General features: G+C 37.9%; 2 protein-coding genes across 2 annotated transcripts; one reads left to right on the top strand and one right to left on the bottom strand.

Annotated features, from left to right (window-relative positions):
* Positions 1–40,987: 40,987 nt before the first annotated feature.
* On the top strand, positions 40,988–42,178 carry LOC114318863 (AT-hook motif nuclear-localized protein 27). Its single transcript, XM_028265834.2, is given in 3 exon segments — positions 40,988–41,960; positions 41,962–42,003; positions 42,005–42,178. Coding segments are annotated over 3 exon segments (846 nt in total). The 5' UTR covers positions 40,988–41,274; the 3' UTR covers positions 42,123–42,178.
* Positions 42,179–46,666: 4,488 nt separating this feature from the next.
* LOC114318899 (ARID/BRIGHT DNA-binding domain-containing protein) lies at positions 46,667–67,866 on the bottom strand. The gene is made up of 14 exons (XM_028265877.2): positions 67,782–67,866; positions 66,580–67,058; positions 66,293–66,426; positions 66,160–66,199; positions 62,698–62,750; positions 62,331–62,376; positions 59,874–59,966; positions 53,238–53,360; positions 53,048–53,099; positions 52,655–52,727; positions 51,767–51,833; positions 51,620–51,670; positions 51,010–51,102; positions 46,667–47,110 (listed from the first exon to the last, which is right to left on the bottom strand). Exons 2-14 carry the CDS (start codon positions 67,021–67,023, stop codon positions 47,006–47,008), a joined length of 1,374 nt encoding a protein of 457 aa, XP_028121678.2. The 5' UTR covers positions 67,024–67,058; positions 67,782–67,866; the 3' UTR covers positions 46,667–47,005.
* Between the last annotated feature and the right edge of the window lie 4,223 nt (positions 67,867–72,089).

Genomic DNA, 72,089 nt, shown 5'->3' with positions numbered 1-72,089 from the left:
GTCATGTGGGCATCTTAAAATCACTATCAAAATAGTATTAATAATCTACCGATATATAGTTCAAGCGATGAGTTTAATCACAATGTCAGTTCACAGAAATTAGAGTTTTTTTAGCAAAAAGTTCTTTAAGAGAGGTTTTGTCTTTTTGATTTTCTCCAATGAATCTCACCAATACAAAACTTTTCCCTCTCTAAAAGCAAAGGTTAATTGACCAAACTAAGGTGAAGAGTACATATACCTTGCTCTAAAATGTAAAATTTGAATCTTTTAGCGCTTATTCCTCTGCCATATTATTTAGGTATTTTTAAAATTTCAGTTAACTGCAGTCCTATCTATCTTGTAATATTGTTTTATTTGTGACACGGGCAAACCCATAAAGGATATAATTCACCGTTTAGGCCCCAATACATAACTTAAATATTAAGGCCCAACGTTGTTGGAGCTCAACATGGCAATAAGAACCAATAACACCTACACACGTGGTAAGAGAAGGACAAGCCACATAAGCAGACAAAGATCCTGTAAAGTCATTGTACTGCACATCAGCCATTAATGAAGGCCCTTACAGCATTTATTGCGATAAGCCCTCCCCGTCGAGACAGAACGACCTCACCATGAACAAGGCAAGCTAGAGCATAGGCTTTCGGCCATGGCGACACGTTGGAAGGGACAACGAAATGATTACCAGAGGATATAAGCAGACATCAAAGACAAGAAGAAGGTTAAGCTTTCTATCTCTAATCTATCTCTACATTTCACCTCTCTTTCTAACTTACTCGTCGGAGGGTTCGCTGGGGACTCCCCGTTCCCCGTTGAACTCTTATGCAGGTCTTCTGGTAGGCTTGGTACCTCGGGCATTGGTTAGAGAAGTGTGGATCAGTCCGACCCGTTCCATCTAGAACACGTTGTATCATCAGTTGGCGCCGTCTGTGGGAATCATTTTTTGCTCCGCGCCCCAGTTGTGCTCATTGTCGCCGGAGACCCTTTCTTGATAATCCCTTCCGGCCACCCACCAAGGTGGATGGTCACAATTAGATCCATGGCTTCTCACCACAATGTTGCCAACCACCAAGCCGACCCTCCCAACCCAAACAACCCACCACAGTACTTCACCGAGCTCACCAACAGCATTAACTGCCTCGTCGAGCAAAACCAAGTCCTGATTAATGCTCTACTCCAAAGAAATCTTCCTATGCCTCCTCCACCACCTCCAGATATACCACCCAACCAAGAACGAGCCCCGAGTCATCCCATCCAACAGCCCTACAAGCCCAACTTGGAGGGTTTGCAACCCTCTCCCCGAGCCCGTCGGTCCAGGCACCCACCCCCGAGGGGGAGGCCAGTAGTGTCCAGCCTCCGTTGCATTCCGGTGATGACAACGTTCCTCTCTGGAATGCAGAACTCCGAGCCATGAAGCTCTAGCTCCAAGGAGTCATGCAGAACATGCAGAATAAACCATCCACCACAGCCAACTTATCGTTCATTGCCTCAATTAGGGACAAACCCTTACCTCCTAAATTCAAAATGCCCTCGCTTGACTCTTTCGACGGCACAACAGACCCGGTGGACCATTTGGAAACTTACATGACCCTCATGATCCTCCATGCATTCCCTGACGAGATAATGTGTCGCGCCTTCCCTGTAACTCTTAAGGGGTCGGCGCGACTCTAGTTTAGTCAACTGCCAGCAGACTTTGTCTCCACTTTCCAGCACCTAAGTGACTCTTTTCTCAACCATTTCATTGGTGCCCAGCACCAGCGGCGTCTGGCAACCCAACTCCTCAATATCCGTCAGACCGAGGGGGAGTCGCTGCGCAGCTTCGTCACCCGCTTCAACACTGAAGCCCTGCAGGTAGCGGAAAACGACGACAAGGTCATCCTCACAGCTTTCATGGCAGGTCTATGATCATCTGACTTTCTCTTCTCCCTCTCTAAAAACCCCCCGACCTCCATGGCAACCTTACTTTCCAAAGCCCAAAAATACATGAACGTAGAAGATTCCCTAACCGTCCGACAAGATCCTACAGCCAAAAACTCGACCCCCAGAGAGAAAAGAAAGGACTCCGAAACCAGAAATACCCAGTACACTCAACCAACACCTCAGTATCTCGACCGACCACCCCGAGCCGACCTGTCGAGGCCAGCCGAATCGCCCGACCGATTCGAGCGATACACCCCCCCATGGAACGAGTCCTCAATCAGATCCAACGAGACTATCCCCTAAAATGGCCTCAACCGTCGCGGTCTCCTTCCAATCGGCGAGACCAGTCTAAATATTGCCGCTTTTATCAGGACCACGGCCATAATACCGAGGAGTGTGTTAACCTCAAAGACCAGGTCGAGGGTTTGATACGTCAGGGACGTCTCAGTCGGTTCACAGCAGCCCGCCCTCAGCAAAGGCAAAGAACTGAACCTATCAGAAACAACCGCTGGTGCACCCCTCCTCGACAACCTGCCCAACCTAACCAAGGTCATGATAGACCTCTGCAGCAACCCCGGGCACAAAACAATCCTGTCTCCCCTGTCGGAGAGATTAGAGTTATCGCTGGCGGGCTCGCTTGTGGAGGACCATCCCGCTCAGCCCAGCGGACAGAACTCAGAAAAATAAGGCAAGGATCAGATAAAGAAGTTGCCACACTGGACCGCTCTTCTAAACAGCCCAAGTAGTGGATGGAACCCATCACCTTTACGGAAGCCGACTGCACAGGCATCCGTTACCCTCATGACAACCCCCTCGTCATCTCTGCTCTCCTCTCCAATTACAAAGCCAGACGGGTTCTCGTCGACAACGGCAGTTTTTCAGACATTATCTTCCTCAATGCCTTTCGCTAGGTCAAGGTTGGGGAAGAAAGTTTCACTACAACAAATAGCAGAATTGGCGACTAAAGTTTCTTTTTTCGTCGCTGAAAGTAGTAGAATTGGCGACTAAAATGGAATTAGTCGCCAAAATTGGTCACTTTTGCCGACTAAAACAGTTTAGTCGCCGAATACAAGGTTTTTAGCGACTAAAAGGCAGTTTAGTCGCCGAATCTGGGGGTTTTAGCGACTAAAGGTAGTTTAGTCGCCGAATGTGACAGTTTTTGGCTACTAAAATAATTTAGTCGCCAAAAGTGATGGTTTTGGCGACTAAAAAACAAATTGGTCGCCGATTGTAGGTGTTTTGCCGACTAAAAACATATTGGTCGCTGAAAGTGAAGCTTTTTGGCTACCAAAAAAAAATTAGTAGCTAAAAACTGAGTATTGGCGACTAAAATTCAGTTTAGTAGCCAAAAGGTGACGTTTTTGGCGACTAAAAACAGGTTTGGTCGCCAAAACTGCATATTTTTAATTGGAACTAATTTTTTAGCGACAAAAAAATCATTAGTAGCCCAAAATAATAGAATTGGCGACTAAATAATGGTTTTAGTCGCCAAAAGTGGCCTAAATTTTTTTTAATAAAAAATTTATTTTTTACATAATTTATATTGAATAAAAATAATTATATTTATATAATTAGTTTTGTATTAATACCGATTAATATACTATATAAATAATAAATATTGCATATACATTCATGTGATGTTATAGTGGCATAATGGAGGGAGTGTTTGGTTAAAGGTTTAGAATGTGAAAGGGTTAGTGGTTCGAAACTCAGAAAATGCAAAGAAATAAGGTTTTTTTTTTTTCACGGAATACCTTTGGCGACTAAAATTAGTCGTCGCCAAAAGTGTTGCTTTGGGCGACTAATCACTTTGGTCGGCGATTCATGGCTATCGGCGACTAAAATATCAGTCGCTGAATGTATAATTTCCAAAAGTGTAATTCACTATTGGCGACCATCACTTTCGTCGCTGAAACACCTGTTTTTGCCGACTAAAATTTGTTTAGTCGCCAATACCTCTGCCGACTAAGTACTGGCGACAAAATGGGCGACTAAAAAATTTAGTCGCTGAATCTAAAAAATCCACTTTTGGCGACTAAAGAGGGACTTTTGGCGACTAAAAATTTAGTCGCCAAAGGTGATTTTTGTTGTAGTGTTTGTCCCCTCTCCAAACCCCACTGGTAGGCTTTACTGGAGATCGGGTGACCTCCATCGGCTCCATCGATCTTCCCATCACAATCGGAGAATACCCGCAGCAGACCACAAATTGCTCACCTTCCTCGTCGTCGACTGTCCTTCTGCTTACAACATTATCCTCAGTCGCACCGCCCTGAATGCCTTCCAAGCTGTGACTTTCACTTTCCATCTTGCCGTCAAATTCCCCACAGACCTTGGGGTCGACACGGTGAGGGGAGAGCAGACCGTGGCCAAAGAGTGTTATGTGGCTTCACTTAAAGAGGTCAAGCTAAAGGAGGCTATGACCATTGAAGGACTCGACGTCAAAGACGAAGACGAGCTGGTCAGAGGGGAACCAGTGGAAGACCTTGTCCCATCGACCCCACCAACCCGACAAAAATGGCCAAGATCGGCAGCCAACTATCCCCACAAGCCAAGGCCGACCTTACGACCCTCCTAACTGAACACAAAGATGTGTTTGCCTAGACCCACTCCGACATGTCGGGCATTGATCCCTCCTTCATCACTCATCGTCTCAGCATTGAGCCCCATTTCCGACCCTTTCGCCAAAAGCAGCGCATCTTTCACCCGGAACGCAATACCCTAATTGCTTTTGAAGTAGATAAGCTCCTTGAGGCACAGTTCATCAAAAACGTGGACTACCCCAGGTGGCTATCGAATGTGGTCCTAGTCCGTAAAAACAATGGTAAGTGGCGACTCTGTATCGACTACTCCGATCTCAACCGAGCTTACCCCAAACATAGCTATCCCATTCCTCGCATAGATCTACTTGTCGATGCCACGGCTGGACATTAAATGCTCAGCTTCATGAATGCTTTCTCTGGGTACAACCAAATTCTGATGCACCCGTCTGACCAGGAACACATGTAACAACCCTCAGCACTGTTTACTGATAACACTACTGATTAGTGCTAATCTATGATTAAGCATGTTAATTGACTGACTGGCTGAATTACTAAACTGATTGATTGATTGTGCTAGTTTGAATACAATTCTATCTGTTGACTGTTAAATTATCTGTTCATGTTTTATGCTTTAAACTGCAAATTGAAGGCCTTATCGGCGGCCAAATCTAAAATAGATTAATGTTTTACGCTAATTGGGATTTATGTGATTTTATGGCATATTTAATTGAAATGTGATTTGGTATGATTAAATTAGATTTAATAAAGCTAAATTACAAGAGTTAGACTTAATTGCCATTTTGCCATTAGTGGGCTTTGCTAGACAATTGTTTAGTCTTGACTTATCTATGCTATACATCATCATTGTTCATTTGTGAGAGACCAAAACCGACTTGAGTGAGAGAGTGAGAGAAATTGGGTTCAACTTGAAGGTTTTGCTTGGAAATTATAGGAATTGAAGAGTAATTTGCTTAATTGAGCTCCCTTATCTTGCATTCAAGACATAAGGTAGGAGATTCATCCTCTCATTTGTGTATTTGAGTTGTTCTAGCATGGTTCATGGTGACATTAGTGATTCAAAGTCTAGAATTGGTTAAGATTGTTGAATTAAGTTGTAATTCATGCATGCATGTACATATTGTGAGGTTTTGAGGTTGTAGTTCATAAATTCTTCACATGCATGTCCATATCTTAAGTATAGTTCATGAATTCATCTTATTTTTGAGGTAATGAGCTCATTTGAGCATGTATTTGAAGCCTTGAATTTATTGAACACATGCATGTAAAGTTCTTATTTCGTTCATAAAGTTTTGTTTGAAATTGGGTTTAATTGACTCACCTTTGGGCCTTGATTTTACAAATTGAGCTTTGAATCATGTTATATTATGAGTTTTAACGTGTTTTCCAGAAAATTAGCCCAAAAGGATTAAATTTGGTGTATTGAAACTTGATTTCGAGCTTGAGGTTCAAACTTGGAAATTCCAGATTTTAGACTCTCGCTCGAGCGGGGTAAGTGGCGCTCGAGCGGAAAATTCGTGTATCCAGCACTTTTGTTGTGTTTACAGTCCGCTCGAGCGGGGTTTTGCACGCTCGAGCGAGGACTTGTGTCACACGCTCGAGCGGGTGTCGAGCGCCCATCGAGCGTGATTTTCGCACATCCAGTACTTTTGCAGTCCGCTCGAGCGGGAAAGTTTAAGCTCGAGCGGATCCTTTTGTTTGCATGTCCGCTCAAGCGGGGAAACCCACGCTCGAGCGGGACCTCTCTTTTCTGAAAATTCTGAAAATGTTTTTAAAGTGCATCTTTACATCCTCATTCCATTTTAGGCATTCTTAGGCCTAGTTTAAGGCATCTTAATGAGGATATTGATGTAGAACCACACCGAGGCAAATTAGGGATTAAGTTATTATTTTCCCAACTGTGTAGCTTAGTGTGTGTTCACTCTGTAACTGTGTAGGGTTGGCATCTGAGGACGCGTACTAGCTTATCTGTAGCCTAGAACCCTATGAGTAACAATGTTGTAAAGATATGTTCAATTGAGATTATTTTCTGAATAATGACTGTACTGCTTTATGAAATGACACTGTTTACTAAATGAATGTTTGTCCTATTTGTGAACTGTATTCGTGGCATCCATAGCAATTTACTGTTACTGCTACTGTTACAGAGATCTCTGTCGGTTCCCATGTTTGGAACCATCACTGATGGCCATCATTGACTACTCGATCTGTTAAGACCTACTGTACTGCTTTGCTATCGGATGTACCACATATGACTATTATAGTTTCTGAATTACTGTATGGCATGAATTATGAGCCACAAACTGAATGACTGATATACTGTTTAAATGAATATTTTCAATACTGAAAGGACATTTATTCTTACCCTCTTTACGCATATGTTATTCACTGGGCTTTAGCTCACTGCTCATATATATATATGTAGGTGTTCAGGCACCGGACCGTTGCTAGGGGCGTCAAGCTTAACTCCTGTTTTGTCAAGCCAACCTTTGTGCCTCACTTTGAGGTTCCAGAACTATTCAAGCTGAGGCTGCTTGGGGTGTTTTAGTTTTTCCCCTCTTTGTTTATGTTCTGTATAGACTGAATGATGTTGTACTGTACTATTCTAATAGGGATTAAGTCCCTGTCCTGAATGATTGTATATATTGTACATACTGTTTTGGTACTGATTGTACATGTGTATTGGAAAAGTCTTTTTGCATACAGACTGTCACAACTCATTGGACATCATTTAGTGGCTGTTTTGGCTTCCGCTAGCCCCTGTACTCTACATTACTGTATTACTGTTAAGTAGGCCTTTGGTAATCTCGGATTATTGGCCGATTACGGTACTAAACCCATAGGGGCGGGTTTGGGTCATGGCAGAGTGGTATCAGAGCGATATTAAACCACGAGTTATACCGCACACACGTGTCCAAATGAGCTATAGGATATCCTAGAAAAATAAATAGGGCATTGCATGAGCATGAAAAGTGTGTGTTGCCATGACATGAATATACGTGTTAATGTGTTAATATGTTAAGTATGCAACTTTCTATGTTTATAACTGCCATAATTGTCTATAGTGAAATGGATAGCGCAAGAACTACTGATGAATTTGAATCATCTAAGGCCAGAATGACAAGGCTAGAGAGAACAGTGAAAATGTTGACTGAGGCCTTAAGGCTGCAACAACAGAACCAACAGCCCCCACCTCCTCCAGTACAACCAAAGCCACCTGTTAATGATGATATAATAGCTCTGACACCGAAGTTTAGTAAGATGAAACTGCCATCCTTTCAGGGAGGCCTTGAACCCTTAAAGGCCGAAGCGTGGGTGCTTGAAACAGAAAAGTTATTTGAAGTCTTTCCGTGTTCTGAAGCACACAAAGTGCTACTGGCTACCTTCACCTTACAAGAAGAGGCCAGAAGGTGGTGAATGCTAGTCCATGACACCGACACCGTTATGACTTGGGCTTAGTTTAAGGGAGCCTTCTTTGAGAAATACTTCCCACAGTGTGTCAGGGACAGAAAGGTGACTGAATTTGAACAACTGAAACAAGGTACCATGTCTGTGGCTGAGTATGAGACAAAGTTTACTGAACTTGCCCGATATGCACCACACATGGTGGACACTGACTACAAGAAGGCCAGGAAGTTTGAAGGCGGCCTTAATGTAGAAATTCTTGACAGAATTAATGTTTTGAAACTGTTGAAGTATGTGGATGTTCTTGACCGAGTAATCATGGCTGAGTCGAACATCGAGGCACTGAAACAGACTGAAACACCAGCGTCTGAATGGGTGGTAAGAGGCGAGGTTTTAAATTCAAGAAAGGCAGAAACATTTCATCGAATAAGAAGCAGAATACAGGGTCAACAACCAGTTCCAGTCAGGGAAGTGGTTCCATACCGCCCTGTTCTGAATATGGTAAGAAACACAAAGGGGTTTGTTATAAACTTTCAAGTGCTTGTTATAGGTATGGCAAGGTGGCCCACATGGTCAAAGATTTCCCTTCCACTCCTCAAGGCAATAGTAAAGCTGCATCAAGCGCCGCAGCATCAACTGCTCCACCGAAACCCAATCCCAAAGCTACTGGAAAAGAGCCTATGAGGCAATACCAAGTGTTTGAACTCGTACCGGGAGACGTACAAAATACCGAGACCATCATGTCAGGTATACTCTTAATTTGTGCTCAAAATGCATATGTTTTGATTGATTCGGGGTCTACACATTCATATGTATCGCATACTTTTTCACAAAAATTGAATAGACCATTGGAATCTATGAACTATCTGTTAGCTGTATCTTCACCTGTTGGGGGATCCATGACTTGTGCTTATATGTATCCTGCATGTGAGATTATTTTTGAAGATGCGCATCTGTATATTGATTTACTGCCATTGAATATAGATCATTTTGATGTGATATTGGGAATGGATTGGTTAACAAAATACCATGCTATCATAGATTGTGTAACAAAACAAATTGTTTTCTGTCCACCCGGACTGCCTGAATTTGTGTTTAACGGAGTTGGAGTAGTACCTCCCCCATACCTGATTTCTTCCATGAAAGCTTTTAAATTGATTAGAAAAGGATGTAAAGGGTATCTGTGTTCTGTATTGATTGTACCTACTGATGATAAAACTGATGTGAACAGTATTCCTATAGTTAGAGAATTCTCAGATGTTTTTCCATATGATCTGCCAGGGGATTTGATTGATAGGGAGATTGAGTTCACCATTGATGTGATTCCGGGTACACAGCTTGTATCTAAAGCTCCATACTGAATGGCACCTACCGAATTGAAAGAGTTGGAAGTTCAACTGCAGGAACTGTTAGATAAGAAGTTCATCAGGCCTAGTACTTCACCGTGGGGGGCGCCAGTCTTATTTGTGAAAAAGAAAGACGACTCACTGAGACTCTGCATTGACTACCGTGAACTGAACAAGGTAACAGTGAAAAATAAATATCCATTACCTCGCATTGATGATTTATTTGACCAGTTATAGGGTGCCCAAGTGTTCTCCAAAATTGACCTTAGATCTGGATACCACCAGTTGAAAGTCAAGACAAGGGACATTGAAAAGACTGCATTTCGAACGAGGTATGGACATTATGAATTCTTAGTTATGTCTTTTGGAGTTACCAATGCACCTGCTGCATTTATGGACCTTATGAACAGAATTTTCAAACCATAACTTGATGACTTTATTGTTGTATTCATAGATGACATATTGATTTATTCCAAAAGCACGGAGGAACATGAATATCATTTGAGAATTGCCCTACAGACCCTAAAAGAACAGAAACCTTATGCAAAACTAACTAAATGTGAATTTTGGTTAGACAATGTTATGTTTTTGGGGCATGTAATCAGTAAAGATGGAATTTCAGTTGATTCACAGAAAATTGAAGCAGTAGTGAACTGGCCTAGATCGACAAATGTCACCGAAGTCCGGAGTTTTCTAGGCTTAACTGGGTATTACAGAAGGTTTGTCAAAGACTTCTCCAAAATTGCCCTACCACTGACACAGTTGACTTAGAAGGGGATATCATTTAATTGGACCGATCAGAGGGAATCAGCTTTTCAAGAGTTGAAAACTCAACTAGTGACCGCACTGATTCTCACCTTACCCTCAAGTACGGATGGTTATACTGTATTTAGTGATGCTTCTCACAAGGGTTTGGGGTGTGTTTTAATGCAGAATGGGAAAGTGATTGCGTATGCTTCCCGACAACTGAGACCACATGAGAAGAACTACCCGACCCATGACTTAGAACTTGCCGCAGTGGTGTTTGCATTGAAAATCTGGCGTCACTATCTTTATGGGGTGACATGTGAAGTGTATACCAATCACAAGAGTTTAAAGTACTTCTCCACACAGAAAGAACTGAACATGAGGCAGTGGAGATGGTTAGAACTAATAAAAGACTATGACCTGCAGATTTTGTACCACCCAGGGAAAGCTAACACCGTTGCCGATGCATTGAGTCGAAAATCGATTAGAAATTTATCCTGTTTACTCACCGGGCCGAAAGAATTGCTATGTGACCTTGAGAGACTTGAAATTGAGATTGTTTTGCGTGAACAAGGTGGAACCTTAGCTGCTATTTCTGCTCAACCGGCACTGATTGAAGAGATTAAAGAGAAACAGCAACAGGATGACTTCTTGAAGAAGATCATCGAAGAACGGGAATCTAAACCGAGGCCAGATTTCAAATTTGAGAATAATGTGTTAAAATTTCAGGAAAGATGGTGTGTACCAAGTAATTCTGAACTGAAAAGAAGAATTCTGCAAGAAGGCCACAATTCAATATTGTTTATCCATCCAGGAAATACGAAAATGTATCAAGACTTGAAATTGAATTTCTGGTGGCCGGGAATAAAGAAAGAAATTGCTGATTTTGTGTCAAAATGTCTTCATTGCCAACAAGTTAAAGCCGAACATCAACGACCCGCAGGCTTACTGTAACCCTTACCGATACCGGAGTGGAAAGGAGAACATACCACTATGGATTTTATTGTTGGGTTACCTCGCTCCAGTAAAGGTATGGATTCAATTTGGGTTATTGTTGATAGATTAACTAAATCTGCTCATTTCTTACCTGTCAAACCAATTTATAATACGGACAAATTGGTTGTAATCTATATTGATGAGATTGTTAGATTGCATGGAGTGCTTGTGTCCATTGTTTCTGATAGGGACTTGAAATTTACATCGAGATTTTGGCAAAGTCTGCAAATTGCATTGGGTACTGAACTAAGACTAAGCAATGCCTACCATCCTCAGACAGATGGCCAGTCAGAAAGAACCATCCAGACTCTAGAGGATTTACTGCGGATGTGTGTTCTTGATTTCCAGGGAAATTGGAAAAGTCATCTACCTTTAGTTGAATTCGCTTACAACAACAGCTTCCATTCGAGTATTGGTATGGCGCCTTTCGAGGCTTTATATGGTAGGAAATGTCGATCTCCTATCTGCTGGGCAGAAGTTGGAGATGGGCCTTTGCTTGGACCCGAGATTGTACAAGAAACTACCGAAAAAGTGAAACTGATTCAACAGAGATTGAAAACCGCACAGAGCCGACAGAAAAGTTATGCAGATGTTCGAAGGCGAGACAGAGAGTACGAAGTAGGTGATCATGTCTTTGTTAAAGTGACACCGATGAAGGGCCAGACTCGTTTTGGAGTTAAAGGCAAGTTAGCGCCGAGATATGTCGGACCGTATGAGATCATTGCGAAAATCAATCCGGTAGCGTATCAAGTAGCGCTTCCTCCTGAAATGGAGCATATGCATAACGTGTTCCATATTTCAATGTTGAGGGATTACCTTCGGGATCCCTTCCATGTGATTGAGCCTACCCGTGTAGTGCTAAGTGATGACTACACCTATGAAGAACGGCATATTCAGATCGTAAACAGACGGATCAAAAAGTTGAGGAATAAAGAGATTCCGCTGGTGAAAGTTGACTGGCAAAACCATGGTGGCGTGTATGCCACTTGGGAAAGGAAAGATGATATGGTCAAGAGATATCCTGAACTGTTCCCACTGAACCCTGTTTTCTTTCAAAATGAAGGTAATTCGAGTTTGGAGGACCAAACTCTTTATAAGGAGGGAAGACTGTAACAACCCTCAGCACTGTTTGCTAATAACACTACTAATTAGTGCTAATCTATGATTAAGCATGTTAATTGACTGACTGACTGAATTACTAAACTGATTGATTGATTGTGCTAGTTTGAATGCAATTCTATCTGTTGACTGTTAAATTATCTGTTCATATTTTATGCTTTAAACTGCAAATTGAAGGCCTTATCGGCGGCCAAATCTGAAATTGATTAATGTTTTACGCTAATTGGTATTTATGTGATTTTATGGCATATTTAATTGAAATGTGATTTGGTATGATTAAATTAGATTTAATAAAGCTAAATTACAAGAGTTGGACTTAATTGCCATTTTGCCATTAGTGGGCTTTGCTAGACAATTGTTTAGTCTTGACTTATCTATGCTATACATCATCCTCATTCATTTGTGAGAGACCAAAACCGACTTGAGTGAGAGAGTGAGAGAAATTGGATTCAACTTGAAGGTTTTACTTGGAAATTATAGGAATTGAAGAGTAATTTGCTTAATTGAGTTCCCTTATCTTGCATTCAAGACTTAAGGTAGGTGATTCATCCTCTCATTTGTGTATTTGAGTTGTTCTAGTATGGTCCATGGTGAAATTAGTGATTCAAAGTCTAGAATTGGTTAAGATTGTTGAATTAAGTTGTAATTCATGCATGCATGCATGTACATATTGTGAGGTTTTGAGGTTGTAGTTCATAAATTCTTCACATGCATGTCCATATCTTAAGTATAGTTCATGAATTCATCTTATTTTTGAGGTAACGAGCTCATTTGAGCATGTATTTGAAGCCTTGAATTTATTGAACACATGCATGTAAAGTTCTTCTTTCGTTCAAAAAGTTTTGTTTGAAATTGGGTTTAATTGACTCACCTTTGGGCCTTGATTTTACAAATTGAGCTTTGAATCATGTTATATTATGAGTTTTAAAGTGTTTTCCAGAAAATTAGCCCAAAAGGATTGAATTTGGTGTATTGAAACTTGATTTCGAGCTTGAGGTTCAAATTTGGAAATTCCAGATTTTAGACTCCCGCTCGAGCGGGGTAAGTGGCGCTCGAGCGGAAAATTCGTGTATCCAGCACTTTTGTTGTGTTTACAGTCCGCTCGAGCGAGGTTTTGCACGCTCGAGCGAGGACTTGTGTCACACGCTCGAGTGGGTGTCGAGCGCCTATTGAGCGTGATTTTCACACAGCCAGTACTTTTGCAATCCGCTCGAGCGGGAAAATTTAAGCTCGAGCGGATCCTTTTGTTTGCATGTCCGCTCGAGCAAGGAAACCCACGCTCGAGCGGGACCTCTGTTTTCTGAAAATTCTAAAAATTCTAAAAATGTTTTTAAAATGCATCTTTATATCCTCATTCCATTCTAGGCATTCTTAGGCCTAGTTTAAGGCATCTTAATGAGGATATTGATGTAGAACCACACCGAGACAAATTAGGGATTAAGTTATTATTTTTCCAACTGTGTAGCTTAGTGTGTGTTCACTCTGTAACTGTGTAGGGTTGGCATCCGAGAACGCGTACTAGCTTATCTGTAACCCAGAACCCTGTGAGTAACAATGCTGTAAAGATATGTTCAATTGAGATTATTTTCTAAACAACGACTGTACTGCTTTATGAAATGAAACTGTTTACTGAATGAATGTTTGTCCTATTTGTGAACTGTATTCATGGCATCCATAGCAATTTATTGTTACTGAACTGTTACTGCTACTGTTACGGAGATCCTGTCAGTTCCCATGTTTGGAACCATTACTGATGGCCATCATTGACTACTCGGTCTGTTAAGACCTATTGTACTGCTTTGCTATCAGATGTACCACATATGACTATTATAGTTTCTGAATTACTGTATGGCATGAATTATGAGCCACAAACTGAATGACTGATATACTGTTTAAATGACTGTTTTCAATACTGAAAGGACATTCATTCTTAACCTCTTTACGCATATGTTATTCACTGGACTTTAGCTCACTGCTCATATACATATGTAGGTGTTCAGGTACCGGACCGTTGCTAGGGGAGCCAAGCTTAACTCCTGTTTTGTCAAGCCAACCTTTGTGCCTCACTTTGAGGTTCCAAAACTGTTCAAGCTGAGGCTGCTTGGGGTGTTTTAGCTTTCCCCCTCTTTGTTTATGTTCTGTATAGACTGAATGATGTTGTACTGTATTGTTCTAATAGGGATTAAGTCCCTGTCATGAATGATTGTATATATTGTACATACTGTTTTCGTACTGATTGTACATGTGTATTGGAAAAGTCTTTTTGCATACAAACTGTCACAGCTCATTGGACATCTTTTAGTTACTGTTTTGGCTTCCGCCAGCCCCTGTACTCTGCATTACTGTATTACTATTATGCAGGCCTTTAGTAATCTCGGATTACTGGCCGGTTACGGTACTAAACTCATAGGGGCAGGTTTGGGTCATGACAACACACCTCCTTCATCACCGATCGAGGAACCTACAATTATCGTGCCATGCCATTTGGGTTGAAAAATGTCGGAGCCACTTACCAACGGTTGGTCAACGCCGTCTTTCATCATCAGGTAGGTAGGAACATGGAAGTATATGTCGATGACATGTTAGTCAAGAGCAAACTCTCCACTGACCATCTGGCCGACCTGCGAGAGACCTTCGGCATCCTACGAAAGTATCAAATGAAGCTTAATCCGGAGAAATGCGCATTCGGCGTAGGATCTGGGAAGTTCTTGGGTTTCATGGTCAATCAGCGAGGCATCAAAGCTAACCCCGAAAAGATCAAGGCCTTGATAGAAATGCAGTCACCCAGAACGGTTAAGGAAGTTCAGAGGCTTACTGGCAGAGTCACCGCCCTCAACCGCTTCATTTCCCGTGCAACGGACAAGTGCCTCCTTTTCTTCAAAGTTCTTTGGCAGAGTTTTGAGTGGACGACCGAATTCGAAGAGGCTTTCCAACAGCTGAAGCGGTGCATGGCCAACCCCTCCTTACTCTCCCAAGCACTCACGGGCGAGCCTCTTTTTCTCTATCTAGCCGTCTCGAGCACCGCAGTCAGTGCAGCCCTCAACAAGGAGGACGGTTCAGTACAGTGCCCGGTTTATTACATTAGCCAGGCTCTTAGAGGCGCCGAACAGAACTACCCATTGCTAGAAAAAATGTCCTTGGCCTTGGTCACCGCCTCAAGACGACTCTGTCCTTACTTCCAAGCCCACTCTATAGTGGTCCTCACTGATCAACCTTTGAAGAAAATAATACAACAGCCCGAGCTGTCTGGCAGACTCATGCAATGGTCAATCCAGCTCAGCCAATTTGATATCTCATATCGACCTCGAACGACGATCAAAGGTCAGGTTGTTGCCCATTTCATCCTGGAATTCGCCAATCCCACTCCAACCACAGCCCCGCCGCCCTCGCAACCCCACACTGAAGCAGAAGACCCCCATTCTTGGACCCTCAACGTCGAAGAATCCTCCCGCAAATAAGGCAATGGGGCTGGTCTCATCCTCACCGCCCCCGAGGGTGGTTATTTCAAGTGTGCTCTCTGCTTTTTGTTCGACGCAAGCAATAATGAGGCCGAATATGAGGCATTGATAGCAGGTCTCCGCCTAGCCAGAGACATTAGTGTAAGCCATATCCGAGTGTTCAGCGATTCCCAGCTTATTGTCGGACAAATTACGGGGGAGTTCGATGCCAAGGAAGACACAATGCGGGCTTACAGGGATATTGCACTCCTCATTGCCCGTCTCTTTAATACTTTTCACATCAAGCACATCCCTCGGGCGGAAAACTCCAAGGCAGATGAGATGGCTCAATTAGCCTCCATAGACCAGTCTGACCTTAGCCATGACGTCCGCCTCGAATACCTGGCGCACCCTGCCATTTCCCCAAACTAGCAGCAAGTCCACTTCCTCCAAAACGAACCTATTCCATGGGCGGCCGACATCTTTCTATTTTTGACAAAGGGGGAACTGCCATCCGACAAACAGCAGGCCGCCAAAGTCAGGGCCCGGTCATCCAACTACATCTTCATCAGCAGTCTCTTGTACAAGCGTGGCTTTTCACGTCCATACCTGCGATGCCTCAATTCTGCTCAAGCGACCTATGTGATGAGGGAGGTCCATGAGGGTATATGTGGTAATCATTCGGGGGCCAGGTCACTAGCTCACAAAATACTTCGCACCGGTTACTTCTGGCCTACTCTCAATCAAGATGCCACTGAATTCGTACTTAAATGTGATAAGTGCCAACGCTTTGCCAACATCCTTCATGCTCCTCCTACCGAGCTGATTACACTCTGCAGTCCTTACCCGTTCGCCAAATGGGGGATCGACTTAGTTGGCCCATTTCCAATCGGCCGAGGCCAAACCAAATTCGCAATCTTCGCCATTGATTACTTCACTAAATGGGTGGCGGCAGAACCCCTCGCCACCATCACCGAGCGGAACACAACCAGATTCATCTGGCAGTCGATCGTGTGCCGATTTGGCATCCCTCAAGCCATCGTCTCCGACAATGGAAAATAATTCGACAATGCCAAGTTCAGAAAATTCTGTGCAGAGCTTCAAATCCAGCCATGCTTCTCCTCCCCAGGTCATCCCCAAGCCAATGGCCAAGTTAAGGTTACCAACCGTTCTCTTCTGAAGATCATCAAAACCAAGTTGGAAGCTGCTAAGGGACTCTGGGCTGAGGAATTACCAAACATACTCTGGGCCTACCGCACTACTTCCCGAACCCCCACTAGGGAGACCCCCTTCCGCTTAACATACAGCGCCGAGGCGGTCATCCCAGTGGAAATCGGTCTGCCCACCCCAAGGGTTCTGCACCCGAATCCGGAACTAACTGAAGAGCTGCGTCGGGCGGACCTGTACCTGATCGAAGAGCTCCGAGAGACCACTGCTATCAGGCGGGCCTTATATCAATAGAAAATGAGAACACACTACAACCGCAAAGTTCGACTGAGGGGGTTCTCCGTTGGGGACCTTGTTTTGTGGGAAGCAACTCTTGCCACCAAAAATCCGGCTAAGGGCAAACTGGTAGCCAAGTGGGAGGGACCTTACGTTGTTAAGGCCAGACCTCGTCTGGGTACTTACCGACTTCAGGACATAGAAGGCCGAGACCTCCTCCATCCATGGAACGTCGAGCACTTGAAGCGTTATTTTCAATAAAAGCTGTATTTTTTGTATTGATCAATTGCTATATGTTCTTTTTGACAATCTACGCACTTGGATGTTTTTTTCTTTTTCTCGCATGGTGTAAATTTGTGATCAATGGGCTACGCTTTAAATGACAACACTCTTATATCTCAGTTATCTGTATGGTACTTCAATAACACCCTGTTTGCAGCCTCAGCCAGACTGATTTACTTAAAGCCTCAGCCCGACTGAGCAACTTAAAGCCTCAGCCCTACTGATCACGAAGAGCTCAGCCAGACTGAGTTACTTAAAGCCTCAGCCCAACTGAGCACCAAAGGCTCAGCCAGACTGAGTTACTTAAAAGCCTCAGCCAGACGGAGCACGAAGGGCTCAACCAGACTGAGTTACTTAAAGCCTCAGCCCAACTGAGCACAAAGGGCTCAGCCAGACTGAGTAACTTAAAGCCTCAGCCCGACTGAGCACGAGGGGCTCAGCCAGACTGAGTTACTTAAAGCCTCAGCTTGACTGAGCACGAAGGGCTTAGTCAGACTGAGTTACTTAAAACCTCAGCCAGCTTGAGCACAAAGGGCTCACCCACACTGAGTTAATTATGGCTCAAGCATTCTCACAACTTCATGTTTGTAGCATAATTGACATACTTGGTCAAACTACAGGTCCATGTTTTTACGCCTCTTAACATTCTTTACATTTTTTCACTTTCATTTCCCAACCATTTAACATTTCAAGACTGTCACATTTTGAGACCTTTTCACTCTCACATTTTCTCAACACTCTAACCACATGATTTAACACTTCAAGACTCTCACATTTTAAGACCTTCACATTTCAACGTTTTTATTGATTAACATTCTTTGCGTCATAGTTTTCTCACAAGTTAGATTGGCTCCCCACTTCTCAACTCTCACTACAATTTATACACACGCCTTATTTGAAATAACCATTCTCATTCCTTTCAGATTTACAAGAAATAAAGGAAACAGTATGAAAAACATAACTCGTCATTTTATTTATTCAACACATAAATTCGTTACAAGCATTACATGACCAACACAAAAAAAAAAAAAAAAAACAAACAAACAAACAAACAAAACAACACAAATTTTCACACATTTTATTTGCACCCATCACTCATCCTCGCTTGACGCAAGGTCTTCGTCATCAACACCTTCGTCTAGGAAGGTCTGAGCCACGTCGTCCTCGTCTATACCCACATTGTTGAAGTCCAAGTCTGGGAACAGCTCTTCTGCTTTACGCTTGAAGGTCTTTCAGCCGCTGTCCCATAACTCAGCCATCTCATGCTTGTAGAAGTCCTACCGCTGGAAGCTCTAGATCACTTCCTCTTCGCTCTTGCTTCCAACGGTCGCTCCCGACGGGCCAGCCCCCCTATCTCTCTCTCTCGTCAAGTTGCTAGCAATCGCGGCATCGATAGCCATCTGGAAGTCAGCGGACCCCTTGAACTGCTCTACTACTGCGACACATAAGTCAGGGTACGCTGCCCTCTCAGAGGCTAATTTGGTCTTCTCCTCTTCCAAGGCTTTCATCAACCCTACCTTCTCCGCCTGCTCGTCTGCCAACGCCCTCTCCAACTCAGCGATCTTCACATCTGCTTCTTCTTTTTCTTTGATTGACTGAGCACACAGATCTTCGTTACAGGTCATGGCCTCATCCCACCATTCGTTGGCTACAGTGCAGGATTTCTGGGCCTCTTCTAGCTTCTTCTGCTCGCCAACCAGCTGGAACTTGAGCGACACCACCTTGCGACGTTCCATTTCCAACTCCAACTTGGTCGCGAACAGCTCAGCATGGGCACGGTCGGCTGAATTGCCCTACACCACTGCCAACACCTCCATCTTCTAGGCCTTCTGGGCCTCTTCCAGCCCCCAGACACACGCACTCCACGCGGTCCTCCTCCAGCCTGCGCTCTCCCTCCTCAAACTTTCAAGTTGGGCCTCCACCCCCTCCAACTTTGCCTTCAGTGGCCTCACTTCGCCCTTTGCAGCCGCCGCCTTGTTCAGACAGTCGCCTCCATTTGGGCAGAGCACAACCCCCTTAATAGCTCAGCCTCAGTAAAACTGGCCATCGAGCGCACGGCTGCATCTTCCACTACTCCCAAGAGGCGATCTGCAGCAATCCTGGTTTCTCATCCTCCTCCTTCCAGTCGCTCAGACACTGCTGGGGTGTGGTAAAAGGCGGTCTTCAACCTGGCCCTCTCTTCTTCTTCTTGGGGCGCAGGACCCCCCTTGGGCTGCTTTGCCCCCTCCAAAGGGCCAGTTGCCCCAGCCTCCACTCGCTTTTCAGGGGCAGTCGCCCCACTCTCCACCTCCTTCGCCGCCTCCTCCAGTCCCACTTCAGGGGTCTCCACTGCCATCACCGCCTTCATTCTCTTCAGGGATGGCCCCTCCTCCTTCTCCCTTACTCTTTTCTTCTTCTTCACTATGGCCTCCACCTCCTTTTTGCTCATCTCCTTCAGAGGATCGACTGGAGGTGGTCGTGGCTCAAAACCACTCAGATCCTTCTCTCCCAGCGGCTTGGGACGCTGTCAGACTCGCTCCCGTGCGATCGGTTTTGGAGCAGGCCCCAACTTTGCCTCTTTATATTTGTCCACTCTGGCGAACAATCTTTTTTACTCTTCCTCCTCCGCCCTCCTCTGCACCTCCAACTCCTTCCTTGCTGGATCCTCCCCCAATGGTTGCGGTCCCAAGTTCAAGGCAAACAATGTTGAATGAAGGACCAACTCGTCCCACCTCACGCCCTTCTCTTCCCTCCATTCCCTCACGTTCTTCACTCGGTCTTTAGCCGCCCCGTCCAACTTGGGCTTGAATGATTTAGTGGGGACCTTCCATGTTGTGCGAACCCCAGCCCCATCGTTCGCCGTCACAAAGAACCATCTCGGCCTCCACCTCTTTACCGAAGATGGAAGACTCGCCACCAGCTCTCACCCCACTGCTTGCAGAGTCACCCAAGTCTCCTGCTGACCGGAGGCCTTGTAGCAGGAGAAGAACTCCTCTACTGTCATTGCCGTCCTTCCGGTCGCCTGCAGCCAGGCACTCGCACAGGCCACTACTATCTTCCAAGCGTTCGGCATCAGCTACCCTGGCGCCGCTTCTAACTTGTTTAACACATCCACCACTACTTGGGGGAGAGGTAGCCTCAAACCCCCTCGTAACACTTCCTCGTACAAGCTGAATTTGCCCAGCCGCACATCCAACGCCCTTTCCTTGGATGTGGGCAATCTTAACCCTATTTCCGAGGGAATTTGGTTTTTCCTTCTTATTCCCTCCAACTCCTCCGCCGTAAGTATGGATTTGTCTGGTTTGGTGTGCCAGTGGTCCAACTCCATTTGAATAATAGGTTTCGCGGCTGCAATCATTGTCCTTGGAGGAGCCCGCACCGCCTCACCAACTACCCCTCATTCCCTACGCTCCGTACGATACTGTTCCGCCAAATCCACCGCATCGTCGTCACCTAACGGATCAACCCTTGCGGTTGTTGCTTCCTCTTGGGCCATCTCTCTTGTGTGTCTGCGAATGGCTTCGGATGTGGGCACAAGAAAGTTCACAAAGTGTTGCAGGGGCATATCACTGGCAACAAACGAGTTTACTTCTGGGATGTTTTGGTTTTTTGCAAAGAGATAGGTAAAACGAATAATACCAAAAGCCTAAGGCTTGCCTATATTCCAAGGGTCACAATTAAATTTTGTCAGTTTGAAAATTTTTGAAAATCCGCCAAAACTGTCTTTTCAGCACCCTATATTGACCTATCGCTTCATTTCTTGCTCAACGCCTAACCTTCCCCATCACGGGATTCCGCCACGTGTACGACCACGATCCACTGCCCCTTTCCCCTTCCCTGTCTATTCTACTTCCCTTCACCACGTGCCCGCCGCCCCTCAAGCCCCTCGCACCACCACTCAATCACCCTTTGCGGTCCGCCCTCCTCATGGTCGGTTCTACCACTCGGTCACCCTTCGCGGCCGGCCCTCGTCATGGTCGGTCCCTTTACTCGGTCACCCTTCGCAGTCGGCCCTCCTCATGGTCGGTCCTTCCACTCGGTCACCCTTCGCGGTCGGCCCTCCCCATGGTCAGTCATTCCACTCGGTCACCCTTTATGCTCAGCCCTCCTCACAGTTGGCCCCTCTACTCGGTCGCCCTTTACGGTCACCCATCGCCGTCGGCCCACCTCTCGGTCGATCTTTGCCCCGCCAATCTTTCACAACCATCGTTTTCTTCCTTATTCCCTTCGTTGGACTAATGTTGCACTCAAGAATGGGGGACTACTGACACGGGTAAGCCCATAAAGGATATAGCCCACCGTTTAGGGCCCAATACATAACTCAAATATTAAAGCCCAACGTTGCTGGAGCTCAACATGGCATTAAGATCCAATAACACCTAAACACATGGCAAGAGAAGGACAAACCACATAAGCAGACAAAGATCCTGCAAAGTTATTGCACTGCACATCAGCCATTAATGAAGGCCCTTACAGCATTTATTGCGATAAGCCCTCCCCGTCGAGACAGAACGACTTCACCATGAACAAGGCAAGCTAGAGCATAGACTTTCGGCCATGGCGACAGGTTGGAAGGGACAACGAAATGATTACCAGAGGATATAAGCAGACATCAAAGACAAGAAGAATGTTAAGTTTTCTATCTCTAATCTATCTCTACATTCCACATCTCTTTCTAACTTGTTCATCGGAGGGTTCGCTGGGAGACTCCTCGTTCCCCGTTGAACTCTTGTGCAGGTCTTCTGGTAGGCTTGGTACCTTGGGCACTGGTTAGAAAAGTGTGGATCAGTCTGACCCGTTCCATCTGGAATGCGCTGTATCATCAATTTGAAAAATTAATTTTAGGGAGTAGTCTCTATTGTAATCCATGTATTTTCAATTTGTTCGATTTTGATCCTGAATTTATAATTTTGTCTAATTGATTACAACTCTTAATATTTTTTATGAAAAATAAGCACATAAATGTCACGTGACACATTTTTAAAGGCAAAATTATAAACTTACTCAACTTAATTAGTTAACATCAACCAATTTAATAATAATTTTTCTTAAAAAATACTAACAATATTATTAATTGCACTAAATTGAAATAAAATTTAAAATTAAGAGTCAAAATTGAGCCAATTGAAAGTGTATGGACTAAAATGACAAGAGATAAAATATAAAAATCATTGATATAAATTGCTCTTAATTCTATGTAGGAAAATGTTTGGTAGCTCAAACTTTTGTGGCTCAAATGGCTCAAATCTGTCAAATGACGTCGTTTTACACTCAAAATCTGTCAAAACGACGTCGTTTTGACAGATTTGAGCCATTTGAGCCACAAATATTTGAGCTACCTAGCATTGTCGATCTATGTAACTATTAGTCCATGTGTGATAGTCACTATTATTTAACATTCATGCCATGGTTAGGTTTCACGGAGGATCCACAAATATTCAAATTACAACCATAAACATTAGAAATGTATTAGTTTACATTTTGTATTTTATTTTATTGTATGAACAATATATAAAATATGATTAATGTAAAAATATAAATTTCATATCCTAAAAATATAAGAGCTCCACCTAAGAGACTTTACACTTTACTATTTTACACCGATCAAAATGAATGTAGTGTGTAAACAAAATCAACTGGTTAAGTCACATGAAATCACAAGTAAATCAGTGATAATTGTCTGTATTCTTGTTCTTTTGGGTGAGAAGTGCTAATTGAAGGCCTTATCGGCGACCGAATTAGAAACCGATTGATGTTCCATGACCCTCGTAATTAATGTGATTTTATGGTGTATTTACCTAAAAACTGATTAGGTATGATTAAATTAGATTAAAATAAGCTAATTAAAGAGTTTGACGTAATTACACTTTTGCCATCTAGTGGGGCCTTTGTTTACTCATATTTGAAGCCTTGTGTATGCTTTATCAAAACATTTCATCAGCCATTTCTTCTTGTTCTAGCCGAATTTAGAGAGAGAGGAAGTGAGAGTCTTGAGTTCACTTGTAGAATTGTTTGGAAATTGAAGAAATTGTTAAGGAGATTGCATATTTGAGCTCCCTTCTTGAACTACAAGACTAAAGGTAGCTCCATTGTCTTCTTGTTCATGTTTTGAGTTGATTGTTGCATGGTCCATGTTAGATTGTAGAGCTAAGTCATGATTTGGGTCATTAATGGTGAATTGAAGCTCATTTCATGCATGCATGTTTGAATTAATGAGTTTTGAGTTGAATTCATGGTATAATGGTGCATGCATGTTCATAATTTTGTGGTACCCCATGAGTTCATCTTGTTTTTGAAGGTTTAAGCTCTTTTGAAACAGCATTAAAGCTTTGAAAATGATTTAAGATCACGCATGTCATGTTTGAGGATTGTTCTTGGAAAATGGTTTGAAAATGGGTTTGAATATGGTTTTAATTGACTCACCTTTGGGGCTTGAATTCATAAATTGAGCTTTGAAACTTGTTATACATTGAATTTAGTTATGTTTTCCAGAATTTGGGCCCAAGAGGTCGAGGTTGGAGTGGTAGAATGCTTGGTTTGAGCTTGGGAGGCAAATCTGGAAATTCCAGATTTGGCTTCCTCGCTCGAGCGAAGGATTCCCCGCTCGAGCGAGCACCTTTGTCCAGGGCTCCGCTCGAGCGACCATCGCGCGCAAAATCACAGCATCCAGTATTTTTACTGTTTCGACAGACCGCTCGAGCGAAGGATTCCTCGCTCGAGCGAAGCCTTTGATTTTGGACTTCCGCTCGAGCGAAGAAAGTCTCGCTCGAGCGAGGCTCCTATTTTCAGCAAAGTTTGCAAAATATTTTCTAAGTGTATTTTTGCATCCTCATCCCATCCTAGGCATTCTTAGGCCTAGTTTAAGACATCTTGATGAGGATATCGTTGTAGAACACACCAAGGCAAATTAGAGATTAAGTTATGATATTTCCCAACTGTGTAGCTTAGTGTGTTCAACCTGTGAACTGTGTAGGGTTGGCGACTGGGGAGACACGCTCTAGCATACCGTAGCCCAAACTCTGTGAGTAACAATTGTGTAAAGATATGTTCAACTGATATCTTTTGAATACTGAACTGAACTGTTTACTGAACTGGTATTACTGAATGAATGTATGTCCTTTATTTCTGAACTGTACTGTGGCATCCTTAGTACCTACTGTTTACTGTTACTGTTACTGCGACAGAATTCTCTGTCGGTTCCCTCGTGGAGCCACTACTGTTTACTGACTGATGGCCATCATTACTGTTCGGTCTTTTAAGACCTACTGTTACTGTTATGCTAATGGATGTACCACATATGACTGTTTACTGTACTGAACAACTGAAATACTGATTGAATTGAACTATTTTCATTACCGTAAGGACATTCATTCTAAACCTCTTTACACATTATGTTATTCACTGGGCTTTAGCTCACTGTTTATATATAATTATGTTATTCACTGGGCTTTCGCTCACTGTTTATATATATATGTAGGTGCTCAGCCACCAGATCGGAGCTAGGAGCGTGGGTTAGACTCCAGTTTTGTCAAGCCAGCCTTTGTGCCTCACTGCGAGGTTCCGAGTTGCCATGCTATGGCTTTGGGGTGTTTTGTTTGTTTTCCCCCGTCTGTCTCCATACTGTTTGGATTACTGTATAGACTGTCAGTTACTAACTGTACTGTTATCAAGGGATTAGGTCCCTGTACTGTGTGACTGTAAATTTTGTATAGACTGTACTGTTTGTATATGTATGAATGCATGAAAAATCTTTTTGGCATACAGACTGTCACAGCTCATTGGACATTGTTTAATTACTGTATTGGCTTCCGCCAGGCCCTGTACTCTGTTTTACTGTATTACTGTTAAGCAGGCCTTCGGTAATCTCGGATTACTGGCCGGTTACGGTGCTAAACCCATAGGGCCGGGTTTGGGTCGTGACAGAGTGGTATCAGAGCGATAATTACCACGAGTTATACCGCACACACGTGTCCAAATGAGCTATAGGGTGTCCTAGAAAAGTTATTACGGCATCTCATGAGCATGATAAGTGTGTGGTTATGTTATGACTGAATACATGCTGATGTGGTAAACTGTTAAACAAATGACTGCTTATGTTTAAAACTGTTATAACTGCTTATAGTGAAATGGACAATGCAAATGAACCTGAGTCCTCATCTACTGAGGCAAGAATGGAAAGAATGGAAAGAATGATGGAACTGATAACTGCTAGACTTGAACAACAGAACCAACAGCCTCCTCCTCCTCCGGTACAGCCGGAGCCTAATGTGAATGTGAATGATGGGGATATTATTGCTCTGACCCAGAAGTTCAGCAAAATGAAACCGCCATCCTTTCAGGGAGGCCTCGAACCGTTAAAAGCTGAGGCTTGGGTTCTGGAAACAGAGAAACTATTTGAAGTATTTCCGTGCTCAGAAGCAAATAAAGTATTGTTAGCTACCTTCACCCTACAAGAAGAAGCTAGAAGGTGGTGGATGTTGATCCGCGATACAAACACTGTCATGACTTGGGCTCAGTTTAAGGAGTCCTTCTTTGAAAAGTACTTCCCACAGTGTGTCAGGGACAGGAAAGTAACTGAGTTTGAACAGCTGAGACAGGGCACCACGTCGGTTGCCGAATATGAAACAAAATTTACTGAACTTGCCCGTTATGCACCGCATATGGTGGAATAAATGTGTTGAAACTACCGACTTTTGTGGGTGTTCTCGACCAGGCATTGATGGCGAGTCGAACATTGCAGCAGTAAAACAATCTGAAACCCCAACAACCGAATGGCATGGTAAAAGGCAGGGTTTCAAATTCAAGAAAGGCAAGCACAACCCAGCCAACAAGAAACAGAATACGGGGTCGACAACTAGCCCCAGCCAAGGGAGTGGGTTCATACCACCTTGTCCTGAGTGTGGCAAGAAGCACAAGGGGGTCTGCTACAGAATATCTGGAGCCTGTTACAGGTGTGGCAAGGTGGGCCACATGGTTAAAGACTGCCCCTCTGCTCCACAAGCCAGTAGTAAAGCTGCACCAAGCGCAGCAGCATCAACTGTAGCACCAAAGCCTAACCCCAGAGCTACCGAGAAAGAGCCCATAAGGCAGGGCCGAGTGTTCGCCCTAGTACCGGGAGACGTGCAAAATACTGAGACCGTTGTGTCAGGTATTCTCTCTATTTGTACACAAAATGCATATGTATTGATTGATTCGGGGTCTACACATTCTTATGTATCACATGCTTTCTCACGGAAATTGAATAGACCCTTAGAACCTATGAACTATCTGCTAGCCGTATCATCACCCGTAGGAGGGTCCATGACATGTGCTTATATGTACCCCGCATGTGAAATCATTGTTGGGGATATGCATCTGTTTATTGATTTACTGCCATTGAACATTGATCATTTTGACGTAATATTGGGGATGGATTGGTTACAAAAATATCATGCCACTATTGACTGTGTGACCAAGCAAGTTGTTTTCCGTCCACCCGGTTTGCCTGAATTTGTGTTTAATGGGAGTGGAGTAGTACCTCCTTCGTATTTGATTTTGTCAGTGAAAGCCGTTAAATTAATTATGAAGGGGTGTAAAGGGTATCTGTGTTCTGTGCTGACTGCGTCTACTGATGATAGTGTTAAAATTGATGTGAATTGTGTTCCTATAGTCAGAGAATTTCCAGATGTTTTTCCAGATAATCTTCCAGGAGATTTGACTGACAGGGAGATTGAATTTACCGTTGATGTGATTCCCGGAACACAACCAGTTTCTAAAGCTCCTTACCGAATGGCTCCAACTGAACTGAAAGAACTGAAAGTGCAATTGCAAGAACTGTTAGACAAAAAGTTCATCAGACCTAGCACTTCGCCATGGGGTGCTCCTGTTTTGTTTGTCAAGAAAAAAGATGGCTCACTGAGACTGTGCATTGACTATCGTGAACTGAATAAGGTAACTGTAAAGAATAAATACCCATTACCGCGTATTGATGATTTATTTGATCAGTTACAGGGTGCACAAGTGTTTTCCAAAATCGATCTCAGATCGGGGTATCATCAACTGAAGGTTAAACCAGAAGACATTGATAAAACTGCTTTTAGAACGAGGTATGGCCATTATGAATTTTTAGTTATGCCATTCGGAGTCACGAATGCCCCTGCTGCTTTTATGGACCTCATGAACAGAATTTTTAAACCATACCTTGATGACTTTATTGTTGTATTTATCGATGACATATTGATTTACTCCAAAAGTATAGAACAGCATGAACATCATCTGAGACTTGCCCTACAAACCTTAAGAGAACAGAAACTGTATGCTAAACTGTCTAAATGTGAATTTTGGCTTGACCATGTCATGTTTCTGGGGCATGTTGTTAGCAAAAATGGAATTTCTGTTGATCCGCAGAAAATTGAAGCTGTAGTGAACTGGCCTAGACCGACAAATGTGACTGAAGTCCGAAACTTTTTGGGACTGGCTGGATATTACAGAAGATTTGTCAAAGATTTCTCCAAAATTGCCCTACCATTGACTCAGTTAACTCAGAAGGGGACATCATTTGACTGGACTGACCAAAGAGAATCTGCTTTTCAGGAGTTGAAAACTCAATTAGTGACTGCACCGGTTCTTACCTTACCTTCAGGTACGGATGGTTATACTGTATTTAGTGATGCTTCTCATAAGGGTTTGGGATGTGTTTTAATGCAGAATGGGAGAGTAATTGCCTATGCTTCCCGTCAACTGAGACCGCATGAAAAGTACTACCTGACCCATGATCTGGAACTTGCTGCAGTAGTATTTGCACTGAAAATCTGGCGTCACTATCTGTACGGGGTGACATGTGAAGTATATACCGACCACAAGAGTTTAAAATATTTCTTCACACAGAAAGAACTGAACATGAGACAGCGGAGATGGCTAGAACTGATTAAAGATTATGACCTACAAATATTGTACCATCCGGGAAAAGCCAATACCGTTGCCGATGCATTGAGCCGAAAATCGATTGGAAACTTAGCCTGTTTGCTTACAGGACAGAAAGAGTTGCTTTGTGACCTTGAAAAATCTGAAATCGAAATTGTTTTACGAGAACAAGGTGGAATCTTAGCTGCTATTTCTGCTCAACCGGCGCTGATTGAGGAGATTAAAGAGAAACAGCAACTGGATGACTTCTTGAAGAAGATCATCGAAGAAAGAGAATCTAAACCGAGACCGGGATTCAGATTTGAGAACAATGTACTGAAATTTCATGACAGATTGTTTTATTAAGGGTCTTTGGCTGTTTGGTGATTATTTTGTATACCTCATGTTATAGCCACTTTTGAGCCTTATTTTGCATCACATTTCTATCAGGTTTGTATACTGATTTTGAGACTGCCATATACTGTAAATATTCATATTTTTGGTCCCTCTTCAATGTTGTAGAAGGAAAATTTTCAGTTTGGGTTTTGCTTATATCACTTGCTTCATTACCCCTCTTTTGGCCCCTATTCTTGCATGCTATTTTTGCCATACCTATGCTTGCTGTTTGGCCATGTTTATAGCTGTGAAAGTGCATCGTTTGGGACTGTCTAGCTTCTGTCTTTGCATTGCATGTCCATATTGTGCATGTTTGGCATAGCTATAGGCCATTTCGGGTGCCTAAATTCGCATTTCGGGACAATTCCTTGCATTTCATGTCATTTCGCCTCATTTCGGGACTGTTTTCCCCCATGTTTTAGTGCTGAAATTCCATTAGCATGCTTGCATATCATTTTTGCCATATTACATCATATTTTGCCATTGCCTCGGTTTGCGTGCCCGTGTGCACGCATTTCGAGGCACTCCTTTTTTATCCGACGGCATCCTATGTGAGTGTGGCTGAGGCTCACTCATGTTGGTATAAGCCCATATCATGTTTTCATGTCATTACATCATATTTTGCCATTGCCTCGGTTTGCGTGCCCGTGTGCACGCATTTCGAGGCACTCCTTTTTTATCCGACGGCATCCTATGTGAGTGTGGCTGAGGCTCACTCATGTTGGTATAAGCCCATATCATGTTTTCATGTCATTACATCATATTTTGCCATTGCCTCGGTTTGCGTGCCCGTGTGCACGCATTTCGAGGCACTCCTTTTTTATCCGACGGCATCCTATGTGAGTGTGGCTGAGGCTCACTCATGTTGGTATAAGCCCATATCATGTTTTCATGTCATTTCATCGCATTCCGTCATTGCCTCGGTTTGCGTGCCCGTGTGCACGCATTTTGAGGCACCTCTTTTTTATCCACCGGCATCCTATGTGAGTGTGGCTGAGGCTCACTCATGTTGGTATAAGCCCATATCATGTTTTCATGTCATTTTCATAGCATTCCGCCATTGCCTCGGTTTGCGTGCCCGTGTGCACGCATTTCGAGGCACCTCATTTTTATAGCATTCTACCATTGCCTCGGTTTGCGTGCCCACGTGCACGCATTTCGAGGCACCTCATTTTTATAGCATTCTGCCATTGCCTCAGTTTGCGTGTCCGTGTGCACGTATTTCGAGGCACCTCATTTTCATAGCATTCTGCTATTGCCTCGGTTTGCGTGCCCGTGTGCACGCATTTCGAGGCACCTCATTTTCATTGCGTATACCAATGCCTCGGTTTGCGTGCCCATGTGCACGCATTTCGAGGCACCTCATTTTCATTACATTTTGTCATTTTCTCGGTTTGCGTGCCCGGGTGCACGCACTTCGAGGCATCTCTTTTCCATAACATCGTGTATGTTAGGATTATATCTTAGTTGCATTTCATGCATATCATGCATATTGCATCGTGTCCGGAATAGGAGTTAGCCCGGGCACGGGAAACGAGGTACATTTCGTACTCCAAGTGACGGAATGTGTCTCAATTTCCCAGTCACCAACACTCCGGATTATCCATGATGGAGTTAGGTTTTAGCTGTAGTTTAATGTGCATTCATCCTATATTGAGTGTTGCATTTCGACTCCTCGGCCATCATGCCTCGGTATGCGTGATTGGTGGCACGAGGTTCGAGACATGCATATATCTGTGCAAATACATTGCTATGCCCCTTTCCTGCTCTCTGTTACAGTAAAATCAGGAATCAGCAACTTTTTGGGGCTTGGCACGCATTTCAAGGACAGATGTAAACAGAGGCTAATTGGGGCATTCCGGTGGATTTCCGCGCAAGACAATTCGGACATACATCATCCATCAGAAGCAAGACGGTCCCTGGCTTGCACGCCAGTTTCATTTACTTTCGTAGTTAATTCATTAATTAATTAGAATTTTGTAATATTTTGGACTGTAATATTTGGACTGTATTATTATTTCGGACCCTCTGTGCGAGGGCATAACTGTAATAAGTGTGTGTGAGTGTGTTGTATGTCTTCCAACCCCACGTCTTTCTCCCTTTTATTTATCCGCTTATGATGGTTAGATTAGGGCATGTTTCAATTAGCATACAGTATGACAGCATGTTTGCATTCATTCATCTGTATTGCATGCACCGGGCTCGGCGCATCATACTAACTGCATTGTATTTTCAATTTCAAAGTTGAATACATGATAGTTGTAACATTCCATATGCCATCTTAGAATAGCCGAGCTTGCTATAGTTGCATTTTGCATGTGTTGCATTAGGCATTTCTGTATACTTAGGATCATGCATAATTTCTAATGTAGTTTCTATTTTGGCTTGGAGTACTCGGTAAGCTTTATGCTTTAGCATCCTTGCATGCGTGTGAGTGCTGCCATGAATAGCATGCTTACCATGAGGCTATGTGCTTATATGATATAACTGCCTGAATGCCTGTGGGTGAAGGTTGGGTTATCTGAATTGGAATAAATCATCAAATGTTTCAAGCCTACCTGCGGGTAGCAAACCATTTTAAAAAACAAGCATGAAATGTTTTGTTTCAATTTAGGCGACCCGGTCTATACTTGTATGCTGTGAGCATCACATAGTAAACTAGGCTAATAACCGGAATAAGAACATACAATGTTTTCAAAAATTGATATCATGGTTAGTAGAGGCCGGTCTATGACCGGGCGAGCGGGGGTGCTCACGAAGTGACCTTCCCCAATCGTACCCAAGTTCCCGAGCCGAGGCAACTTTGGTGATGACGGACACGTGGCCTCTTGGCACCGAGTCAGGGTTTCCTAAATTTTCCAAAATAAAATATTTAGGTGGCGACTCTGTATCTGGCAAAGCAGTCCATATTTGGCACTACTTTTTCAAAAAAATCAGTTTCTCAAAACGATTTGCCGGATTTGGACTCTTTGGTTCAGATTAGGAACCGTGACATTAAAGAGTCCGAGCTGTAGTGACCCCAAATGAACAGAACGGGACTAACCCTCCCGGGGCATTCGGGGACGTCTACAGATTGCCTCGCTCCAGAAAAGGTATGGATTCAATTTGGGTTATTGTTGATAGATTAACCAAATCTGCTCACTTCTTACCTGTCAAGACAATCTATAGTGCGGACAAATTGGCTATTATCTATATTGATGAGATTGTAAGACTGCATGGAGTGCCTGTGTCTATTGTTTCTGACAGGGATTCGAAGTTTACATCGAGGTTTTGGCAAAGCCTACAAACTGCACTGGGTACTGAACTGAGACTGAGTAGTGCCTATCATCCTCAGACAGATGGCCAATCAGAAAGGACCATCCAAACTCTGGAGGATTTACTGAGAATGTGTGTCCTTGATTTTCAGGGAGACTGGGAAAGTCATCTGCCATTAGTTGAATTCGCCTACAATAACAGCTACCATTCGAGTATTGGTATGGCGCCCTTCGAGGCATTGTATGGCAGAAAATGTAGATCTCCGATTTGCTGGGCAGAAGTTGGAGATGGGCCTTTGCTTGGGCCCGAGATTGTGTATGAAACAACTGAAAAAGTGAAACTGATACAGCAAAGACTGAAAACTGCACAGAGTAGACAGAAAAGTTATGCAGATGTCAGAAGACGGGACAGAGAGTATGAAGTGGGTGATCACGTTTTTGTGAAAGTGACACCAATGAAAGGCCAGACTCGTTTTGGAGTCAAAGGCAAGTTAGCGCCGAGATATGTCGGACCGTATGAGATTATTGAGAAAATCAATCCGGTGGCGTATCAAGTTGCGCTTCCTCCTGAAATGGAACACATGCATAATGTTTTCCACATTTCTATGTTAAGAGATTATCTCCGGGATCCCTTCCATGTCTACCCACGTAGTGTTGAGTGATGACTACACTTACGAGGAACGGCCTATACAGATTGTAAACAGACGAATCAAGAAACTGAGGAACAAAGAGATCCCGTTAGTGAAAGTTGACTGGCAAAACCACGGTGGCGTGTATGCCACTTGGGAAAGGGAAGATGGCATGGCCAAACGATATCCTGAACTGTTTCCACTGAATCCTGTTTTCTTCCAGAATGAAGGTAACTCGAGTTTAGAGGACTAAACTCTTTATAAGGAGGGGAGACTGTAACAACCTTCATACTGTTTACCGACTTATGACTGATTGATTACCGATAACCATCGATTACCGTTAAACTAAATTGATTATGACTGATAATTGAACTGATTAAAGTACTGAACTGACTGACTGAAATTGGAAACCGAATTGATTGAGTATATGTTAGTTAAATTGCATTCTATCTGTTTGACTGTATGATTATCTGTTCATGCTTATATGTTTAAACTGCTAATTGAAGGCCTTATCGGCGGCCGAATTAGAAACCGATTGATGTTCCATGACCCTCGTAATTAATGTGATTTTATGGTGTATTTACCTAAAAACTGATTAGGTATGATTAAATTAGATTAAAATAAGCTAATTAAAGAGTTTGACGTAATTACACTTTTGCCATCTAGTGGGGCCTTTGTTTACTCATATTTGAAGCCTTGTGTATGCTTTATCAAAACATTTCATCAGCCATTTCTTCTTGTTCTAGCCGAATTTAGAGAGAGAGGAAGTGAGAGTCTTGAGTTCACTTGTAGAATTGTTTGGAAATTGAAGAAATTGTTAAGGAGATTGCATATTTGAGCTCCCTTCTTGAACTACAAGACTAAAGGTAGCTCCATTGTCTTCTTGTTCATGTTTTGAGTTGATTGTTGCATGGTCCATGTTAGATTGTAGAGCTAAGTCATGATTTGGGTCATTAATGGTGAATTGTAGCTCATTTGATGCATGCATGTTTGAATTAATGAGTTTTGAGTTGAATTCATGGTATAATGGTGCATGCATGTTCATAATTTTGTGGTACCCCATGAGTTCATCTTGTTTTTGAAGGTTTAAGCTCTTTTGAAACAGCATTAAAGCTTTGAAAATGATTTAAGATCATGCATGTCATGTTTGAGGATTGTTCTTGGAAAATGGTTTGAAAATGGGTTTGAATATGGTTTTAATTGACTCACCTTTGGGGCTTGAATTCATAAATTGAGCTTTGAAACTTGTTATACATTGAATTTAGTTATGTTTTCCAGAATTTGGGCCCAAGAGGTCGAGTTTGGAGTGGTAGAATGCTTGGTTTGAGCTTGGGAGGCAAATCTGGAAATTCCAGATTTGGCTTCCTCGCTCGAGCGAAGGATTCCCCGCTCGAGCGAGCACCTTTGTCCAGGGCTCCGCTCGAGCGACCATCGCGCGCAAAATCACAGCATCCAGTATTTTTACTGTTTCGACAGACCGCTCGAGCGAAGGATTCCTCGCTCGAGCGAAGCCTTTGATTTTGGACTTCCGCTCGAGCGAAGAAAGTCTCGCTCAAGCGAGGCTCCTATTTTCAGCAAAGTTTGCAAAATGTTTTCTAAGTGTATTTTTGCATCCTCATCCCATCCTAGGCATTCTTAGGCCTAGTTTAAGACATCTTGATGAGGATATCGTTGTAGAACACACCAAGGCAAATTAGAGATTAAGTTATGATATTTCCCAACTGTGTAGCTTAGTGTGTTCAACCTGTGAACTGTGTAGGGTTGGCGACTGGGGAGACACGCTCTAGCATACCGTAGCCCAAACTCTGTGAGTAACAATTGTGTAAAGATATGTTCAACTGATATCTTTTGAATACTGAACTGAACTGTTTACTGAACTGGTATTACTGAATGAATGTATGTCCTTTATTTCTGAACTGTACTGTGGCATCCTTAGTACCTACTGTTTACTGTTACTGTTACTGCGACAGAATTCTCTGTCGGTTCCCTCGTGGAGCCACTACTGTTTACTGACTGATGGCCATCATTACTGTTCGGTCTTTTAAGACCTACTGTTACTGTTATGCTAATGGATGTACCACATATGACTGTTTACTGTACTGAACAACTGAAATACTGATTGAATTGAACTGTTTTCATTACCGTAAGGACATTCATTCTAAACCTCTTTACACATTATGTTATTCACTGGGCTTTAGCTCACTGTTTATATATAATTATGTTATTTACTGGGCTTTAACTCACTGTTTATATATATATGTAGGTGCTCAGCCACCAGATCGGAGCTAGGAGCGTGGGTTAGACTCCAGTTTTGTCAAGCCAGCCTTTGTGCCTCACTGCGAGGTTCCGAGTTGCCATGCTATGGCTTTGGGGTGTTTTGTTTGTTTTCCCCCGTCTGTCTCCATACTGTTTGGATTACTGTATAGACTGTCAGTTACTAACTGTACTGTTATCAAGGGATTAGGTCCCTGTACTGTGTGACTGTAAATTTTGTATAGACTGTACTGTTTGTATATGTATGAATGCATGAAAAATCTTTTTGGCATACAGACTGTCACAGCTCATTGGACATTGTTTAATTACTGTATTGGCTTCCGCCAGGCCCTGTACTCTGTTTTACTGTATTACTGTTAAGCAGGCCTTCGGTAATCTCGGATTACTGGCCGGTTACGGTGCTAAACCCATAGGGCCGGGTTTGGGTCGTGACAGAGTGCCTTCGGTAATCTCGGATTACTGGCCGGTTACGGTGCTAAACCCATAGGGCCGGGTTTGGGTCGTGACACATCCCGGTCCAGCCTGCTTGAATCCTGATTCGGCCGACCCTCCTTCGGGCCTTGCGAGTTCCCGCCTTTTTTCAAATAGGGCCGAGCCGGTCTATGAACCGAAAAGTTCAACCCAAGGCCAGACCCACTCAAATTAAGGTTGGCTGGCTTTTTTTTTTTTTTTTTTTTTTGCAAAAAATAAATAATAGATATATTATATATATAAATTATTTATGAGGGACAAAAAAATAAATAAAAGAAAAATTGTACTAGAGTATTTTAGTCAAGATTAATACAATGTTTGGTTATATTTTATGTGGTGGTATTTAATTATGTATGATTTATGTTTTTTGATTATGAAAAAAAAACTATGAAATTATGTAATTTCCTTCTTTTCAAATGAATAATTATATCAAAATGAAACGAAATATTACAATTATTAAATTAAATGCATAACATTTATTTAATGAATAATTTTTATTTCAATATTACAAAAATGTATATCATTAAATAAAATAAATGTAAATTATTGATGATACTAGAGAAATTGCATAACTATAAGTCGGGTACAACTCAATTAGGTTGGCACCTCTTACCCTACTAATCATTTGAATTATACTCCATCTCAATAATGTAACACATACATCTCAATAATGTAACACATACATTACAAAAATTGTTGATCAATTATCGCAGAAGACAAACATTCACTCGCGTTGTCTTAAGATATATCATTCAAATCGCTTTAAATTATCTCATTTTCACTATAATTTTGTCTTCTCGCAAGTGCATTCATATGATCGCTCGATATCATCAGTACCTCAACTATTTGAGGTAAAAGTCTGCTACGATAATTGCTCAACACTCGTCCACTTATATTAAAAGTTGTTTCAGAAATAACTATAAAAATAGGAACGATTAGTATATCACGAGTCGTCAGTGAAAGCACAGGCCACATAGGTTGATTTTGTTTTTACCAACCCAAAATATCAAAATCATTGTTATCATCCACTAATGGACTATCCAAATAACATTGTAATTTAGAACTATATACACTTGTATATTGAGATATTCTTCTACTTTTTATTACTGAAAAAATACTTAATATCCCACCTCGAGATGAGACTGGTGTAGTGTATGTAGGTATATTTGCAAATACAACTTCCCTATATTTTTTAAATAATATTGTGCATGTTTTCATAATAGGGACAAGTTGTTTTTTATCCACAAAAATGTGATCTAAATATTCTTGTAATCAATTTTTTTACACATAGGATAAATTACGATGGCTAAACCTAAAATATAAGGCAATAGATCAAAATATTTATCAAACATTTCTTTTATCGTAGTAATAATAGTTTTATAATCTTCATTACCCATATATTTTGTGAAAATTTTCATTATTTTTGCTAACATATGTAAAACAAATGATGAAGTAGGAATATATATATATAAGAAAATAATTTTGTTGCAGTATCAAATTTTTTTTAAAAATCTACATATAAGGCTACTTGGCGCTAATTAAGTACTATAGGAGTCAGTACTTCTCCTATTGAGGTTATTGCAAAAAATAAATCTATTATTTTTCTTTATTTACAAGCTCTCTTTAACATATTATATGTTGAATTGCCCTTATTGTCTATATTTAAAATTAGTTTTTTAAATGATATACCTTCGCGTTGACAAATTTTTTTATATTCTAAAATTTGATTAACAGAAGACATAATAGTAACAACCACATGTTTTATTACTAGTACAGAAGTCTCATACACATGCATAACTTCTTTAACAATCAAATTTAAATATGAATACAACAACGAACAAGAAATAAATCACCACTAACAAGCAATTGTAAAGTTGATTTCAAATGGGTTACAGTCTAATTATATGTTGTATTATCTAAATTAATAGTAAATATTTTATTTTGCAAAGTCCACTCATATAATACATTTTTTATTTTTACTCTAAGTGAATGACTAGTGTCTGAAAGTTCAACTAATTTAAATGAAATGATTCTTTTATTTAATTTCCAATCATTATGAATAAAATATGTAGTGATACATTGATATTCTAAACTATTATTTGACTACAAATTAGATGTTAAACAAACTTTTCTATTCAAATTTTTAAAAATATCAAATAATCCACCTTTAATATCCTCTCTTTTTTTTTTAAATTCTGTTTCTAGTAGTATTTCTTGAAAAATCTTGGTATTGCAATACAAAACCTTCATAAATCATTTCTAAAAAATTGGGATATTCACGAGTAGTAACATATTGTTCTTTTTTAATAATACAATTAACTATAGAATTTTGTGCACGTATAAGATCACATGAAAATGTTTAAAAATTATTAGTTAATGAACCCCCTAATTACATTTGAGTTATAATATTAGATTGTTAGCTCTATAAATGTCTTTCAACATGCCTTTTTAGATGACTATTACCCCCCGCCAATGTAGCAATAAGTAAACGCATACAATATTTATATTTTCCTTTGAATACAGTTGTACCATCAGGATTAGTTACAAATAGTCTTTCAAAATACTCCAAAATAGTACTAAACGTGCCCCTAAATAATGATACTACTGTTAAAAGAGAGATATTAGGTACTGTAGAAGAAGAATAAACATATTCATGTTGTATATATGAATCAATATCGACATAAATATTAAAAATATTATGATTCATAGTAATGTAAGTAAAATAATATATATGAACTAGCAATCAATTAAAATAACAACTAATATATGTTAAGAAATAATTAATGTAAAAAAATAAGTAACTAATAAATATTAATTCAAATAATTAATGTTATCAACTGGCAAATGTAATACAAAAATTAACTTATTCGGATAAAAGTTTTTTTTTAGACAATTATAATTGTCACTTAGGGATGAGATTTTAAAATTAATTAAGAGAATTGAGAGTTGTGAGAGAATAAGGCCTTGTTTGGTTTGTGTTTCGGAAAAAATTTTGGAAAAAATTCTCTACAAATAAGTTTTCAAAGTTAATCAAATCAAACAAATTTTTCTAAAAAAAAATTTCCAAAACTTGTTTGGTTTATAAATTTTTCAAACAAATCTCTCTCTCATACACATCAAATCAATCATTTTTTTCAAAACTCTCTCTCAAAATAATTTTTCAAAACATCTTTTGAAAAAAAACCAAACCAAACAAATTTTCGTACTTTTTATTTCAAAATATGTTTCTCAAATACAAACTAAATAAGACCTAAGAGTTTGAGAAAGAGATTTGTTTGTGAGAAATAAAATAAAAAATTAATAGTATTTATAGGAGTTGAGGGAGGGAAGGTTTAACTTGTAAATAATATAAATGAATAAATAAAAGTGTTTCCCGGCTGTTGAGAAAATAACGGTCAAATGACCGTTTGACTTCTTTTTTTGAATTTTTTACCATTGCACAGTGGATAGGAAGGAGAAAGCTGTTGTGTGGGTCGGGTCGAGCCGGCGAGGGCGAAATTTTTCATGGCAGGACTGAGTGGGACCGAGCCGGACCAGCAGGGGCAAAAATTTTCGGGATGGGTCAAGGTCGGGCAAGGCTCCAAAACAAATGGCCCAGACTCAAGGTCTCGGGCCGAGTCCACGCAGGGTGCGAGCAAGCTTAGAAATTGGTGGTATTTCTAAATCTCGGGCTCATGAGTTAGATTTATGTTTTCGTGTTCTTAATATAAAATTAAAGACAAAAAGCACTTAGAAATTGGTGGTATTTCCAAATCTCGGGCTCATGGGTCAAATTTATGATTTCATACTTAATATAAAATTAAAGACAAAAAACACTTAATTTCTTGTGATTTTGGGTTGTTACAGATGATTCCTGACATTTGAAAATATGCAGACACCTTTCCTATAGTTTTGAATTGATCTACAACTATTATTTTTTTCATCCAAACAAATAGCAAGTGGACTACACGTACCCCATTTGCATGTATTGGTCCGTTTGACAAATTTTCCTCTAAAAAATGGTTTGACCAATAGATTAAAATGACCCTACCCTTCACTATATAAGACAATGTTATGAAATGGATATTATATTCCACTCAAATTAGAGGAAAAATGAAACCATCCTGAAGCGATTAGTACTCCTTCTCCCTTTTATTTTAATTTTTTTTAATTTGCTTATTTTTTTAATTATATTATCTCTTATTTATTTTATTTTTTATTTTTTATTTTTTATTTAATCAAAAATAATTTTCTTTAAATTTTATAATACAATTTATTAGGAATATTGAAATATCTTCTGTAAGTAATATTGGAGGAGAAACACTTGATTATATTTTTATTAAATTTTATTATACAATTTGTTTTTGTTTTTTTATTATATATATCTCTTATTTATTTTATTTTTATTTTTTATTTAGTCAAATATTTATTTGTTTTATTTGTCTTCAACTCTATAGTGCCATTTTTATTTTTTATTTTTTATTTTTATCTTTTATTTTTATTGCTTAATTTTTTTTTTTTTGTCAAATTTTATTAGGCAATTTATTAGAAATATTGAAATGTCTTCTACAAACAATATTGGAGGGGAAACACTTGATTATATTTTACTAAACTTTATTATACATTTTATTTATAGAATCATAAGAAAATGATCCTTTCTTTAAGAGCATCTCCAATGCACTAGGCATATAATACTTGTTAGTTAAAATGCCTAGTGTAATTCACTTTTTTCAATTCCAATGCACTAGGCATATGATTAGGCATTTTGCCTCAACTCATATTCACTAGCTACATGTAGCTAGCCTTCAACGCTAGGCAAAATGTATTCATTCATTAGGATCATTTCCCTCCATCTTTGTTGTTGACGTGGCATTCTATAAAATTAATAGTATTTGGATAAATAGCTAAAATAAAGAGCATGGTTGGAGTAAAAACATAAAACAGTTGATAGGCAAAATAAAATATATACTTTATAGTAATATTCAGATAGGTAAAATGCTTACTACCGTTGGAGATGCTCTAACAAATTAGTTTTATTTTTGTAAAAAAATAAAATAAAATAAATATAAGACAAAATTCAATCAAATATGATGAATTGGATCATGAGATAATTTTTTGAAACTATTTTTAATACTAAAATATATGTCACTATTTTTTTTTTTTGGTTATTTTTAGTGAAATTTTTTTGTATTAATTTTTATTATTTTTATTGTATAATTTGTGTTAATAAAAAATAAAAAATAATATTTGTATGGTTTATTAGTATTTTTATTTATACAATTTAAGTTAACATTTGTGTAGTTTGAATATTATTATTATTATTAATTTTGTAGAATTTAAGTTAATATTTTTTATTAGTCTTTACGTTTTTTTTAGAAAATAAAATCTTTCTGTTCAAAAAACAACTCTAAATGATTGTTATTTACATTAATTTCAAATCATACAAATTATTTTAATTATGTAAGTTTTTTTATGTATTTTTTGAATTATTAATTTAAATTTTTATTAAATATGTTAAATATTAGTCTTATTTTAAAGATTTTGTTGATATTTTTTTGAATAATATTAATTTTATAAAATTTGAATTTATATATTAAAAATTATATTTATTTTATTAACATAAAATAAAATAAAATATATTTTATTTTTTAATTAAAAAAGTAAAGTGATTGATATAATATGATATGTGTTGTGTAGAGAAAGAATGAGGAAGAAAATAACGAAAGTGCATGTGTGTGACGTGCGTGTGGGGGAGTATGTGTAAGAGTAGATTAATTTTTTTGACATATTAATAATGTGACGATTACATATCAATCCAAAACAATAAAAGAAATGTCTGTATATTTTCAAATATTGAAAGGTCATCTGTACTGTAACCGCCCAAATCATAGGCAAGGCAACTAGTGCTTTTTGCCCTAAAATTATTTCGGTCCCTGCTCTCTTCAACAAAGAAGCCATATCATGATCATGATGAGACCACTGTTGTAGTATTCGGTCCCTGCTCTATTCAACAAAGCAGATTCTTAAATTCCAACTTTTGGGTCTTTGATTTGATTTATGTGCTTGTTTTATGGATTTTTTACATTTATATATATATATATATGTAGAGAGAGAGAGAGAGAGAGAGAGAGAGAGAGAGAGAAAAGATAGATGTGGCAATGGCTGGGTATGAAGCAAGGTCAGGTTGTGGCTACGTCCATGAGCTCCTTAGACCAGAGCTGCACTTGCAAATTATGTCCCAACCAACAACTCAAGCTCAACCCTCAGATTCACCGAACAAAGACCACCAGAAGACCGACGACCCTGATGCGGATGCGGCCGCCACCTCCAGCCGCCGTCCTCGAGGCCGTCCTCCGGGATCCAAAAACAAGCCGAAGCCACCAATAATCATAACACGAGACAGTCCAAACGCCCTCCGATCCGACCTACTTGAAGTCTCAGCAGGTTCTGATGTTGTCGAGAGCGTGTCTGTTTACGCCAGGCGAAGAGGAAGAGGAGTGTGTGTTCTCAGTGGATGCGGCACCGTCGTAAACGTGACTCTCCGTCAGCCAGCGGCAGCTCCTGGAGGAAGTGTGGTGACACTGCATGGGAGGTTCCAGATACTTTCTATTTCGGGTACGGTGCTTCCGCCGCCTAGTGCGGGTGGATTGTGTATATTTTTGTCATGTGGAGAAGGACAGATAGTGGGGGGGAGTGTGGTGGGTCCGTTGGTGGCTTCAGGTGGTCCGGTGGTTTTGATGGCGGCTTCGTTTTCAAATGCAATGTTTGAACGTTTACCATTGGAGGAGGAGGTGGAGGAAGGAGCTGGGGCTGCACAGTCTATCCAACCAGCTGCGTCGCAAGCAATCTTCAGATGACGGTGGTGGTTGAGGAGGCAGTGGCGGTGTTTGTGTTTTTTAGTGTGGGTGTAGGTGCAAATGTGGCCCCCAACTATTCCTTATCAGGTGATGTGTTTGGATGGGGAGGAGCAAGTGTTGCTGCTACAACTGGAAGGTATCCATTTTAATTTGGTTTTTTGGGGTAATAATAATAGGCTTCATTCTATGTGATTAGCACGCTTAACTTCGGATATAAAAATGATAGAGGAGGAGATGAGATGATGAGTATGGAGATATGTACAAGCAAGCTTTTGTAGATTTGATTAAATAATTGTGGTAATATATGATATGATATGTGATATGTGGCATGTAGTAGAGGTATACCTCATATTAATGGCGAAAACTAGTCTTATTTAGTCTTGTGAATGTCATCTCATCACTTGAATATGGAGGAATGCAACCCCGTATTCTCATGTAGTTTGATTGATTATTGATAGATGTAATGTGGGAATTCTGTGATTATTGCCGATGGCCTTGTGGCCTAGTGCCATGGGTGCAGCACTTAGATGCTTCCAAGAGTGAGGTTGGGGTTCAACTCTCTCACAATGCTAATCTAATAATTAATAATTTACTTTTGTCCATTAAAAAAAAAAAATAAAATAATTTCTGTGATTATTATGTTATGCACATGCTGTTCTTATGATCTCACATGCAGCACTTCCATCATATGCTTCCTTTCAATTGAATACTAGAAGAATATGTTTTGAGTTCATTAATTTGTTTAATACATCTAAAATGTGACACATACATTCATAAATATGCAAAATCCCTCCTTCTTATGTTAATAGTTATATTTGTAATCAACTGTGATGACCAAAATTTTGTATTAATTTTTTTATTTTATCAAATAGTGTGTTATTGTGTTGGTGCAATATTAGGTTCCATTCCATATCCTTCCTCCTGCATCTTTCAATGTCCACAGATCATGAATAAATAATTTAATGCAAAAATTTACTCTTTCTACCATTATTTTTTAATTAAATCACTTAAAATGTTTCATGACTAGAGCACCTGATAACTGAACCCCTAGCTAACTGCATTGCAATATCTTTGCTTTTCTTGCTCTTGCATGTGGCTAGGGATGGACAGAGAGGTTTGGCAGAGGCAACTGCCATTTTATAATTTTTAAAAAATAATAATAAATTAAGTATTATTAATTATAAATATTTTTAAATTATATAAGTTTGCCTTTTAAAAATGTTTAATACTCACTAAGATTTTTTTATAAAAATTTAGAATTATTTACTTGTATATTTTTTTTATAACATTGGGTTCAATTCATTCTTGATTGTCAAGTTTCATTTTTCACTCTATAACCCCTCCTATCTCTCTATGTCTTCCTTATTTTGCTTTTCCTCTTCTCTTCATGTTCATCTTTTGTTTTTGATTTTTTCCTTTTTACTTGTTTTGATTATCTTTTTAACTCGATCTCCATTTTCGATTTCTTTTTCTTCTTCAATTCTTCCTCTCTTTTTTATTTCCCGGTTTCAATTTCTCCTTTTTTTTATCTTCTTCTTCACTACACCTTTGAGAATTGAAAATATTTTTGCAAGAATTGAATAATGGGTAATTTGAGGTTAATGTGATATAGTTACTTGTTCTTAGCTCTTGCTTCAGATCTTAATGATGGGTATAGTTTTCTCAAAATTGAAGAAATTTGCAAATAAATTTTATTTCAATGACTACAGAGTAAGAAAATTGCATTTGAAAATTCAATTACAAAATCTATAAGGTTGATATCCATAAACATTCCAAGTTTTAAAAGTCGTCAACAATTTTTGAATTTTACCAAGTGTTGGTGAAAAGAGGATATAGAATGATTTTCTAACAAGTTATCTGACCACATGTTTTATTATAATTTTGATCACATTCTTGTAATTGTTCACGTTGAATAGAAACATTTAATAAAATTGTTATGACATTTTTACATTTTATGTTGATAGAAATTGACAATAACGAACCTTAAAGGCCTCTCCCTCTCTCTCAAAGCAAAACTATAGATTTTTTTACCTTCTCGTGTGAATGACAAAAGATTATAGGATGTGTACCATATACAAGTTATGACTTTCAATTACCAATAATATCTCAATCTTATGAGAGTCATAACTGGAAAAAAAAAAAAAAAAAAAGAGTTATAACTAAATACCACTTAAGGTATAATCAAATTTATGTCATAACTAATATCACAATATGCGTCATAACTAATACCACAATAAATTAGAATCACAAACACAAAAATCATAATCAAATATGCATATGATACACTTTTTTGAAGTATATACCATAGAATTTCCCAAGATTTATATATATATATGCCTTCAACTTGGAGTTGGAAGATGTGATCTAGCAAAAAGAAAAGTTATGTGCTTCAAGTCTCCTCCACAGAATTCCTACCCAAAATAGGCAAAAAACTATAAACCCATCCCCGGGGTCATCAAATGGCCCACGGATAAAAAATTTGATATTAGTCAACTCGGCCCATCTGACTCATGACGTGTCCCAGTTCGCTTGAGTATCTATCACATCCCAACTCATAAAAAATAAGTTATGACTTTAGACAAATATTTGTAACTCGAGCTCACCTAGGAACCCAACCAGTAAGAGCCCGCATGGGTGAATCCAACTCGGCCATCCCATTAGCCCGACTGATACTATCACATCCAATTAATTTATTTTTTATATATATGTATCAAAAACAACAATGATTCATCCCCCTTTTTCCCCTACACCCTTTGACCCTCTCTCTCTCTCTCATTGGTTACATTTTTTTTTTCTTTTTCTTTTTTTTCCTGCTCCTCCAATCACCACCCGCCACGTGGCAAAGGGGGGTGAGGGGGTGATCCCCAAAAAGGGGTCCCAAGCATTATTCATCAAAAAAAACTAAACTATTCAATTCAAATTTTAAAATATATTAATAATTTTGTATATATATATCTATGTGTGATATTTAATGTGCACTTTTTGGTTGATGTTTGAAATTTTATTTTGATATATTAGCTTAAACTTGTGAGGTTTTTGAGGCAAAGACATGATCGAATTCAAGGTAAGAAAGCCCAACCTAATTGGGTTTTCTAGCCTTGTGTAATGTTAGTCCTTTCGCCTTTTTTTTCACCCCCACTTGAAGGTATTATAAATAAAATTATATCATGATTACTTGATTGTTGTTTGATTATAAGAAATGTAGCAAGGTTTTTTTTTCCAAAAAAAAAATGAAAATACTTGAATTATGTTGAAAAGTAAAAAAGAAAAATAACTAATGAAATATTAAAAATATGTGAATGAAAAATGTGCAGAATCTAACAATATAAGTCGAATGAAAAATATGTAGTCTGATTAAGTTTGGTTTTGATCCACAAGAATTGGGTTTGTGATTGGGATGTGATTTTTAATTTTTTAAATAAGCCGAGTTCGTACCACCTCGTTGACTGATCAAAACTTGAAAAATCCAGATAATATACGAGATTTGAATACAATGATTGCGGGATAAGTAAGCCTGACCTGTCCTATTGATGACACCAATGTTTTGAAAACAAGACTGTTCATCGAACCAGAAAGAGACTAGGTCATGAGTTAGTGGTTCAATCGTCGGGTCAGTCGAAATTAAACTAGAATCGAATTATAATGTTATTATACATCATAAATATATTAAAAATATAAGTATAAAAATGATTTAAAGCAAGTTGATCATAAGCTGATTCACAATCACAATGCACTACTAATATTAATAATTAACTTTTTCTTTTTTTTTTTAGATGGGGGAATATTAATAATTAACTTAATTTATGTTTTTGACCCTAAGAATTCACTCATACAATTAAATAATCCAAATGCAACACGTATTCCAAAATTTCACATAGATTTACCTGATATTAATGCTCAACCCATTGCAACCTTGACATGTGATATTTAATGCTCAACTCATTGCAACCTTGACATGTTGCTTCACGAAATAAAGATACAATAAATGCTTCAATTGAAGTGGGAAGGGGGAGAGAAAGCAGACCAGAGAGAGAGAGAGAGAGTGAATACTGCCGCATAGAACAGCCCAAATTAACCCTTCAGCCCGGGCACTCGCCAAAATCCTCATCGGAATTGTGTTTTTCGTTTGCCGGATTCCAACAGTTGGACACAGAGAATGGCTGAAATCGACAAATCAAGAAGAGAGGCCGAAAATCCCTCACCTTACCCGTATTCCAACACCTACATGTGAGCCTTAAAAATTTGGGTTTTCTTGAGTTTGTGAGTTTTGTATGTGTTGCACAAAGCCAGCCAGTTATCAAGCTCCAGTGTGGTTTGCCAGTTATTCCGATTAAACTTTTGGCAATTCTTCCGATTTTTGCAATCTATGCTGATTTTGAGCCTAGAACGGGTTTGAAGGTTCATTCAGACCGAAACTAAGACTGATCACATATTACTTGATATTGAAATAGCATTTTTGTAGCCATTCTATTTCCCAAAGTTCATTTATACACTGATGAATAAACCATGCAGAGAATGAAAGCAGCACTGATTTTGAACACCCAAATAAACCAAAAGGTGTTTGCTGCTGAATCTTATCTTATGAAAAACACAATGACATGCATTTATGGGAAGATCACTAGAAGTTCTCACCGAAGAGAAGCATCAAAAACACAAAATGGAATCACCAGAAAGAAGCATCAAAAACACAATGGAAGTTTCGAATCATATGTTCATTGAAGAAGAAGAAGAAGAAATTGCAAGTCTAATTTAGAAAGTTAAAACCATAAATCCTACAATGAAGCCCTAAGAGCTACTGGGGAGGCCTAAGCCGAAAAAGCCTTACTTACCACCTAACTACAGTTCTTCCTCAAATTCACATGACTTTCTAAAACTAATTTCTAATTGCAAGCATACACGATTAAGTAAGCCATAGCTAGACATTCACAAAGTTGGTTAGCTTTTGTGATTCAGCAATTTGCTCCATCTCTGACCAAAATGTTAATGTCTTTCCACAATTAATCCGACCCCTGAATGTCAGGAACTATTCAAACTAGATATTTGACTGCTCAAAGGGCACACGAACATAGAGTCTTCCATGCAGGCTAACAATGGCTGATGTCTGGAGTGGATCAATTCTAGCAGGTAAACTCACCACCTGAAAACCAGAATGCAAACTTCAAATCAAAATATAAAGATGGAAATGCTGAACTAGTGATTTGTTAAACCCTAAGGCCCTATTTGATTCAAAGTTGTTAAAATCGGGATCCTACGTTGGATCGTTGGAAGTGTTTATAGGATCGGATCGTAGAATCGGATCGAGGATCGTAAGATCCTACCGAAAAAGACAAATTACATAATAATTTAATTTAAATAAATATTTCTTATAAAGTATACACAAAATGAGCCTATATTCTATTAAAAAGAAGTGAAGATAATGTGAAAAATATAATACTCTATATAAAATGTACATATAATATTATGCAATAGAAAACTCAACGGTAAAAGTTTTGTATTTCATCAAAAAAGAATTTGAAGAAGAAGAATTCTATAACAAAATACTTTACAATCTACAATAATGCATAAAAAGTGAAGAAAAAATATTTAACAAAGTTGGATATGAAAATAGATTGAGAACTCAAAAGAGTAGCTTAGTCGAATGATAAGGTTTGTCGTTAGCATCCCTGGTGGAGCGGATTCGAGCTACAAAAATAATTTCTCCAAAAATTGGGATAAAGTTTCAATCATCTTACCCTCCTTAGACTCCGCTAAAGCTAAGTTTGTTTTTTCAACTATTTAATTTTCTTAAATTACTGCAATATTTGAATGTTTGTGTTAGAATTCACCACACCTACTACACCTACCACCAATTCACCCTTACCTACTACACTCCACCTACCACCTCCACTACCATCTTCACCTACTCCCAAATCCTCTCCTATATAAATCCTTGTAATATACACAACATTTATGTATCAAATAACAATCAATAATACAGTATTTTTAACGTGGTATCAGAGCACTAAGATTTAGGCCTATTTTTTTTTCTCACCGGCGGGCAGCCGGCCGGCAACTTTACCTTCGCTGCCCGCTGGAATTTTCTACACTTTAACTTCGAGTTCTTCGCCATATTGCTCCCGAGTCTCCGGCGGGTTTGCCTTCATATCGCAGCCCGACTCGGAGCCTTCCTTGCACTGCCGAAGGAATACTTTAATCATCAGTCAGCAACTTTTTTTCCGACAAGTCGTTCGCCGGCAAGTCCATCGCCGCCGTACACTCCGGCCTCACAGACATGGATCAGCTGGCAGACACCCCCACCCGCTGCTCCCACCACCGTCGCGCCCAGTTCGCGACCTTCTTCCGGTTCCCCGACGACATCCTCCTTGACGACTTCCAACCTCTTTCTCTCTCTCTCGTGGTTCCACTTTCCAGCCCACGTTTTTGATTAAACCCAGCCTCTGCTAATAATAATAATAATAATAATAATAAAAATCCATTCACACGCACACAGAACAACACATCCCCACTCACCTTTTTTTATTTTCTTTTAAATATATATAGCCGACACTCCATTCCCACGCACACAGAACAACACATCCCCACTCACCTTTTTTTTTTTATTTACTTTTAATATATATATATATATATTTATTATAATATATTGCACAGCCTTTTCCACTTCTGCACCATCCATATTCCCCACATCCTTTCCTTTTGTTGGGCGTTACCCCAACTTTATTTTGACACCTCATTTTTCCATTAAAAAAAAAAAAACAAAAAAAAAAAACAAACAAACAAACAATTTACACATTTGCCCACAAACCATATTTTATTCATCTCAGGGCTAACCCCGATCACCATTTTACACAAAAAAAAAAAAAAAAAAAAAAACCCAAACAAAACAAAACAAATCCAACACCCACAAACAACAGATTTGTTTTCTTTTTCTGCAGACGGTCATCCACCGACCTCACTTCTTCCTACTCTGCCGCCGGTCTCTTCTTCTTGCCTCCGTCCTGGGCGGCCCTTGACGGTGTTGCCTCCGTGTTTTCTTGTCCACCGAGCACGTTCACTCCCCCATACTGCTCCTCCACTGCAGCATATGGCGGCCCTCCAAATCGGAACATCACGGTGGCCTTCCGCTTCAGCTCCTTGTTTTCTGCCCTTAGCACGCTTATCTCTGCTCGCGCATCCTTATACATGCGTTGGAGCAGCGCCAGCTGGGAGTTTAAATGCTGCACCTCATTTGTCCTACTCTGCAGCCGGTTCGACAAATTTGTGACCGCCGTCATGCTTTCCACACATACCTTCAAAGTATACTGATTGGCCTCCACATCCGACAGCACTGCCATTCTTTGCTCCACAGACCGCATCGGAAAGTTCAACGGAGTATACTCCGGGGCGCTTGGTTGAGTTTCCAGTGCCACCGCACCAGTTCTCTCTCTTGTTGACTCGTTGAGGTCGGGAAAGAGGGTGAGCAGCCCGCGGGAAGACGATGAAGCCATTTTCTAGGCAACAGAGTGTTATAGACTCTCTCTCTCAGAGTGTTACAGACTCTCTCTCTCAGCACAACGAAGAGTTTTTTCAGACTCTCTCTCTCAGCACAACGAAGTTTTTTTCAGCGGGTTTTCGCAGCTTTTCTCTGCCTCAGCCTCAGCATCAACCTTGGTTAAATAGCCAAGGCAGCCACGCGCATCGCGCGCCTCTTGCCACCAGCCGACAAACGGGCACGCAAGCCAAGACGCCCACGTGCCTCGCCATCATGTCCGGCACACCTTTTTATGGATTGGGCACGCCTTTTGATGGCACGCCTTTTGAAAAATTGAGCGCACCTTTTGAGGATGCGATTTTTTATGGGTCCGACAAGACTCTGTAAACTGTCCCGACATTGATTCCGGTTAGCTCCTTTATGGGTCCGACAAGACTCTGTAAACTGTCCCGACATAGATTCCGGTTAGTTTCTACAAGGGTCCGACAAGACTCTGTAAACTGTCCCGACATTGATTCCGGTTAGTTTCTACAAGGGTCCAGCAAGACTCCGTAAACTGTCACAACATTGTCTTCTACAACGGTCCGACATGACCCCATAAACTGTCTTCTACAACGGTCCGACATGACCCCATAAACTGTCTTCTACAACGGTCCGACATGACCCCATAAACTGTCTTCTACATCGGTTTGACACCCCCATACAGTGTCCTCTACAACGTTATGACACCACCATACAGTGTCCTCTACAACGTTATGACACCACCATTCAGTGTCTTCACCAATGGTCTGACACGACCATACAGTGTCTCCTATCCTTTTTTTATTTTTTATGTATTTTCTTGTTTTGTTCCTCTCTCCAAACTCAAGTTGGTTAGTTTCTATCCTCCTTGAGTTTGCGGGGGGCTGTTAGAATTCACCACACCTACTACACCTACCACCAATTCACCCTTACCTACTACACTCCACCTACCACCTCCACTACCATCTTCACCTACTCCCAAATCCTCTCCTATATAAATCCTTGTAATATACACAACATTTATGTATCAAATAACAATCAATAATACAGTATTTTTAACGGTTTGTTTCCTAGTTCGTTGTTCTTAGTCTATTTGATTCAATACTACTTAATTTTTATTATTTATTTTGACCACATAAATTGGTATTTAGACAACAAATATAAAATTTACAATAAAATGTCATACAATACAAAACAAGGCTTGTAAATTAGATCGGATAGGAATGGATTCGAATCGGGATTCCACGATCCTATAAGATCCCACTACCAGGATCGAAAGATCCTACCTATAAGGAGATTTTTACACGATCCGGATCGATTGTACTCAAATGGATCGTAAGATCGTAGGATCGTAAGATCCGGATCGGGATTCTGATAACTATTTTGATTAGCAGGATTAACAGTAATAAAATGTTCATAGAATGCCTAGAAGACACAGTGTGGCTTTTATTCCTCATGAGTAGATGAGCCATGTCCAATTCTAGCAGGATGAAATGCGTGTTTTATGTCTTAAATGACAATGAACATCAAAGAAGTGAAAGATTAACCTTTTTAAAGGCTGTGATACCCCAAGGATTGTCAGGCTGCTCTGGTTGACCTGTAATGACCAAACGTCCGGCTGGATCTGATTGAACTCGCACCTGAATCCACAAAGAAATAAGGTCATCAATACTAGAGACCTGAGATCAAATGCCAAGGTGGGGGAGGCTACCACCCATCCCAAGTCAGTGGTCCAATATTTCCTTCCCTTTGAAGGAGGCCTAGATTGAAGAGAGAGAGAGAAAGAGAGAGCTGCTAACCTATGGGACAAACTTTTATCACTAGAGTAGGTCTTAGTAATAAAGAGCTTCCACATTAATTATTGAAACACAGTTTCCTATTGCCAAAGGTAGCATCATAATTGATTGAAGAACAGAACATATCAATGAGACATATTAATGCTCGTACTGGATTTTATCAATGATTTCATTAAAATGGGCTCCCTAAATTATCACTATCCCTGTATCTGCTCTGTGACTATAATCGTGCAAATAAATTTTGCGATAAAACAGCTATAGAATCAATTTTTATATTACATCAAAATAAGGGCAAGGAGAAAAATATGAACCATAAAAGATGAATGAAATGACAGAAAATATATGTTTCGCAATAACAAACCTCCTCGCGCAACAGCCCAGGGACCAGAGCATAAACCTCGAAACAATCTTTCTGTGCATAAAGATAGCACAACTAGTTAGAACTTCAACAGAGGAAACTCAAGGATGTAGTAGTATTTCAGTTGGTACAATTCTAAAAGAAACATACAGTTTCGCGCACATTGATCTTCACCCAATCAGCAGGGGGGCCAATATCAGCAACATGTGTCATCAGCCTAGCAAATGAAGACAGTTCAGAGTATTTTCAAAAGCCGGGGAAGAACACCATGTAATGATGGGACAAGAACTTCATTTGTTAATTTTGCCAGGAGACGTTAAGGAAAACAAATTTCAGCTTTCTTTTGAGAGTAATGGTTGACGATGTTTTGTCCTCAAATACCACAATAAGAACAAAGGTTGTCATGCTCATCAGATTTCCCAGGTTAAGCAAGGTAAATGACTTAACTACCCAAACTATCACCCAGATGACTAAACAAAAGTCCACCATCATCTTTAAACACGGAGAATTGTGCCAAACAGAATGAACATAAACAAATAAGCAAGCCCTCGCGTGTAGATCAAACATGCACAGGGTACAGCCTTTTACACTCCAGAACTGATAAAAGTTGAGAGATATATATATATATATAATATAAAATAAAAAATAAAAAACCTTTTAAAGCTAATTGTTTTATATCACAGGAAACCAGAAAGATCATTTATGAAGTTCTATGGTTTTATGCCTCTACTCCAAATAACTGGAATTAGAGATTAAAAGTTGAAGGGCACACAAAGAAAAAAGATTCATTCGTCATGGAGCATGACAAAATAAGAGAGAGAGAGAGAGAGAGAGAGAGAGAGAGAGAGAGAGAGATAACTCTGGTATGATCACAAAGCATGCCAAAAAGAAAATAAGAACTGCTGGTATGATCACAACCACTAATAAAACAAGAAGCAATTTGAGAATTTCATATGAAGCTCACTGGAGACAATGTCTACATTATACAACATGAGAAAAAAAAAATGCAATAAATTAAGAAATCATCAACGCCTTAACTGTTTAGCTGTTTCAGTTCGCGCAGCTTTCACAGGATACTCCAACTCTGTTGGTCTCTTGTTTTTAACTGAACCTGAGTTAATTAAACAAATTCAAATTGAAAATGAGTAGTGGGAACCAACATTGCATAAGATCTATATGCCCTGCCTTCCTAATGTGTAGCACTGTACACATTAACATATCTTACAAATAGCTTACAAAAAATTACAGACACACTCAAGAGCAGGGTTGGACATACAGTCCAACATCCCATAAATTTAACCGTTCTTTCTGAGTGTCAGTAAGATTTTTAGTAAGTTCTATTACAAAAAACATCTTTCAGTGAGAAAGCATGCTGTTCTGTAAAAACTGTGGTAGGCTAATATTTAAAGAACAATGATCTTAGGAGCATACCGATGCTTTTGAGACTTTTTTCACGCTTCGGCATATTATTGAAGTTCTTGTCCTATCCAATATAAAAATATAATTAAAATAAATATAAAATGCATGAATATAACAGAATAGATCAAAATTACTATGGGAAAAAAAAATGAGTAAGTAAGAAAGAAAGAAATGACTCTAGAGGTATGGAGTTCCATCAGACCTTAATAATAGGCTCACCGACTTCACCATAACCAAAAAGACGCTGAACATGCCAACCCTGCATGGCACGAGCTGCAGCATCCCTTCTTGCCCTGCCTGATCCTTGTGCTTGGGAACCATTTGCCTGCACAGGTAATTTAGAACATTCAATTTATGGAAAGGGGAGGGAGAGGGGGTGTAGCTAATGTGTCTTCCCAGCAAAACCAAATCCTTATTAAAGGTTAAATACAGCATTGATAATGTGATTTCCTAACAAATCCAAAGCTACATTTTCAACTTTTGAACAACTTTCCTAAATTGGATAAAAAGAAAAACTACTTTCCTAATGCAGAACTAGAGAAGTGAGCATTTTTATAAGACCCTTTTTGTCAGGTTAGTTTGAAAAACAATGATTAAGCCATCATCTTCATGACATGGCTAGCATTCCATTCCTTCTTGAGAAAAACAGAGCTCTCAAACTATAAAAAATAAAAATCAAAAATCAAATGTACTTCGTATGGTTGTTAATAAATTATTCATAAGTGGTTCACTTATACTCGGTGGGAGCAGTGTTATTAAAGGCGATAGGCGCACCAAGGCGCCAAGGTCTCCTGGGACCTAGGCTCAAGGTGCAAGCTTCACCGAAGTGAGGCACACCTTGTACGGAAAAAATATATATATAATTTAATATAAGTAAATAATTTAGGGTTCAACATAAACAAAATGAAATGTTAAACATTTAGTGTTTTTTTGGAAATTAAGAATTAGGGCTAATTTTTCTTCTATCATTGATTTGAGATTGAATACCCAATATATTGGCATCTGTAATAAGAGTAGGGATCTTCTGTAGTTGCACCATATTAAATCAATGATCAGATTTTAAACAAAACTAGTTAAAGCAACAATAAAAAAAACCCACAAAACGCAAACCTTGGGCCAGTCAGGCGCCTTATCACAATCGCCTAGCTTGAAACACTACAAGGCGCAAACCTTGGGCCTAGGCGCACCTTTAATAACACTGGGTGGGAGGGTACTTCACATGCATTATTGTCTGCATATTCTAAATTTAGTTGTGAAGAATGGCTTGAGGTAATAGGCAAAGAAACTGAGAAGATTCATGAGTGTCCATTTTTTGAGGGCAACATAATCACGGACCAAATTTTTTTAAGAGACGGATACGTGAGCATTCATAGTAATAAGAAGATAGCAGTTGATTGTAAAACTCGATGGAATTCAATATATTTAATGCTTCAGATGGCAATTATTTGAAAAGATATGTTACCAAGGGTGAAGCAATGTGAGAAGCATTATATGTGTATAGCCCATTACAAATTGTTGTTTTCCAAAAAATTGTGAGATTAGTGAGTAGTTGTCTAAGTGGATAGTATCAAGGTTGTTAAAATCAGGATCCTACTTTGGATCGTTGGAGGTGTTTATAGGATCGGATCGTAGAATCGGATCGAGGAACGTAAGATCCTACTGAAAAAGAAAGATTACATAATAATTTAATTTAAATAAATATTTCTTATAAAGCATACACAAAATGCGCTTATATTCTATTAAAAAGAAATGAAGATATTGTGAAAAATATAATACTCCATATAAAATGTACATATAATATTATACAATAGAAAACTCGATGGTAAAAGTATTGTATTTCATCAAAAAAGAAGATGAAGAAGAAGAAGAATTCTACAACAAAATACTTTACAATCTACAATAATGCATAAAAAGTGAATAAAAAATATTTAACAAAGCTGATATGAAAATAGATTAAAATCTCAAAAGAATAACTTAACCGAATGATAAGGTTTGTCGTTAGCATCCCTGGTGGAGCGGATTCAAGTCACAAAAATAATCTCTCCAAAAATTGGGATAAATTTGCAATCATCTTACCCTCCTTAGACTCCGCTAAATCTAAGTTTGTTTTTTCGATTATTTAATTTTTTTAAATTACCGCAATATTTGAATGTTTGTTTCCTTGTTTGTTTTTCTTAGTCTATTTGATTCAATACTACTTCATTTTTATTATTTTATTTTGACCACATAAATTGGTATTTAGACAACAAACATAAAATTTACAATAAAATATGTCATACAATACAAAACAAGGCTTGTAAATTGGATCGGACAGGATCGGATTCAGATCGGGTTTTCGCGATCCTATAAGATCCCACTACCAGGATCGAAAGATCCTACCTATAAGGAATTTTTTACACGATCCGGATCGATTGTACTCAAATGGATCGTAAGATCCGGATCGGGATTCTGATAACCATGGATAGTATGTGACAGTGATACAAAATTAAGCTTGTGGAGTATTATTTTCCGATCATTTATGATTATGAGGCTCTAAGGGAGATTGAGAAAGTTCATGAGATTAGTTATGAATGAGTTGCGTAAGTTTTAAAAGGCTATACTAAAGCTCATCTTGCCTCGAGGCTAAGGTAAAACACATCAAGGCTTTGAGTTTTAGGCTATACTCCTCAAAGGCTTGCACACAAGGTTTTAAAAAGCGGCCGCAACCGTTACGTAACGCCGTTACGTAACGGTTTTGGTGGTTACCGCCACCCGTTACGGCCGCTTTTGCAGTGTGATTGAGATTCACAGGTGTGTTGGCCGTAGCGGCCGCTATAGCGGTCGTAACGGTGCCGTAACGGCCTGTTACGTACCGTTACGTAACGGTTCCGAACTGCTTCTTTAAAAAAAAACATAAAAAAAAAAAACTAAAAATAGGGAAAAGGTGATAGAGAGAGAGAAGAGGGAAGATGAATAATATGTTATTGAATTGTTGAAGCTGTAAGACCTATGATATTCTATTCAGCTACTATCAGTCAACCATTTTGTTTGTTTGTATGTATCTATCTATATATTATTTGAAAATCATAATAATAATGTGATCATTATCAATTTGGCTTGATTAAAATATATATATATATATATATATATTTAGACTCTTATTTATTCTCTTACTTTTGTCTTGGTTTATCTTATATATAATAATTAGTGATTGATTTTTTTATAAAATATCTAGAAAACATAACACCTATAATTATATATTAATAGATATTTTACACATGTCAATTTTTATTAGTTTATTTTATTTTTATTTACAGGTTATCTAAAAAGAGAATGAATATTCAACTGATCCAAACCCCCCCAAAAAAAATTCTTTATAATTTATTTTTTAATTTTTATATGATTATATTAGCATGTCTAATTTATTTTTTAAAAACTATTCAAGTTAAAATTTACATATGCTTCTACAAGTATAATAATTAAAAAATAAATTTATACGTCTAACTCCAATAATTTTTTTTTTACCACACGTGTAATATGGATTTATGACATATAGTCATTAATTAGTAAAATAAAATGTAAAAAACTCAGTTTATAATGATTTAAAAATATGAAATATATTGAATCATACTTAAAAATTTATAAAAATTGATCAATATTTATTTTAAAACCCAATAAATATGATTATGGAAAAAAAATATGCGTATCGGTAAGTTTTTTTCAAATTGTGCGAAAAATAAAAAAATTCACGGTTCCGGTTACCGCAACCGTTACGCTACGGCCTTTACACCCCGCAACCGCAACCGCGGCACCGCCACCGTTACAGCAACCGCAACCGCTTTTCAAAACCTTGCTTGCACATCACAATTTAAGGTGTGCGCCTTGTATGCCTTTTGCGCATAAGCACATAAGGAGTATGCACGTGAAGAGGTTGCCCTAGACTCTTTTTAAACATATTCTTGAAGATGGTTTAAACATAAAAAATAAAAATAAAAATAACATAAAATAAACTCTTTTTGCGACCATATGCTATAGGAGTAAACAACCAATCAAAAAAAGGCACAAAATTAATACTCAAGTGAAAAGCTCAATCACTAAAGATAAGAATATCAATTTCACTTTAAACGAAGACAAGCTTCCTATGTTGCAATGAAATGTTCAATGCCTTACGCTTAGTTTGGTTAGATAGATAATATAGGAAGGTGAAAAAACAAATAAAGAAATAAAATCTATGTGTTTGTTTAAATAGAGTCTTAAAAGTAATGGAAACTAAATTTTTCTACACAACTCAAATTAACCTGTAAGTTAGGCTAACAATTTCTTGCAAAATATATATAGGGAAATTTATTTTTTCCTACAAATCTTGAAAAAGTTTATTTTTTCTTTTTTGTCCATGTTTCTCTCCATAACTCTCTGTTATGCATTGATTATATTTTTTTCCATCGTTTTCTTACAAAATTTTTCATCTATGCAAATGGATGCAAGAAAATAAATTTTAATTTATTTTTCCTTTTTCACTTTACTTTCTGCCATTTTCATTTTCTATCATCCCTTTCTTTCTAAACAAAGCAAGTCTTACGAAGAAAGTATTTACACCTTTATATTTAAACTTTATTTTATTTTATTTTTTACTATTTTAAAATATTTAATTTATTTATTAAATATTAAATTTTAAAATTTGAAATGCTTACACCTCGATACCTTTTGGGCTTACGCCTCGCCTCACGAGGGGTAAAATGCTTCGAGTTACGCAGTCGCCTTTAAAAACTAATGAAAGTGAAGTTTAAATTAAATGAAGTAGTTGGCTTAAACTTCAAGTTTGATTGAGAGTAATAGTTCACAAACCGCACATGTGAGATAGGAGCTGGATCATTACTAGAATACTTGGCCGTTTATGTTTTGCCTCGTACTTCTGATTTTGATGTTTTGAGTTGGTCAAAGACAAATGGTTTAAGTATCCTACTTTAAAGTTGATTGGTCAAGATGATTTAAGCATTCCAACATCCACTGTTGTTTCAAAGTCGGCATTTAGCATAGGTGCTATGGTGGCAAGTGTTCTTTGTAGTCGACTTATGACACTTTGGAGGCTTTGATGTGCACACAAAATTGGTTACATTGTGAAATTGAAGGTAATAATCTTCCAAAAGGAAGGTATATTTATTTTTCATATTTTGCCACATGTATAATGCAATTTGATACTTTATGTGCATAGTTAATTGTTCTACTACTGAATCAAATTGTATATTCACCTTTGATGATTATACTGAGTAGGGCTTCTGCTCTCACTTGTTATATACTAAGGTAATTGGATGCTAATTTGCTCTGTTCTAAAATAATTTTATACAAAATAAAAAATAAAAAATAAAATCATTGTTTCGAAGTGTTCATGTAAACTATAAATTTGTTTGTTTATATTGCAGGCATGGTTCTTGGTCTTCTTTGGAGTAAGGAAGTAGAGATGGGTTTGTGGTTTCTCTCTGGTTGTGTCTTGTTGGTGTTTTGTTAACATTCCATGTCAGTTTGGTATAACATTCCATCTAAAATAGTTTGGTATAACTAAAATCATGTCAGTTTTCTATTTAACATAATTAAAATGTGCATAATTGATATTAATTACATAACTATTTTTAGATTAACTACCTTTTTTTTAAAGGACCTGCTGAATTGTATCAAAGCATGCCCTTTAAGGACAAACCATGACCATCATATTTAGAAAACAGGTGGACCAACTGTACGAGAGGTTGATGTGCACTACTTATTAGGATTTCAGTCATAATGTATTCACAAAGTAAAAAAGGAAAATTAAATTATTTAAGGAGAGACCTAAATTTAAATGAGGGGACCAAAAAATCCTCACAAAAATCTAGAACATAAACGAAAGATGACAAAAAAACTAGTGTTTGTCAGATATAGTCCATCGAATAGAAGGACAAACTTCTACGTAGTGACAAAATTTATCTTACCAAGTATAAAAAGGAGGGCATTAACAGACAATGAAGAAATGCCCTACATTAGCACAACTCTCGCTAGTTCAAATGAAAAAAGACAATTGCAGGGTCAGCATACACATGCAAGCAACTTACAAGGCAAACCTACACTATATTTGACATCTAAATATGCCCTTACAACTTCTGCTTAGACAGATCCTTTCCCACTAGGTATTTGTGTTTTCACGACCATGGACTTGAAAGATTTCTTGAGAGACGTCTGCATTGAAAGACCAGGGCTTTTGTTTATAGAGGAAAAAAGATGAAAATTACAGGATAAGTACAAAATTTTCACAAATCAAGCAGTTTGCATAAGCATCTTGCTATAGCATACTCTAAAATTGAGGTGAATCCTCTCTGTCCTAGTCTTTGGACATTCAATAATGAGGAATAATTGGTAATAATAGCATAGACATTCTTCTTAATCCTTCAAATTAGCCGCACAACTCAGCCACTTAATTCCTGTTCATTACCCTTTCTGTTGAAAAATAGTAACATTCTTATCACATTCAAGTTCTAAATTGTAAAAAAATATTGCTATATTTGAATCCACAACAATCATTTGTACCCTGCAACTTTTAATCATGCTCTCAGCACCTAATGCATAATTCCTCCATCAAGAAACTTGACAACTCCAATTAACAAAACCCACCTGGAATCTAATCCTAGGTAGCCTACATGTTTGACATGTTCTCCAAATCAAAGCCCTCTACCGTAAAACCACCATCTATAATTTTGAAATTTTTGAGACCTGCACAGGTACCTGTCTTAAATCACTTACATCCAGGGCACATACCGAATATTACTTAATCTTCACATAGTTCATTCAAGGACATCAATTGAAGTCAGTAAACTAAAATATACAAACTTACTTCATTTTCAACACTTAAAGGCTCAGGGAGGGCTGCAACGGCAAGTTGGAGCTCACCACTTTGACTCTTTTGCCTTTCATATTCCAGAAGTGCCTGTACAAGCAGAAAAGAATCAGGGAACAATAGGTTCCTTGCAATGACCTAAAGGTAGTGTTCCTAATGATCAAGCCAACAGTATAAAAAGCTAGAGCAACTAATGAGATAGAAAATGCTACAAATTGCTGAATCAAACAACAGCAGGATTAAAAAAGATGTAGCAAGAAATATCTATGTATGCTGCCCATTCAAGACACATGGCATACATCATAGTGTACACCAAATGGTCACTTTAAGAGACAACCAAGAGTCATTTTTGAAAATGGATCACTGTAGCAATCTTGTAAATAATAGCATTGCAGCAAATCACCAGAACAATGGCGCATGATGTGCTTTCCAAACAATGATTGGTAAGAATATACATCAAGTATAAGGCCACCATAAGATGAGAAATGCTAGAGACCCACAAATTCACCCACCAAAACGTAGCAAGGGAGTTGGGCCTCTTATATGATCAAGTGTGTGAAAAATCAAAAGTTGACACCTATGATGCCACATCATTGCGGGTTAAATTGGGTCTATTAGGGATGGATACTTTAGAAGGAACCGTGTATGTGACCCACACTATTGGACACAACACTCCTACCATACTACTAAAAATGTGTCAGATCTGTAGCCCACCATGTCCAAAAACTTTCCTAAAGGGATTCAATATCACACACATGATCAAAAAAAGTCAAACACGTGTGACAGAAAGAGAATCTATTTTTCTTTTTGCTTTTTTTTTTGGAAGGGGGAAGGAAGGAGAGGGGATATAGAGAGGTAAAAAGGAAGGGGGAGAAGAATTCTAGTACTAGTAGTAGACTAGTAGTATCCATAAAAAATTATGTAAATGATATCTGTTGAGAATCATCTTTTAAAGTTATGGATTTACTTACAGAAAATAGATAATATCAATCAGGATTACATATTTGCCTCACATAAAATATATACAGTTACGAAAACAAATAAAGTAGATATTTATACAAAATATATATATATATATATGTATGACTATATTATTTTGCCTATCAAGCAAATGTCAAAAAGAATTTACATTCACGGCATGCCCATGCTCAGTGTCCTTGCCACACTGATAATTTGAAAAACAGCAGCCAAAAAATGCCTGTCTGATTTGTTGAACAGAATGACAAACGAATCATACAGGCTATGTGGTGCCCCACATCTTACTTGTTCACATACATATACAACGTGTATATCCAAACACAAATTCTTCATGTGCATGCCATGATACCATAGTGATTAAAAAAGATAATAGAAATCTCAAAATAACCCCACTTTACACATTTGTTAAAATAAACTGATTTCAATTCTAAAGGAAAATAGTACTAAAGGTCCATTTGGGATGCTAAGATTTCAGCCAAAAAGCCACTAAAAAGTCAAAAAGCCAAAAAGTTTTTAACGTATAAAAAAAAGTCTCGAATTCTTTCTCATTCTCTCTACTTTTTGCACCTTTTTTTCATAAGAAGCCAAGAAACTATTCCCAAACATTTCAATTTTTTTCACCTCACATTTAAACCAAAAAGCCACTTCCCAAACCAATCCTAAGTTCATCTTAAACCTTATGAAAACAAAATATGATTGTTTCATTTAAAGTGGTTTCCAAATATCTGGCGAGTTATTTGGGGCATCTACCCCCCATCATTGGGAAGACATGCACATACATTTTTGTGTCTACATTAATTCAAACATCTTAATCTCAATCAACTATTTTTCAATTGGCAAGAAAAAGAATGAAAATGGATAATAGAGAAACTCCAATGCAAATCTATTCCTCCCTATGCCATCTAAATTCTTCACCAGAAGAAATCAGAGGCACAAACAACAATGAAGCAATATATATATATATATATAATTTCAAACAAAAGATAGAAGAAGCAACATATTTATTTCTCAAAAGAAAAATAAGAAGGATTTAAAATATATATATCTAAAAACAGTTTTTCCATTGTCCTCATTAAACTTTGTCCTACCATCAGGGTTGGCTAGGAAACCATGCATGGAATGCCTAGTAGCTGAAAACACATCATGTCCTAACGCACCTTATCTTATAGGTTGACAAACCGTCCTTTTTTATTTGACGCCACACAGATTTAGACTATTGAATAAGGTTTAGGACCTCTGATTTGATTCCCTTTTTTTAGAACTATTGTTAAAACACTTTATAAAAGCATTTAAGGACGTTTTAAAGATAAGATAACACCTCTAAGACCGCTGCTCTTGACATTTGGAAGGAATAGAGTAAGGCCTTTACCGATTCTAAACAACACTTATTCTGCCTATTTGGTGCCTAACATTTTAAATCGTATAAAAATACTGACATTCTAGAAGGGGGAAATCGTTTAATAATATAAGCATTACCTTCTCATAGAAAATGCGAAATGTCCAAGAGACTGTTGTGCAGGTCCTGAGAGAGAGAATAAGGGGATCAAAGGAAATCAACTTAAAACAGAGAATAGTTAGAAGGAAAAAAAAAATGACATTAATCACCACAAAATTATTTCAACATCCAAAAGATCGTTGGTAATCATAGCTTTATAGATTGTTCTAAAAATTGATTACATGTCTATTTAGTATTTAGTGGACCTTCAAAACAAAAAATTGCAGAGGTAGCAACAAAGAAAGAACAGGAGAAAAGGGGGGCAAAATAAGAAGTTTGTACATGTTGGACAGGTATAAATATGTGTTCATGTGTGTAGTTATAAATGAACCATCATGACATCCTTACTTTGGGGGGTGGAATGACTCTCCCACCTGCCGCCATAACTTGGATCCAGTTACCTGCAAATACCCGTAGTAGAAGTGGACACGTTAAATCATCATATTAACAAATATCTCCAAATCCCAGCCATAGTGAAATTAAATAAATAAAATTTCTCAAGCACTCAAAGCAATGAAAACTCGGCAAACAGGTGAACTCAATCAAGTACTATAATTAAAATATTACATCATAGTAAATATACTTAAGGTTGACCTAATGTCTATCTAAATTTGGAGTACTGACAGATTTGCTTCATAACTAGGCGTGAGGAAGACTGCAAATCAATCTACTTATTATTGAAGATCTTACTACACATTTTGATGATAAATGATTTAAATCTTAATCTTAACATTAACAATTTAATATTCGTTAGAGAGGGAATCCATAGTGAGATAAAACTTTCCATGAATTTTAAAAACAAAATTTTTGTATAACCGTAAATAAGAATTTGTGTATAAGACTACTTGTGGAACAACAATTCATATAATGTATTATTTCCTTTATTGAAAAAGTACAGATTTTATACCCAACAAAATGATTCCAAAGGTAACCAAAAGGTATCCAATCACTATGTCACTTACAAATTACAGTTCATAAATGTAAAAGAACACTAGATGAGAAATTATATGCCTCCAAAGATGAGAACTTCAAGGCTCCAAAGAAGTAAGCTCTATCTCCACCCAAAGGTGCTAAGGTATCTCAAGCTAACTCACACAAAATAAAGGTATGAACCTCTTTAAGATGTGATTTATTTATTTATTTATTTTTGGAACAACTTTGAGATGTGATTTTGAGAGTAAAAAGGGTATGTGCATCTAAGAAGCACGGACACTTGTAAGAAGGCAACGTATCCATGTCATGTCAGTGTCGGACACCAACACTCTTTAGACACTTCCTCGACACAAGTCAGACACTCTTCAAAACGTGTCATATTTTTAATTTTTTTTTTAAAAACCCGGACACTCCTTGGACATTTGGAAGACACAAGCGTCTATCACTTAAATACACATGTCAATCGATTAGACACAACTGAAACTAAGTATAAGTTTGAACAAAACAACATAAGATACAATAACAAAACAAAAATCATATAAATTTATAAGAATTAGTACCATATTGCATTTTTTATTATCTTTGAATACTATATTCACATATATATAAAACATATAATAAATATATAAAATTATATATTTCATGCGTGTCCCCACGTGTCGTGTCCTGCATTTTTTGAAAATTAGCATGTTGGCATGTCCATGTCGTATCCGTGTCGTGTCACGTGTCTGTGTCCATACTTTTTAGATGTGCACTCAGATAGATTTTTTTTCTTATCAGAAAATACTACATAGCCTAGCCATTTCAATGACTATAAACGGCTAGTTTCTAAAAAAGATTCTCAGCATGGTCAACCATAGTGGTCAACCACATCCATCAAGATTGTCGACCACACTATAGGACACACTTTCCTAGACTTTAGACCTACTCATGGTTGACCAAGTTGACAAAAATAAGGCTTTTTTAGTCTTTGCTTGTCCTAACTTGGTCCATCCCTTGTCCAAATCTTTCTTCATGTCAGTGAAGCTCTTCTATAAAATTTATCCAGGCCAAGAACGTCTCTCATAGCACTTCAAACTTCCAATGTGCTCCCCTTATGGTAGTGACTTTTTCTACCTAAGTTTACTCATACAAGTCATGAAATTGCCAACTTGATATTAATCCTGGCACTAACAATGAGCCACTCATTTAGCCTTGCACAAAAGATTTTTACCTATAAAGTCATGTTTGAAAGCATAAGCCATTTTTGGTTCCAAAAATACATAGTACCATAATCGACACTTCCATTGGAATAAAGATTTCCTCCTCCTTATTTTTCCGACATAGTTTCTTTCATAATTTGTTTGAATTCTATAATTTATCGAAAAAATAATAATATTTTGTTTGTACTCTATAATTTATCAAAAAAAATAATAATAATTTGTTTGTACACTATAGTAAAAAGCATTAAGATACCACATGCAACTAGCATTTTTCTCATTAATCGAGGAAAATACAATACTCTTTCCTTGTTTGGTGATCAGGGTACAATTAAAAAATATACAAGTCCGTATCACATCCATTTTAATCCAACATCATATTCTTGTCTCATGTGTAATCCTCTAAAGGGGCCGTAGAAGTCCAATTACAATTTATTAATATAAGTTCCAAAAAAACTAGGTCATATACAACATCACACTCTTTCCTCACACCTATTCCTCTAGCAAGGCAAGAAAAATACAATTAAGAATTATCAATATAAGTTCCTTAGATACTAGCATCATAGGCCTCTTTAAATGAGACACTCATGTAGTTAAAAATCGATTGCCTACCCCACCTCTCACTTTTAAATGCCATGGAAGCACTTAATCAATATGCAACAGAATACAGCAGCTTCGATCACCTATTCCACCTCCCATTTTTAAATGCCATGCAAATGTTTAACCAATATGCTACAGCAGCTTTGACACAGACGCTATGCTTCTTATTAATATCAATAGTTGTTAAACCATATATTTCATAAAGCGAGAACAAAGCTAGCGTATAAGACACAAAACTAAGATGGGTTGGCCCAACAATAAGGCACACCGTTACCGTTGCGAGTTCGAGTCATAGAAATAGTCTTATGAGGGTAAGGCACGTACATCTTGCAATCTCAGACCTCGCTTCAGCTAGAGCCTTGTACACTGAGTCACCCCTTTTTATCAAACACAACTGTTACTTGTTCAAAAATTATTTCCAAAAGCAACTTGCTCAAAACCATGATTTAATGAACCATTTTAATCCAACATTTTGAAAAATATTAACCCCATTATCAAGATTACTGAAATACATATGTAACAGCACACAGTGTCATACTGAGTTGTCAATTTTGTGTCATACTTTGATGAATAAAATCACTTACTAAATGTTTTATTACTTTTTTAGAGAATGAAAATGTAGTGATGAGATGTTTTGATTTATATAGATACACCATTTTCTAGGAGGGAGAATGTACAGGAATGAACTACAGAAATAATTGAATGATGAAGCAAGGAGATTACTCTATATTTGCTTAATTTTTTGCGCTAGAAGTACATTTACATTTTTAATCTAACTGAGAAAGATTTACAAGTTACCCCGAAGTGTTGTGAGGTTATGTTCATAATAATTTAGTAATTTACCATCTCATGTACCCAAACAGACCTCTATGAATATTTAATCCTCCTCCACTCCAACTATTGAAAGATTTCCCAACACACCATCTATGCTAATACTACTATAGACATCAACAACATCTAATCATGTTCTAGATTTTTACTCAATTGCTCAAGGCTATTTGAAAATAATACATGAAGCTTTTAAAATCATGACAAAAAAAATATATAGAAAACATAAACGAAGAAGACATGTCCATACCCGATCGTAGCCACCCAACTTGGTGACGGCTCTCCATAACCTAACACCAATGACAAGCACACAAAAGGTTAGCCCATGCCTAAAACCAGCTAGGTACCACTGATATGCACACTCAAAGCCGTGGGAAAATTACTTGAGGCAGTTTAGTGGCTGCCCATAAAACCTAGGGGGTTTAAATTCCATGGCCCTTTCTCTATAGAAACTCTCCAGCTCCTTCATGAATGCTGCTTGGTCCTCTGCTGTTCCAGATTCATCATCCTCTGCCATCTGCAATTCAAACAAGAAACAGCTGCTTAGAAACCTCTGGATTATCATGATGTCGTTCAATTTTCAATCCCCCAATTTCTTTAAACTTCAAAACATCTTTCTGTCTTCTTCTTTTTCTTTTTTTTTCTCTATTGTGGATTTTTCAGGGTGTACCTTTGACTCATTCAACCCATTCTTGGATGTTTCCCTAGTGTCGTCTTCAGCTTTTGCGTGAGAACATTTCACAAGGGAATTGGGTGTAACAGGTTCAAGCTGGTTAGCAGGGCGAGTATCAGGACCCGCACTTTTATTTTCTGGCACCTTTTTAAGACCAGTGTCAACTTCAGCAGCAACAGCGATGGCAGCAGTATCATTTTCAGGCTCAGCTGGTGCATGCAATTGCTTGTTCTCGCCAAGGGTATGGTCCTCCGCACCATTTTCATTAGGGTTTTGGTCCTCAGGCACTTTCTCCTCTGACCTTATTTCACCGGGGTATTGATCCTCTGCGACTGCCGCAGCAGAATGTTCTTCTCGTTGCCGTTCAACTTTGGCATCAACGAGGTTGCTCTCACGAACATCAACCGCCAATTCCTGGCCCGGTTTATCACTATCCTCCATCTCCAACTCGCTTACGCTTATGTAAATTCTAAAGTCTACAAGCAAATATAATATTATATACAAGAGTCACAATACTGTTGTTCGTACAAACTAAATTTGAAAAAGGCAAAAAAAAGAAGAATTTTTAAATTCAAAAAAAAATTAAAAAAACAGCATGCACTGTATAGAATTAGATGGGTCTAATCCGAACCACAAATGTATCTTTCAGAGAAAACAAACCCTAGTTTCTTTAACCCAAAAAATAAAAGGCCCTTAAGATTTGAAATCCAGGGGTCAAAATGGAAATCCAAGATAGAAGGCGAATTTTTTTGTCATGATGAGAAACGGCAACAATCGTAGCAAACATATTTTAAAAAAGAAAAAAAAAACAAATAAAAAAGAAAAGAAAGGTTGGTTGGTAAAGAAGCGTGCATTGTGAGTGTGAATCTTGCCTTGCCTGTATCGGAGGGAGCTTCGTGAGATGGAACAGCCAGAGCTTTTTACAATGGAAGAAGAGAAGAGAGAAGAGGAAAAGGGGGTTGAAAAGAGAAGAGCGAAGCTAGCCTAGGGTTTGAGTTTTGGAAGTTCAGGCGAGGCGAGGCGAGGCGACGCGACAATGAAAGAGCAATACACGACTCGTATGTATATGTATATGTGAGGTGTATGTAATGTTCGTTTGTGATTGAGTAGTTAAAGTAGAGAGGTGGGGCTTTCTTACGCTACGGCGGAACGCCTCTGGCCAAATCGCGGCGGAAACAAGAAGAGAAGAGATAGCTCACCGCAGGCAGGCCGCCTCTGGTTCTGCGGTTTCGTAGTGGTTCCGAGAACGGGTTTGCCCAACAATTTATTATTGGGGTTGTTTGTTTTTAGCTTTCCAGATTTAATTTATGACTTTTAGTTTTGAAAAAATTATTTTGGACTGTTTGGTTAAATTTATTTCAAACAGTTTCTGATTCTAACAGTTTATTATAATTTCAAAAAAATTGATTCTGAGAAGTTGTTCACCCCTTACTTCTGATTATCAGCTTCTGCTGTGGACATGTTAACTTTTTGTTCTACTCTTAAATTTTTTTATTTTTTATTTTTTTAAAAATAGAAAAAGATCCAAATGGACTATAGATTATTATTATTATTTTTTATGAGAAATGTAGACAAACAAAAAATAAAAATTAATTGAAAAAATTATTTCACAGCTTATTTAACAAACACTACTCAAAAACTTAAATCTATAATCCAACAGCTATACCAAACATATTAACAACTTCTTATTAAAGTCATAATCTATAATTCGTTAAGTTATAATCTATAAGGTGTTTTAACAACTACTCCAAACGAGGCCATTATATAATATCAGCGAGAAAATTTTGTACGCCGATAGGTACATGTCATGTGGTATTGATTTTGAGGGTAGGATCCATTATATTTATGTAAATTATTTAGGGAATAATAATAGACATATATATTTATAATTAGTGAAAGATAGTATCATATAGTATTCTATTAATATACAAAAATTTCTCAATATATATTATTAGTAAGAAAAAATTACAATGACATTCCTCCTTAGCTTTTGTTTAATATAGATTCCTAACATTTAACGATTTTCACTTATGATTGTTTTGAAAATTGGGTTAAAAATTTCTTTCGAATTTTTAACTCACTTTCCTCTCACGTAACAAAGTTAAAAAGTAACTTTTAATTATCTTTTCAAAACACCCCTTACCCTTTATTTGATTAGAATGATGTATTTATCTCTTAATTTTTATACATATAAAAAAATATAAATATTTTATTCATATCATTTTAAAAAAATAATAATTATCTTCTTTGATTTGACTTACACAAAAAATTGAGTTTTTTTTTGTTTATTTTTCTTGTTTTTTAATTTTTACTAAATTTTTTAATATTTTAAACAATTTTTTTTATTTTTTAAATATACCTAATCTAACTATGCTTAAAAAGTATAATATTTTGTGACTTCTTTTTTAAATTCACTAAATATAAAAAATATATATATAATTCAATACATTATCTTATTTTGTTGTATTCAATGAATTTTTTTTAAATTTTTTATACAAAGTTTATATTTTTTAAATATATCTAAATTAAATTGATCTAATCTAAATATAATGATGGAAATAAAAATGAAAAATTATATTCATATATAAAAATTTATACAAAAAATATAATAAAAATATTTTGATAGTGATATTATTGTAAATATAAATAATATTTATGAGTGTTTTATTTTAAAGTGAAATATCACCATTAAACTATAACATTGTGTTTGAAAATTCTATATAAAATTTATGTTTATATATCATCACTCAATAAAAATATGTTCAAATAGAATTTAATGATGAAAAGTTGTAGAATGTAATCATGATGATAGGAAAAAGAAATTGTAGGAAGAAGGGGGTCATTTAGAAAATTTTAGGGTATGGCATCAATAATTCAGAAGACAATTTGTAATCAGATTACAAACCTCAGAGAGAAAAATTTTCAAATGTGAGGAAAATCTGTATTAAGGGCTGGTTTGACATCCTTCAAAAAAGTCAAAGAGTTACCAAAAAATATATATATATAAAAAGTACAACTCACTTCTCACGTGAATTGTACTTTAGCTGACTTTGGTTGGACAAAGGGAATAGGCAGGTGCACAAACAAGACAGTATTATTCGGCCCGTGGGGGCCCATCGCGTATCTCGTTTTGATAATCTGAACCATTTAATATGTAGAACTCGTCAAGTACTATCTGCTTGTAAAAAATCACGTTAATTGAATATCACTAACTATTTGATCAAATCAGTTTTGTATAAAAAAATGATGGTATTATAGTTAACGATTGACAAAAAACTAATCAGATTAGATAGTTATCGATATCCGATTAAAGTGATTTTTTACAAGCATATAATACTCAACGAGTTCTACACATTGTTCGGTTCCGATTAGCAAAACGGGACCCATGGTGAGCCCCCACAAGCCGAACAACACCGTCCAATTCAATACCCGAAAAGGAGGTAAACATCTCATATACACTACTCTGCACAATGCTGTCACCGTACTACCCACCATACTACCTACTCGCCAAAAGGCTTTTCCTATATACTAATTTATGCAATTTTTTAATACACATTTTTTCGTAAAAAGTTAAAAAATTATCTCAAACAACCATCTTTTCCTCAACTTTTTAGTTCAAAAAGTCAAAAAATACACTAATTTAGGACATCCCAAACAATCCTTAAATAAAAATTTTAAGAGGTGTAAATGTAATTTAACCTATTTGTAAAGTCTAAATTATACCTATCACATATATAATATAAGTAAAAACATTGTGCCTTTTGCACTTAGAAACCTCAATTTAATTTTTTTATATTTTTTTGAATTTTTTAACACTTAAAATATATATATATATACCATTTTGTGAATAGTCTAAAATCTAATTTACATAAATTAAGTTAATTTTTAAATTCTCTTAATCATTGTCAATAAAATATTGATATTATTTTCTTAAATTTTGTAATTTCAAAACATGTAATGATATAATTACTATTTTTAGTTTCGAAAATTATGGTATGAAATCTATATCTATACTAATATATAAAAATAGGGTATTGTTATTAAACCCAAAAATTAGACTTATTTTTCAAATTCAATGATGTGGCAACAAATTAAAATATGAAAGACAACTCTCTCTCATATCTTCTCTGATCATTTTACTAATACAACATTATGTCTAAAAAATGAATCTAGAAAGTAGGTTTATATATCATTTTCCATAAAAATATTATTGGGTCAATCAATTTAAAACTTCTAATCTAAAATTTTTAATATTTTTTAAATAATAAAATACAAAAATACATGTATCATAAATTCATTAGTTATTTCACATTAATTATAATTATTGATATTTTTAACTATTACGGTAATATATTTCATCTTTCAAATTGTTAAATGTATGATTCTTTTATGACATTGATATGAAAAATAAATCAGAATTTTAAACTATAATAACAATGGAAACTTAGAAATCTCAATATAATTTTCTCATGTTTTTTTAAATTTTTTAATACTTAAAATACACATATCATTTTGTGATTAGTCTAAAATCTAATTTACATAAATTAAGTTAATTTTTAAATCCTCTTAATTATTGTCAATAATATATTAATATTATTTTCTTAAATTTTGTGATTTCAAGACATGCAATAATATAATTACTATTTTTTGTTTCAATAGTTATGGTATAAAATTTATATCTATATTTATACTTCCATCTTTACTATTATATGAAGGCGCTGTTTGGGAAGCTCGAATTGGAGCTAATATAGCCTCATTTGCAAAACAGCAGTGATTTAGACCCCCTCAAACTTCAACCCCCACCACCTCCACACACACGGCGGGTGGTGATTGGAGGAGGAGAAAAAAAAGAAAAAGAAAAAGAAAAAGAAAAAGTGACCAATTAAAAAAGAAAGGGGGTCAAAAGGGGGTCCCAATCTTTATTCTTTACAAAATAAGCCAAAAAGCCCAACTATTCAACCTTTTTCATTAAAATATATATATATATATAGGTGCAGCTGCCGGCAGTGTAGGCACAGCCTACACTGTCAACTAGACAACTTGTTACATCAATGGGTAAATTACGATTTTACCCCTTTACATCAATTTAAAAAAAATATATTTTTAGGGACAAATTTGTCATTTTAACTTCAAACGTCATTTTAACTTCAAACATCATTTCAACATATTTTTCAATACAACAACTCAAATAAAATCCATCTCATCTTCCCAAACATAAAAACTAAAATAGCCAAAAAGCCAAATAGTCTACTAAAATAGCTACTTCCCAAACGAGGCCAAAAATAGAGTACTACTATTTAAACCCAAAAGTTAAACTCACTTTTCAAACTCAATTATGTGACAACCAATTAAAATATGTAAGACAACTCTCTCTCTCTCTCTCACACACACACATCTTCTTTAATCATTAACTAATCATCTCACTAACACAACATTATGTCTAGAAAATAGGCTTATGTATCATTTTCCATAAAGATATTATTGGGTCAATAAGCTTAAAACTTCTA

This window comes from Camellia sinensis, chromosome 6 (assembly GCF_055761805.1).
Source record: "Camellia sinensis isolate YWXY chromosome 6, ASM5576180v1, whole genome shotgun sequence".
In the NCBI taxonomy this organism is placed as follows: Eukaryota; Viridiplantae; Streptophyta; class Magnoliopsida; order Ericales; family Theaceae; genus Camellia; species Camellia sinensis.
This window is presented reverse-complemented; position numbering and strand designations above follow the sequence as displayed.

Bases quoted from the DNA above. Each gene is read 5' to 3' on its own strand.
- LOC114318899 (XM_028265877.2), bottom strand. From the start codon at position 67,023: ATGGAGGATAGTGATAAACCGGGCCAGGAATTGGCGGTTGATGTTCGT. The intron at 53,361-59,873 runs GTAAGTTTGTAT...TTACCTGTGCAG, and splicing joins CTTTAAGTGTTGAAAATGAA to GCAAATGGTTCCCAAGCACA. The intron at 53,100-53,237 runs GTCTGATGGAAC...TATATTGGATAG, and splicing joins TCGGTGAGCCTATTATTAAG to GACAAGAACTTCAATAATAT.